Raw genomic sequence first — 72089 nt, forward strand, 5'->3', positions numbered from 1 at the left:
AAGAATAACTCCTCTTAAATAGTACAGTGACAAGTTGTCTCTTTAAAAGTCTATGTACATTGTTTTTAATGCGAGGACAATAGCTTGGGAAGGTCACAATAAGTATGAATCCTATATAAAGGATAAAGACTCCCCATTGAGATATATCGAGTCTTATTTTGTAATCGAGCTCTACTCTGTTGGACGTTTCCCCCTCGAAGAGGCAAGTGAACACTGCTTTCATCTCTTAATAATAAAATAGTTGTTGTTTTTCTCATTTTGTTCTATGTTTTGGGTTGTATTTCTTTTCATATTTGGTATTCTGGAATCTCTCGCAGGTCAAGGGCATAACAATTTATGAGTGGTACATGGAGGCTTTTCCAATGGTTTTTAAAACTACCATTCTCCTTCAACATACCATGTGTGGTTCAACAAGTGCATGGTTATGTTATGATTGTGACACCTTGTTAATCTTTGAAATATCTTGCAAGCTTTTCTTTGCAAAGTATACATGAATTTGATCATCCCATCACATTTGTCTTTCTATAATCCTTGGATTTACTTCCAACATGTGAATAGATTTTATTGAGACTTGTATATTGAAGATGCCAACTATTGACATGATTTTAATGGTGTCTTGTGCTAATAATTACAAATCATGGATAAGCTTACATAACACAATGCCTTAATTTGTGGATGAGATCATCAAGGCTACCTTTATTCATGAAATTTTAAAAATGACTACAATACTTACAATCTCAAACTCCTTCCTAAAAAAAAAATCGTAGGGGTCAAAGGAAGGGCTTTAGGAAACCTCTTTTCAACGTGAGACAAAATATAAGGAGGCAGGCCATAGGTTCTCCACCACCCCAACTTAAGTTCAAATGAATGGTTTATAAAGTAGTATGAGAGATTCATCACAAATGATTTGAGGGGTAAATCCTCCAATTTTGAACTCAATTGTTTTTGCTTAAAAATATCTTCAATGGCCACCAAATATCTATAATAGTAATCTTATTATGAATCGAGCTAATATTATTACATGAAAACACTTGATACTAGATAAAACTATATACGTCTTTAATAGCATTAACCACCACAAATACATTTCTAAAAGAATATTAAATAAAGTGATTCTATTAAAATAAATTCTCAAAACATTAAAAAAAAAAAAAAAAAAACATTTATTAACAGGACTACCGAAACCATAATATCTTACATAGACAAACATATTATTATCCTACATAAAAGACCTTATTATTAGTAATAATTAAAAAATTTACCACACATACACTAGATTTTCCTTCGGAAGTATAGAGTTATATGTGATACCTAAATTCAATGCAAGATTACCTTATTATTACTAATAATTAAAAAGTATACCACATAGACCAGATTTTCATATAACCATACTAGATTTTCCTTCCGAAGTATAAAGCGACCTGTGATACCTAAATTCACATGGTAAAAGTCCACAAAAAAAAGGGTTTCTTGCAAGATTATGCTAAAGGGTCAGTGAGTCCCATGATAAAATAAAAGTTTTTGAACAGTCACAAATACTAAAAAAATCACATTTATGATTAAACACCTCAATCTCAAAAGGAATAACTCGTCTGCCCAATAGGGTGTCCACAATATGTCATCCTCGTGATGCTGGTCTTTCCATGATTGATGATGTCATTCATGTAAATTTAATACATGAAAACTTCAAAACTTGACCCTGGTTAGGAGTGTAGAAGGTTTTCAAATCCAAGTTTGGAGTTCGCCTACTTCTATATAAGGCGGGCTATGGTTGTATATTTCTAATCTGTGAGATATCATTGATTTGCTCATATTCTATCTCCACGTTAAGCATTGATTAATAGTAACTTATCAATGTCCACGTTATGTATTGTTGAACTAAAGCCATTTTTTTTTGCAGAAGTGGGAATCTTGTTTCCTTCGAAGACGTTCCAGTTTCAATATCCGTAAGCCAACAACATGAACAATTTGCTACAAGCAGGGCATAACGTCAGCAGCGATAACAACAAGGTTGACTGCAACAACAGTAAGATCAGCGAAAACAGTGGCAAAAGCAGCAAGATCGATGACAATCCTGTCGTCAGCAACAATAACAACACCAAGAGCAACAACACCATGAATAGCAACAGCAAAGGCGGCGGCAACAACAACCTGATAAATTTGTAGAGCAACTTATGACACCAGGTACTGGCAACTTAACTAGACCAACTTATACTAAGTGGCTTTTGGTTTCCTCTCTAAAATTTATGCTTCGCTTTTGCTTCACTATTGTACTATATGGACAAATATGTCATTGTTAATAATTTTGGCATTAAATATGTCATGAATTTCCTTAGGGTTAATTACATTGTCATTGCATGGCAGGTATGGGAAAGAATAAATGCAGTCGAAGATTATCTATTTATCTAACACTGACTATGTGTTGATATATAGTTAGTTTAGAGCCAAATAGTCTACTTATAAGGCATTCCCATATCAATTCAAGGTTTTGGTTAAGTACATTATTATTGCATGCCAGGTATGGGAAATAATAAATGCAGTCGAAGATTATCTGTTTATCTAAGACTGACTATGTGTTGATATATAGTCAGTTTAGAGCCAAATACTCTATTTACTTATAAATAGAAGAAGATGGATGCTGCTATATTCTAATTCTGATTTATGTATGAGAAAAACCTACATGCCTAGTTACTATTTTTTAATGATTTTATGGCTCGGTCATGATATCTCCTAATAAGTAGTTAATTGAATAATTAATTAAATAAACAAATTATCAATCAAAATTAAATTTAATGTATATATTCATTTAAATGTATCTAATTAAATTTAGGTGTACCTATTGTTACATATTTATAGATATTTATGTGATATCTTGATTCATATTTCTTCAGTGTAGTACATGCAGTTAAATATTTCTTCAGTGTAGTATATGCACAAATATGTCATGGTTCATGATTTCGCTTTCCTTTTGGTCTACAAAAAGGCGTCATCGATTTCTTTTCTTTTGGTTTTGGTTAAGTACTTTATTATTGCATGGCAGGTATGGAAAAGAATAAATGTAGTGCAAGATTATCGGTTTATCTAGCTAGGACTCACTATGTGTTGATATACAGTTAGTTTACACTACTTCATAAAGGAGGGTTTTAAGACAATATTTGAGACAATTTTTGGGTAAATTGTCTTAACATAAGACAAAAAAATTTATGTATTGTCTTAAATATTGTCTTTAAATGGGTGTCTCAAAAACTATTGTCTTAAATATTATTGTCTTAAAAAATAGTGTCTTGAATATTATTGCCTTAAAAAATATTGTCTTAAAGTATATTGTTTTAAAGATTATTGTCTTCAAAAATATTGTCTCTATAAAGCGAGTATATAACACAACCATTATTGTCGGTTAGGAGACAATTTCATTTTTGTCTCACTGGAGACAATTTAATTTTTGTCTCCCTAAAGACAACACTTGGATTAGAGACAACATGTCTTTAATACTAGCTATTGTCTCTCTAGAGATGATAAATATTTTATTTAAAGATCACTTTTGTCTCTTTAGAGACAATATAAAACAATGAATCCAAAAATATCCCACCATTGAAATAAATCGATATAAAAAATATTTAATTAAAAATGAACTACAAAATCATTGATTAATTCATGTAACCTCCTAAAGCAGATGCTTTCCATTGAGCTAGCACACTTTAAAAAATTATGTGAAGAGTTATGTCAATCTTATAATCACTGATTTTAAATTAAAGAAAAAAGTTAAAAGATAAAAATTAAAAACTACAAACAAACCCAAACACCAAACCAAGTGAAGAGTTATGGCAATCCTTAAAATTACATTTATAGTCGTTGATTTTAAATTAAAGAAAAAAGATAAAAATTAAAAACTACAAACAAACCCAAACAAGTTGTGGAAGCTCTAAAATTTGTGACCAAGGCACTGGTGTCTTTGCACATCCTTTTGTTTATGCACATGGATCTCAGGTGGGATAACGTGATGAAGAACATTGAATCGGATGAATGGTTTATAACAGATTTTGAGGATGCCATTGGTGCACCTCAGATTTACCCTCATAATCTTAGTGGCTTCAGCCATGCTCCTGAGATGTCTAGGGGTGTTCATGGGGTTAAAGTTGATGTGTGGAGTACCGGACACCTTATCAGGACAAGTGGGCTGAATGTATCTGAGCTATTGAGGAATTTATAGAATAGATGCTTGGAACAAGACCCAAATCAGAGGCCTTCTGCTGTAGATTGCTATCATCACCTTCTTCAGTTGTAGTGTTCCCTGCCTAATTACTAAGATTAGACATTGCCAACCATGGTCAATTCTTAGTCCTATGTATCCCATTATTGCTATTCATAGGATCTAGAATCACATGATTATTGAATTTTGTATTATCAGAAAATTTGATATATCTAACAAAGAACTTGTTTCAGATTGTACACAAGGAAGACACCCCTTCCTAGAATGCCATTAGTTCACAATGGTGATCTCATGTAAACAGGCTGCAATGTTCATAACATTAAGTTGTGTATCATAGCCTTGACTCTCAATTCTAATGGAAATAAGCATATTTCCATGTTGTTCCCTGATAAAGGGATTTTTAAAAATGGGTGTTCTGACTTGTAGCTTGGATATAATTCAATTTTTAATTTGATGAACTGCGTACTTATTCTATTAAAATAGAAACGATGTGTTTCACAGTTTGGTGTATGCCACACTAGAGAAATTGAAACAACAGCTCTCTCCCTTTTTTTCATTCAAATAAATTATATATAAATAAAGATTTATTTTTTATGGTTTATGGTGAAGGGAAGATGATTTTAATGCTCAACGTATCAAACAATATTGAATGTTAGAGACCCTGTAGTGAAAGGCAAAGCACAAAGAAGGGAAAATGATATTTAATGCTGACCGTATCAAACAGTAATGAATGTTAAAGACCCTGTAGTGAAAGGCAAAGCACAAAAAATAATTGAGGACTCAATTGTCCATAATAACCAAGTGCAACTTACCCATGTAGAAGGCCCCACACAGTTGGACATCATATAATAACTAAAAAAAATAATAACCTAAATGACTTGAATACAAACATCCCATGTAAGACTAGTGATAGAACAACCCAGAGTGCACCAGGACATTTTCAATTAATTTGGAGACTAATTTCTGCAGTCTCATGAAAGAAAAAAGGTTTTGCATTTGGCCCCCATTTCTAACATTCAACATAACCGGAGATGAATAGCCAAAAGAGAGAAGCTCAATGCACCCTTTAAAAATTTCACTTTGTTTTCCATTTTTTTCCATTATATCATATAGACATGTTATGGTCAATTGAAAAAATGATTCATCACCACTGCCACAGCAAAATCTCACTGTTTCAATCCACTGCAAACTTATTTCATCAACTACATAGGTTTACACACATATGCATCTTATGATAGAAGAGAAAAAGGATCTGTTAGGTACTGGAAACTTTAGATTCAATCTCAGAGAGAAAATGTAGAAGGAAAAAATAAAATCTAGAGCTGCAACATCGCTATATAAGTGGGGAAAGGGAAAACAAAAGTGATACAATGAATTTGGTTCTTCCTCAATTGAATGAAACTATGAAATTACAAATATGTAATGTAGGAATACTCTGATTCTCATCTCGAATACAACTTAAACTCTATCCACTAATTCCTCCAAGAAAGCTTTCTAGTAACTAATAAAAAGATGAATGTAAGAATAATCCAATTGTCAACAACCATATAGGTAAGGAAGGTCTACCCTTCCTTAAGGGAAGGTATCGAATAGAATTGTGAGCTTTTGCCATTAAGTCCAGGAACCTTGTTAGATCCTTTGGGGGCAGTGACTAGGCCAAGAATACCCTAGGTGACCAGGCCACTATGACCTTATCATAAACGTGCAGACTGTAATTGAGACCAAAATGGATTTAGGAGTGCGGCATACTACATTGAGAGAGCCTCAGGTCACCACGTCATTATGAACCTAATTGTAAATAGGCAGACTGTAACTAATCAAGAATTATCGCATAAAATATTACATTTATTGAACTCCAAGATTTACCAACTCACACCCACACAATGAATGGATATGGTGAAAAAACTGAAATAACTAATTTGAGGATGTTCTAGTTTCAATTTTTCCTTGAAATAATTTGACCGATACTATTAGAAAAATAATATATGTAAACCAATCAAAATGTTCATATCCAAAAGACTGAAAGAATATGAAGATGAAGTGTGGGTTTACTGAAAAACCACTCGTTTCCTCAAACCCACTCTTAAGGGCTATAACAAATCATTCTCAAGCAGCCCACGAACAAGCAAAAATTCAATCAATCCATAGATGCACCAATAAATCAAAAAAATAATACATAGAGAAAGGAATGGGCAAAATGTTTTAAAAAAAGATAAGAAAAAAACCAATTTAAAAATAAATAAATAAAATAAAATAACCCCAAAAAGCAGTTTTCAGAGTGCATGAGAACTTAACCTCTCAAGCTTATCCTGTATTTCCTGCAACTTTTCAATGGAGAGAACAAGTTCACCGTCTATGTGCTCTTCCTCTTCCCCTTTTGATCTCTTGGACTTGTCCATCCTGCCCAGTCCTTCTGACCCAAAAGTCCTAAAAATCCAATAGAGACGAAGGAAGAGGCAGAGTGGTGGAAAGGGAATGGTCCTAGCATTCATTATTACCTTCAAAAACATTGGACGCTCCATCTTGACATCCTCAATGAAGAAAACTTCCAAAGCTTAAAATTTAGATCCTATCATTCATTATTACGTCCAGAAATGTTGCACGCTCCATCCTGCCATCCTCAGTGAAGAAAACTTCAAATTAAATATTATCATTAAAATACCAAACAAGTTGTTGATTATTTTTTACTTCCACCTACAAAAGAGCATTTGCCTGTCCAAGAGATATGTTTTGAAATAGTACCATTGGTAGTAGTGCGTGTGCTGAGCTACCAGGCTGCAATGGTGGCACCTAATTTACCAGGAACGAAACTTAGGAAAAGGTCTCAAAATAGATGTGCATCTACATCCTATTAAACTAGTAATATTTACAGTAAATAGAACTAATATCTCAACTATTTTCATATTTTATGAACTGTACCTGTAGAGGTCTAGCAACTGCAAGACAAAAAGATTTATTCTAAAGCTTCAGGCTGTAAAAAATTTGACCATCGTGCCATATAAGTTTCCCATTGATCTGAAGGCCTTGACTTATTGATGTTGCAAGTAAAACATGCAATGGAGGTCTGCACAAAGAATTAACCAAATATCACAAGTTTCTTTAATCAGGTTGACGCTTATCATAGTAAATAAAATTCACATCTAACAACAATAAAGCCAATTTTTTCCATTTGTTATTTACAAAATGAAATGGAATTGACTATCTAATACCCACCCAGAGCCTACTTCTCACTAATCTCTAGGGACAAGTGCATTACCTAAACCTATCAAATAACCAAGAATATCTAGGACAGGAGGTTGAGTTGTTGCTATGGGTACTGCTTTTGATTGAACATTGGGACATTTGGTAGGTGAAACATTGATTTCTGTCTCAGTGGCTAATAATTCTTCATATGGAAGGTAACAATTTACTTGCCAGTTTGGAGGTAACAAGGTACAAGATACATATGGAAAGACATATGGGAGGTAACCTGTACAAGCATAAAAAGTGCTTAGAAGAATATATGTGTGCTCTGACTTCTCAACAACATCAAGGAAAGACTTAATTACAAAAATAAATTCTTTAATGATCTATGTACCTATTACTTACCACCTCAGATAGAAGTGTTGAGCATGACAACTGCCAAAAAACATACTATTATTAGACATATTGGAAGAAAACTCCTTGAACTAAGCATAAAATATAATACTTATACTAGAAAAACCTATACAAATGTAAACATCTCAAACAGTGACAAATGAACTTAAGCCTTTTCATTGAAATAACTTACCACTTCTCTGGTATCCATTTTAGAATCCAAACTAAATCCCAAAACTTAGAAGACTTGCCATTCTTGAACTTCTTTCCTTCTCATTCTCCAGCTCAAAATGGTGAGCCCCATGCTTGCGATAATAGGGCATAATAGAAATGGCATCCAACAATCGAGATGATGCCATCACCTGCAAATCCTTCTATGCTAAGTATTTATTATAGATTTTCTGGAGGATATAGAGCTTGTACCATGCATAAGCATGATACAAATTACTTTCTAATATCTAAAATATCTTTGCTAACTTTGAGTAGTAGATTGTCGTCATTTGAGGTTTAGGAATATTCTTGACCATACACAAGGCCATGAATATCTTCTATAGAGTGAAAAGCTTCTTACATATCATATTCCATTTGTTATAAGAAATAGTATAAGGCAAAAATATATTAAAAATAGAAATAATTTAGCTCACAGATTCTATAGTAGGTTCATGAAATTTTGTTCAACCCAAAGGTTCCTCTGCAATAGGGTATTCTCCAATAATTAATTCCTACAAGATCAAAAATATCAACCTTCCCATCTAGACAAATATAATCCTATATCTAATTCAATAGATAACATTTTATATTTATGGCCCCCATTCGATAGTGATACCTTCTTAAAGGTGTGCCAAAAATCTACTCAACATGACATTATAACAATTTACATCATGGGAAATATGTGTAAACTCCCAACCAAAGATAAATGGTTTCTAGAATATGATTTTTCTACACATTTCCCTCATCCCATTTCACAATGGCAGCCAATAATCCAGATGATGCCATCAGCTACAAATCCTTCTATGCTAAGTATTTATTGTAGCTTTTCTGGGGTATATAGAGCTTGTACCATGCATAAGCATGATACAAATGACTTTCTAATATCCAAAATATCTTTGTTAACTTTGAATAGCAGATTGTCGTCATTTGAGGTTTAGGAATCTTCTTGACCATACACAAGGCCATGAATATCTTCTATAGAGTGAAAAGCTTCCTACATATCATATGCCATTTGTCATAAGAAATAGTATAAGGCAAATATATATTAAAAATAAAAAATCTAGCTCACATATACTACAGTAGGTTCATCAAATTTCATTCAACCCAAAGCTTCCTCTGCAATAGGGTATTCTCAAATAATTAATTCCCACAAGCTCAAACTATATCAACCTTCCCATCTAGACAAATATAATCCTATATCTAATTCAATGGATAACATTTTAGATTTCTAGCCCCCATTCGATAATGGTACCTTCTTAAAGGTGTGCCAAAGATCTACTCAACATGACATTATAACTATTTACATCATGGGCAATATGGATAAACTCCAAACCAAAGATAAATGTGTTCTGCATTTTTTCCATAAGAATTTATTAGCATACCCTTTTTAGTTGAGAGAAGATCCTTTGGATAGTGGGATACAATCTTTAGTTCTTGTGAGGGAATCCAAAACTCACCCTTGGACAATTGACTACTAGCATCTTTACAACAGTTTTTTCTCACTGACTTCATACTTGTCTCACCAGAGTTCTCCTTGAGGGTCTTTTTCCCAACACTTTGCCTTAAGGTAAAAGTGTGTATACATTGTTGTATGTAATCTTGATCTTCCATATTATCAATACAAGAAGATACAGATCCACTAGTTGAATATGCAATAAGTGTGAAATTAGACTCCTCAAACTGTTCACACTTTGTGTTTTCATTGAAGTTGGCTAATGTTGCATGCTCTTCATCATAATTTGCCCATATTTGTCCATACTATTGTATTTTCTTTTTCTATAGTACAACTTTCATCCACACTGCCCCTTGAATGCGATTTCTCCTCATTCATTTCTTCAACCTTATCCTCATTATACATCATAATGGACAATCAGCATTCTAGTACAGAACAACCTCTGGATATTATTGGTGAATAATTGTAGTTAACGGGCTCTCATGTAACGATTCCCAATACCAATGGAACAACATAAAATTTGGATCACTCAAGTAACGAATCTCAATTTAACAACATTATGATATAATTACATTCTACCATAAATAGACATCAAGAATACTTTGCCTTGTAGATTTCAGCACCCATGTATTCGATGGATTTATGGGAATGAAGGGAAATAGGAAAGACAGTGATCTCCTACAGTTATGTATGGCCTTGTCTAGTACCTATGGCCTCTTAGACAACCAATATTGAGCTAAACTCACCCCAGGAAATGAAAATAATGCTCAAGGGAGAGGGAAATGACTCTAGTAAGTAGAAATCCACCCAAGAACGCTTAAGAACACTCCAGGTAAGGAGAGAGAAATTCTTAAGAGTCATATAGAAACCAAATTAGCAACTCATTGAGAAAATGCAACATCTCCAGAACTGTGGCATTTGATCTCTAACTCAACAAGAAAGTGGATTATGAGTAACTCAGAGCTGATGCTTTTCATAGAGCTTCAATCAATCAAGAGTTTCTGAATGATACTAATAGAAATTCAATGGAGAGTCATTTATTTCACCCATGATCACAAAGACAGGGAGCACATATAATATAACTAAGGAGTAAGAATGATGATAACTCATACACCATAAGCTTATTATATCTTAGGAACATATATTAGATGAGACCCTTGCACATTGCCTTCATTATCAAAAGAGAGATGTCCATGTGCAAATTAACCCTCACTCCATGTGAGACTATTGCAGCATAGCTGCTATGGGAAAATGAAGGAATTGGTCATGGCATTTAAACACTGAATTGAGCTAGTTTCAATGTTGTCCAATTAGGGCTATTGCATCTTGTCACAGGCAAAGATTGTAGGAAATTTCAACATTACAAAGGCAAGAATCTAGGCATAGTCACTCTTTGTTTAGTTAAGTCAAAGCTCATGGAGAATGATATCCTGGTGTTTTAGCCCATATTCGACCTCTTTTGGATAGCAACCAAGAAAGTGAAAAAGCTCGAAGTCTGTAATCGAACGGGAGAAGAAAAACTGAGGATAAAAAGAAGTCTACAACACTTGAAGAAACTGAAGTCCGTGACTAAGCCGAATCTCAATCTAAAGCTATCTATTTGTAGCAGGATCTGAATATCTATGGTAAAGAGTCAAGGGTTTGCTGTAGTAGCCGAAGATCAGTAATAGAAGGCAAAGAGTCTATAATTTGAAGTTAGTGTATTATAATAAGAGACTAAACCTGCAATAAGGACAGAAATTCAAAAGTTGCTTTCGACTTTGACTAGGCAGAGACTCAACTATTGACCTTGACTTAAATAGGAGGGCTGACTTGGCGGGACTCTTTGGTCTTGTGTTGGATATCTCATTTTGAATAAATTCAATAAGAGGAGGATTGTTGGGTTTTCCCCTATTGAGAGGTTTCTCCTTGCCTTGAAAGCCTAAATCTTTGTGTCTCATACTTCTTTGTATTCTTGGAAGAACAATTTGTGTAATTACTTGATGAAAGAGAAATATTAACTAACAAAAAAAAGAATACTTATACAGGAGTTTACTTCCAACTATGAAGGAATACAATGAGGACATAAAATTTGTAAATATTAAACTTTGCTAGGCCACTACATCTCCAAAAACCTGACTCATTAAGCCATAAACTAGAAACCTTCTGTGGAACTCCAAAAACAAATGAATTAGAATGAATTATCAACCAGAATCAAGGGCCTTTACACTTTACATTTGACAATCTATTGTAGTATGAATATTGAGGTCACAACTATTCATTTATATTGCACTGTTGTAAGAAAGGATGGTTATATTTTATATATTTTTTCTAGTAAGGCCTGCACTTCATCATTGCCAGTTCTAACCAAGGTTTCATCTTCCCATTGTAATGAACAACAACTACATTTTCAATCTCTAAACAGTCCATGCTAGGATTATATCCTAAACCTAGCACATTGATAGACTTGTCCAAAGGATGGGTCAAGCCATAAAACGTTTAATCCAGGGGGTAGTGTTACAAGCTTCCACAACACTTTATCCTCATTCTAACATACAATAAAAGAAAAACTTAGAAATCGAACAAAGAAAAACCCATTAAGTTTTCTAGCTAATTACTTCAGATTTACTTGAAATACTTTAAAGTAAGCATCACAGGAATTAACATAAATAAACCACACTAAACACTTACCTTGTTTTTCCACTTGTGATATATTCCAGTTATATCTTGTTTCTCCCATTCTTTGATATCAAATACATTCATCCCATATGCCCAACCACAAGCATTAGGATCAAAGTGCCTGGCTATGTGTGGATTGGAAAAATTAAGGTATTTGTCAAACTAGCGAAAGCTTTCTCCACACGTTTCCACTGAACCATTAACCTTTCCATGAAGATCTACTGACCACAAGGCTGTCAAATATTTCTGCACCACAATATCATCATCCAAGAAAAGGATCTTGTATATTTTGGGATAAACTTGTGGAAGATAGAAATGAAGATGACTTAGCATGGATAAATATTTTGGATTTATATATTTCAAATTGGAGGAACGTGCTAAGAGTGTAGTCCAGTGATCTGCCTTGAAATAATACTCTTTCATAGCTACGGATTCAAGTTGGCGAAGCATAGAGAAATAGGAGGAATTGAGCCATTTAAAATCATCAACATTTTCTACATGTATCGTAGCTTTCCCTGGGGGATTAAGTAAAACCACATTTTCATGGCCCCAAAATGTAACTTGTCTGTGATGAGATGAAATACATGTTTCTCATATTCCTGCAAACACATGTAAATCACCTACAATGAGATCCAAATATTAAATGTAAAATGCAGAAAAATTGTTGGCCTTCCAAACTTTAGATTAATTTAAATTAATAACACTTCACCATAGCATTCATGACAATTGAATTCACAACCACAGATGCAGCCAATACATTGTTAGAAAATAATGCATAGTGATAAAGAGTCGGATCCTCCAACTTGTCCTTTTTAGGAAATTATCGCTTTTCAAGAGGAAGAAAGTAATAATCTATGGTCAATCGCATGGAAAAACAGTGCAGGCCCTTGGGAACATACTTTGTTGCCACCTGACTTAAAAATTTACTTCCTTTTTCCAAGGACCTTACTTTCTCATCTACAGATAGAAGCATGGCTTGCAACTTCTTTATTACTATCGCACTGTTGGCATTATGATACAAGTGTTGTCCTTGATGGCAACTCACTCAGAGACAGGTACAAGTAATGGCAACTTAATCAGAGGACAGATCTTAGTACAACAGGATAGAAAGAGATATACGCAGGTTCATTAAGGAAAATCGGCGTGTACATGCAGATTGGCTTCAGGAAAAGCGCGTACATGTGAAAAGTACCTTTGGTCCATGGCGGTTAGTCCTTGGAAGTTGTGCCTATGGTTTTGGACCTTGGTGTCTCGACGGACGTGTTGATCCCTAGTTTCGAGGTTGATGGTATTGTGTTGCTATGGTTTTGGCCCGTGGTATTGTGAAGGGCCTAAGGCTATATAAGGAGAAGATCATTAGGCAAAGATATACACAGTGTGTGAGTGATGAAGATCTGAGGAAGTGTGAGATCCAAATGCTGGTTATGGGTTGGTGATCTGAACCAAGGTTTCACTCATGTGGAGGATGATGAACGATGGAACGAGATCTCAAGGCTTGGAATGATTATCTTCATATGGTTTGACTGTGAATAGACTAGATCTATTGACGCATGTTTATTGTTATGATCTGGGTGTGTTTTGATGTCTGATATAGCTGCGGAGTTTTAAGTTTGAATTTACAGATCTGTACGCGGGTTGTCTTTGGTAAAAGAGTGTATACACGCAGGTTGGGTTTGTCAAAGTAGCGTATACAATGTGAAGTATGAAGATGGAGTTGGATCTGGTTGTTGTTATGTTGTCTGTGTTCTTGACAGGGTTTCAGTGATTCAGTATTAGGTGATTCAGAGATTGATGATGCAGGTTGTTCTACAATGGTGATTGTTTCATGGATCCAGTATGAAAATGTATGAAACGTGGTCCCGGGAAGATCGTAGGCCAGCACCTACGTACTGGTAAACATATCAGCCAATACAAGAGCCAGGGGGTTGTAGCTCCCTTCCAGTAGCAGCTGGAAAACGAGTAAAGGTTGGAGCATTCTGTAGGCAGGCACCTACGTACTAGTAAATGGATCGGCTAGTACAAGAGCTATGAGGGTTGTAGCCCTCTGCAGGTTGTAGCCTGCGTGCTGGTAAAGGACTGCACCAGTACATTGTAAAAGAAGTTTCTTATTAAAGGAAGATAGAATCAAATTGCAGCAGGTGGTTTTCACCCACATTGGGTTTCCACCTTATATCATGGTGTTCATGTGTGTGCCTTATGTGTGATGATCTGTTCTGTTATACTGCACCTGTTTACTGTTAATATGGTTAATAATGTTCTGATGCATTTACTAAAGATAAGCTAACTGAATCATAAGATCTCTGAATATACGCTAGTTGCTTTAGACACAGTCGCGTGTACACGCGGGTTCACTTAACTGAAGTCACGTATATGTTTCTGAGCATGAAATTGGAAAAGTTTTATTGATCTGATAATACTGATTCACCCCCCCCCCCTCTCAGTATTATTTCCAACAATTGGTATCAGAGCAGGTCCTTCAGAGAAGCTTGATCGCTTGAAGGAGATTCGTAGAATAATGGGGAAGAAAGCGCGTCAGAAGAAGAAGACAGCTCAAAGGAACAATGACAACCTACCATTGAATGGAAGCAAGAATTCAGATCCTGAATCACCTTAGAATGAAGCATCAGATCAAACCATAGATCAGCAAGATCTACCTAGCAAAAAGGAGAATGCCCTCAAAGAAGAAATCATCAGATTAGAAGATCAGTTGGAAGGTGCCTCCAGAATTCGACAAATGCTGCTAGCGCTGAATAAAGAGCAAGAAAACGAGATCCTCAAACTAAGGCATCAGCTGGATGAAGGAATGAAAGCTGAAGAGACCTTGAAGAAGCAACATCAAGTTGACGTAAATATCTTGAAAAGTAAATTAGAAGAAAAAGATAAACTATTACGATTTCAAGATAGTACTAAGATCTTGGATGATATTCTTAGTAGTCAAAGGTCCCCTGCTATCAAAACTGGTCTTGGTTTTCATGAGTCTATTGAAGGTGAATCTGGTTCACAAAGTAAGACAAGAATCTCTAATGCAAAATCCGAAAGGCTCAACAAGGAGATGAAAGGACAACTCCATCAACAATCAAGGAAAGAGACTCCTCAAAGAAAATCTTTTACTGCTCCCATGAATAATGTTGAATGCCATGTATGTCATAATCTTGGACATGTTGTAGCCATATGTAGAAGAAGAAGGTTTCAAGACCATCATGCAGAAAGATCATCACATTCAAGGTACTTTAATGGATATTGCTTTTCTTGCAATATGTTTGGCCACAAAGCTGCTGATTGCTATAAGAGGAATATGAAACATGTAAGATGCTATGCATGTAACAAGTTTGGACATAAAGCAAGATATTGCAGGAACAAAGCTCATGATAAGAAGAAATCATCAACATGCTTGAAGATATGGAAGAAGAAGGAAGTTCAGTCAGAAAAATGTGGCACAGCACAGGGTACTCAGCACAGCACAGACATAACAGACTCAGGGGGAGCTGAAGGTGTAAAACTTCAGTGTTATAATTCTCATACGCAAGTTTAATGAAGGGAAGTCGCGTATATACGCGAGTTTCACACTGAAAAATCGCGTATATGTCAGTCTGAAGAAATGCTGTGGGGATAGGCTAAGAAAAGGGGTCTGATATGATTTAGTCCAATATCTGCTCTCTTGGTTAACGTTTACAGTCTGCTGAGGATGTTTGGAAATGTTTTGATACTTGTAAGATGTTAGAAGTGTTTAATCCTAACTTGATGATGATGAGATCTTGATGCGTATTACTGATGTATGCATGATCAGATCTAACTACAGATGGCACAGGCTCAAGGGGAGCATATACTTCAAATAATGCATTGTTGGCATTATGGTTAGAAGTTGTTGATAAAGTCTATGAAGCTAAATGATACATCTTGTTGTTTGATCAAAGGAATGGTATTGCAGGCTGTTGCTTATGGTACAGATCATATATGATGAATGATAGTCATGGTCTTGAATGAATGGCTGGTCTTAGAACTTGCATCTGCTCAGGGGGAGCATGGATGGATTGATACAACTTGGCATGTACTCAGGGGGAGCATGGATATATTCGTACACTTTGGCATATACAAAAGGGGAGCACATTTGGAGATTTCAGCAGGTACTCAGGGGGAGTATGGACAGCAAAAGGTATACCAAAGAAGAGAACATATTGATCCGCCCTTTGCCCTTGATGTCAAAGGGGGAGAGTGACTTTGTGTGGTGGTTGCCATCAAGTCCAAAGGGGGAGATTGTTGGCATTATGATACAAGTGTTGTCCTTGATGGCAACTCACTCAGAGACAGGTACAGGTGATGGCAACTTAATCAGAGGACAGATCTTAGTACAACAGGACAGAAAGAGATATATGCAGGTTCATTAAGGAAAATCGGCGTGTACACGCAGGTTGGCTTTAGGAAAAGCGCGTACATGTGAAAAGTACCTTTGGTCCGTGGCGGTTAGTCCTTGGAAGTTGTGCCTATGGTTTTGGACCTTGGTGTCACGACAGACGTATTGATCCCTAGTTTCGAGGTTGATGGTATTGTGTTGCTATGGTTTTGGCCCGTGGTATTGTGAAGGGCCTAAGGCTATATAAGGAGAAGATCATTAGGCAAAGATATACACAGTGTGTGAGTGATGAAGATCTGAGGAAGTGTGAGATCCAAATGCTGGTTATGGGTTGGTGATCTGAACCAAGGTTTCACTCATGTGGAGGATGATGAACGATGGAACGAGATCTCAAGGCTTGGAATGATTATCTTCATATGGTTTGACTGTGAATAGACTAGATCTATTGACGCATGTTTATTGTTATGATCTGGGTGTGTTTTGATGTCTGATATAGCTGCGGAGTTTTAAGTTTGAATTTACAGATCTGTACGCGGGTTGTCTTTGGTAAAAGAGCGTATACACGCAGGTTGGGTTTGTCAAAGTAGCGTATACAATGTGAAGCATGAAGATGGAGTTGGATCTGGTTGTTGTTATGTTGTCTGTGTTCTTGACAGGGTTTCAGTGATTCAGTATTGGGTGATTCAGAGATTGATGATGCAGGTTGTTCTACAATGGTGATTGTTTCATGGATCCAGTATGAAAATGTATGAAACGTGGTCCCGGGAAGATCGTAGGCCGGCACCTACGTACTGGTAAACATATCAGCCAGTACAAGAGCCAGGGGGTTGTAGCTCCCTTCCAGTAGCAGCTGGAAAACGAGTAAAGGTTGGAGCATTCTGTAGGCAGGCACCTACGTACTAGTAAATGGATCGGCTAGTACAAGAGCTATGAGGGTTGTAGCCCTCTGCAGGTTGTAGCCTGCGTGCTGGTAAAGGACTGCACCAGTACATTGTAAAAGAAGTTTCTTATTAAAGGAAGATAGAAACAAATTGCAGCAGGTGGTTTTCACCCACATTGGGTTTCCACCTTATATCATGGTGTTCATGTGTGTGCCTTATGTGTGATGATCTGTTCTGTTATACTGCACCTGTTTACTGTTAATATGGTTAATAATGTTCTGATGCATTTACTGAAGATAAGCTAACTGAATCATAAGATCTCTGAATATACGCTAGTTGCTTTAGACACAGTCGCGTGTACACGCGGGTTCACTTAACTGAAGTCGCGTATATGTTTCTGAGCATGAAATTGGAAAAGTTTTATTGATCTGATAATACTGATTCACCCCCCCCCCCGCTCAGTATTATTTCCAACACGCACAACCATAAAATTGTTCCCTAGCCTTGGATAGGACATGACCCATAGGCTTGATCTTCTCAAGTGCACTGAAACATTCATATCAATTATCAGTCATGAAAAAAAGAATGAAATGCAGAAAGATTGACACACAGACTGCAACTTTAAAAGAAACAAAGTATATGAACACCAAATGCAAATGGAAGCACTCACTACTCTTGATTTAGAAGTAACCAAAGCAAAAATCCAGGTGGTAGTTTTCCAAGCTTCCACAACACTCTATCCGCATTCTGACTTCCAATAAAAGAAAAACTTAGAAACTGAACAAAGAAAAACCCATTAAGTTTTCTAGCTAATTACTTCAGATTTACTTCAAATACTTTAAATAACATAAATAAACCACACTACACACTTACCATATTCTACCACTTGTGATATATTCCATTTATATCTTGGTTCTTCCATTCTTTGAGATCAAATACATTCATCCCATATTCCCAACGACAAGCATTAGGATCAAAGTGCCTGGCTATGTGCGGATTGGAAAAATTAAGGTATTTGTCAAACTGAAGAAAGCTTTTTCCACAAGTTTCCACTAAACCATTAACCTTTCCATGAAGATCTACTGATCACAAGGGCATCAAATCTTTCTACACTACAATATCATCATCCCTTGTCTAGTTTGGGATAAACTTGTGGAAGATAGAAACGAAGATGATTTAGCATGGATAAATATTTTGGATTTATATATTTCAAATTGGAGGAACGTGTTGAGAGTGTAGTCAAGTGATCTGCCTTGAAATAATACTCTTTCATAGCTACAGATTCAAGTTGGCGAAGCACAGGGAAATAAGAGGAATTGAGCCATTTAAAATCATCAACATTTTCTACATGTATCACAGCTTTCCTTGGGGGATTAAGTAAAAACCACATTTTCGTGGCCCCAAAATTTAACTTGTCTATGACGAGATAAAATACATGTTTTTGAGGTTCCTCCAAACACAAGTAAATCACCTACAATGAGATCCAAATATTAAATGTAAAATGTAGTAAAATTGTTGGACTTCCAAACTTTAGAGTATTTAAAATTAATAACACTTCACCTTAGCATTCATGACAGTTGAGTTCACAACCAACGATGTAGCCAAGACATTGTTAGAAAATAATGCATAGTGATAAAGAGTTGGATCCTCCAACTTGTCCTTTTTAGGAAATTTCGCTTTTCAAGGGCAAGCGAGTAATAATCCATGGTCAATCACATGGACAGACAGTGCAGGCCCTTGGGAACAGTCTTTGCTGCAAGCTGACTTAAAAATGTACTTTGCTTTTTCAAGGTCTTTACTTGCTCCTTTGCAGACTGAAGCATGGCTCGCAACTTCTTTGTTACTGTTGCACAATCATAAAATTGTTCTCTAGCCTTAGATAGGACATGACCCATAGCCTTGATCTTCTCAGGTGCACTGTAACATTCATATCAATTATCGGCCACGAAAAAGAGAATGAAAAGCAGAAATATTGACACACAAACTGCAACTTTAAAAGAAACAAAGGATATGAACACCAAATGCAAATGGAAGCAATTACTACTCTTGATTTAGAAGCTGCCAATGCAAAAACTATTACCTTTGAGGTAGATTAGAATTTGCATTAGACTCAAGCAATGTATGCTGACATTCTTTAATACGAAGCATCAATTCATGGTATAAATCAAGATTATTCCTAGCCTTGGAAATGCTTGAATACACCCTAGCCATTATCAGTTTGTCTTGCATCAATCTAACAGTCGAGTAAGAATTCTCATTCTCATTCTCCCACCTCCAAATGCTGTATTTTCCCAGGACAGTAGAATCTACCTCCTTGGAACGTTTAATTGTTGCGTTTTCAAGCTCAACTCATTTTTCTTCATCCTGTTGAATTAGCTTTGTTGACCTTTTCTCCCTCCTCTTTTGTCTCAATTGATGTAAGCATTAAACTACTATAAATTAAAGCATACTATGCTAAAATCTAAGAAATATAAATTTTTTATATTGGAGAAGTAACATTCAAAAAAGATTTTGGAAAATAATATAACAATTCCCTTTTCCATGAGAACAAAAAGTAGCAATCTAGTGCAACAAAGAATTTTACCCTCCACGAAACTTTTGTTGGACTTTCTTCAAGCTGCAAATGGCCTGCATTACAACAACCATTGTCCTGGGAGTTTGACTAGACATTAACTTACAATAGGCTACCAACATCATAGACCAATTAACCAGGGAAAATCAAAACTTACCATTAAGAGCATTCTCTTTGACGTCTCGATGTTCACTTCCTATGTCATCCTCTTGAAACCTCGTAAGAAGTTCTTTGTCATTGGAAGCTTTTTTCTACACCTCGTCATTCATTTTACCCTCCTCAAGATTTTTCTTGCCTTATTCATTGAAGATCACACCATATTGTTGCGAATGTAACTTTTCTGAGCTGTCTCCAGAAGTCGTTTTCCTCTGCTTGATGTACACCATTAAAAATAGAGAAGCACCACTACCAATGTCATTTTTCACTTCCTGCTTAATACAACCCTACTCAACTACATAGATCATCATCACATATGTTTCCTTACATGTTCAATTGATAAAATAACCAAAATCTTCACCAATCATACCTCAGAGTTAGTAATATTCCTTTGGTTTACTTCAGAGGGCTTTTCTAATACCCATGAGGAATATAAATCATTTCCTCCAACAATATTTAAGTTTAGAGTTCCTGAGTCCTCTATGTTAGCTATTATTACATCAATCAGCTGCCCAGTAAATAAAATTTATTTTCAATTCTCTGCTCAATAGGGCGAAATCAAATTTAAGATATCCAAATGCAGCAAGTTTCTTATACTTGCCTCCTTTGGGAAGAGAGAGTCAATGCTCTCTGTTAAACTTTGCTTTCTCTAGTCATCTGCATATTGTTGTGAACCCCACAGATAAATAGATAAGAGTGATTTTAAACATATGACAGAGCTCCAGTATCCTCAATAATTCCTCTCTATTTCAATCCACTAAGGTCAATTAAATTTCAGTTTAGGGACACTATTTATTTTCTGGGATTAGACTAATGTAAGTGCAAGTGCATTGCCCAAATCCCGAAAAAGAACAAAATGGCCATAGAAAAACAGAATTGGTTTTCAAGATGTGGAAAGAGAATACCATTCTAATAGATCCATCTCCTAAGAAGTTGTGACTTTCTGTTTTAAATGACAAAAAATGCATAAAAGGTCAGGTAGAAAGACTTGATGGAGAAGATTATCTATAAAAATACTGAAATGGTAAAAAGGGGGTTGCTTTGCTATCATGCATATGCTAAGATTGAGATTTCATTACACATCAATAATAAAATGGTGTGTATAATATCTATCGTTTGTTTTGGCCAATGTGCTCTGAACACTATGGGAACAGTGTGAAAATGATATATATATCAGGAAGTAGTTGGTGAACAAGATTGTTGTTGTGAATTGGGTCTAGGTTGGGTGGATCAGAACTGGTTTTAGCTTGACTAATGAGAAGTGGATTTAGCTTTATGGATGGAAATTGGGTCTAGCTTGGATAATGAGTGGATGGGAAGAATGATTGTTACCCTTCCCACCCAGATTCAATTCCCATGAGTAAGATGTTGAACTGAACTCTTAACAAATATATTTTTATGATACCCATCCAGCTTATGCAGAATCCAGCGCACACTTAGTACCATCCTACTTAGAATGAGGAGTGCCCATCAAATTCACCGAGAGGTTGCCTAGAGAATTTACCAATCATATGCATTTCCCTTTGTTAAAAAATGGAAAGGGCATTGTTATTTCTTGCTATCAGGATGAATGGTTTCATTATCTTTGGCAAGGGAAATTACCCTAGGGGTAGTTGGTAAAACCTTTGCTCTTGCATGAGAGAGGTACAAACTTTGAATATTTCTCTTGGTAGGTATTGTACTGTGTTAATGCAGAGATGGAGTTCACATCTTCACACAGATCAAATGAAAGGAAACCTATAAAGAAAACTCACAAAATATTTGGAAAAATGTTAGAGGTGCTAAACTTTTGACAATAAGTGAGAAAAGTATGTTTGATAACATTTGCGCCTTCAGCCCCGGATGCGGGTGCCAATGCGACAACAAGGGAAGGGCCACATGCTGTGCATGTGCCGCCCCATGTTGAATTAAGGCAGGCACATCACACGGCCGCCGAGGATTGAAGAATGTTTGTTCGTGCTCAATGCATTCAATGTCGCACAAGGTGAAACGCTGGAGCTGTAGAGTGCAGTTATGGCGGGCTACCTTCGAGAGAATGATGGACTAGTTAAGAGCGGTAAGGGAGCATTGCAAGCTCATTTGTATTGTGAGCACTGCATGGTGCTGGCTCTAGAGAATTTCGGTCTGGCTGTTGCAGCTAACCAGCACGAGGTGGGGGAACAATTACGGTGGGAACTCACGGGCGAGAGTCATTTGTGTGAATTTGGTCTGGGAACTGACAGAGGAGGTCTCAATCCCACAAGGGGGCGTAGCAGGGTGGAAAATTGTTCCTCAGAAGCACCAGGAGGGAAAATGGCTCGTCCAAGGCAAAGACTGCTTAGCAGGAGGGGCTCTGCTCGCGGAGGCTCTTCGGGCAACCCTGTCGAAGACTCTCATCACCATTGCTATTGTCAATATTTCCACCGAAGGACAGGCGCCTCTCCTTTACGGATTAGCCAGTATATGGATTCCGGCAGCCCCAGTGCGGAGCCGCCCCCGCTGCCAGCGTTTGGCACCGTCGTCTTCACTCTGGGAGGCTCAAGGAACGACGCTCGTATCAATGCGCATATATCTGTTCTTTTCATGGAGGACCCTGAGGATGAGGAGGGAGGCTTAGGTAGCAAGGAGGAGCCCTCAGAGGACATGCAGGAAATCATTGAGGAAGCACAAGTGGGAGTTCTAGAGCAGACTCCTTCCCAACCACACGCGAATGAGGCGTCGACCTCCAAACAGGCTGAAGTGGACGTATGGGAAGGCCGCCCTGAAGGAGATGGATGGTGTCGAATCCTCGAGGAGAAGCCTGAGGAAGGACAACTCTCGGCAAGCTCCTTCTCCATCCTCTTTTGCTCAGGTCCGGTATCAGCTCTTTGTTTTTATCTATATCGGCTATAGGCCAAGTATCTCTGTCTGGGTCTTGTCTTTTTTTTCTTATGTTATGGTTATCTTAGTCCTGCCAGTCCGGCTGCTGTCAGTGGTTGTCAAGGATCCTCGGTCACCACTGCGTGGGTATAGTTCTGTTTTTGGAGGGAAACCCCTGCGTGGGTCGCTGATGCAAGTAGTGGGTAGAGTTTTGAATTTTGGCACAGGCTGGAAGCAAGTAAGTCTGGTTAGGAAGCCCTTGCGCGGGCCTACTTTGAGTCACGAACAGCCTCAGTTGGCCCTGGGCCGCATGTCATCCTGAATGTAAGATTCTACTGTACATAATATAATAGATTAGTCTAGTTTAACGAGAAAAAAAAAACATTTGCGCCTTCAGATCCTGCGAAAAAAGCTAAAAGTAAAATCAAATTCCAAAGTAGGTCCATGGGGTTTTGGTCCAATGGTTAACCGGGGGTGGTGAAGGCAAATCAAATTTCAAAGCAAGTCCATGGGGTCTTCGTTCAATGGTTAACCGAGGGTGATTATAATTCCCGCCAAGGCTCAAATCACATAAATACATTGTTCAATGGGTTCTCAATGAAAGGGATCTTTCTAAAATAGTATAAGAGGACTACACTTCATTGTAATGGAGATCTTACATGAATGTTGTAAGAAGTCTATACTTCATTGTAATACTACCAGATTAAGAAAGGGCATGCTTGCCAATAAAGATAAATTAAACATTGACCCACCCCAAAAAAACAGACAGAAGCAACCTGACGAGGGAGGAGGGCTAGAAAAAGCTCACCAGTGAGTGAGGAGGGCAGGAAGAAGCTTACTAGTGAGGGTGGAGGGAAGGAAGAAGCTTACTAGTTGCAGATGTAGATGTGGAGTGACGAAACCTAGCTGCCAGAAAAACCAATGTCATCACCATAAAGATAACAAGGAAGCCCACCACAGCTATTGAATGATGAAAACCCCAAACTCCCCATCCTCCATTTCTACCATGCTGGTAGCCCTACCACCCTCCATTCCACACACCTCCTCTTTTCACAGCCATCTTTAGCTCTCAACCCTAACACCACTTTTCTCCTTCTCCTCCTCCTAAACAGATATCAAGCAATGCATCCCTTACTCAACTATAATCCTCTACATCAAAGCCATATCATGGTTAGCAGAAATATATGAAGTCAGAAACAACCAAGAAAACCTTAGATCTCATATATACTTCAGAGAATTTGATAGAAAAATTTACCAGAGGCATTACGAAATGGATAGATCAACTGACTCCATGCGGTTTTGAGAAAGAAAGGGACATTGACATGGTAAAAACCTAGATGAAAATGGGCATAGGGGACAGAAGTAGATAGATTTTAGGGTCTCTATCTCTATTAGCCTTTTTGGTTAAAAAACTAAAACACATAATTAAGGGAAACACGTCATTTGGATTCAGATGCCAACATCGATGTTATTATTAATGGGGATCCTCACCAGTCTGGCTGACTGTTCATACACTCGACATAGGAAGAGGAAGAAAAGGTATGCAGCGTTGGGTATATATGACACCCCTCAACTTACTAATTTAACTTAGTAGGTACCGACTTGGCATGCCTTGCATTGAGGCATGTAAAGGTAAAGGGAATGCTAGGGGGGTAATTTGATGCAAATCAAGGGTGAATTATGCCTCCCTAAATGCACATAATGAGACTTTGTTTAAGATTTACAATTCTTAAGCTACAAGAATACTAGAGTGTAAGCATAAGAGAGAAGCTAAACATATTGTGATCTAAAATTTAAAATGGTGACATGTTGATTGAATTCTCATTCAGAATGAAGAGAAAAAAATTTGATGATTAGGGGAGAGAAATTATGAGTGTTCTATTGAGTAAAGGAAATACATCATTTTGAGGCCATCGATAGATCTTAATGGTCTGGGATGCCATTGTTAGTAAAACCTTACCTAAATGCCTTATGTCTGCCACATAGATGAGTGTTACACTTACATTACTGATGCACTAACCATAGGGAGTTTGGTATAATATTCATGGTTATGGGTGCTTACAAAACTGGGTTTTCATATACCTATGAAGTGAAACGGAAGCAAGTACACTTTCTTCGAGATAGGAGTAAGGTTGTAAGCTTTAAACCAGCCGGCAGAGAAAATTTTTGTTAAGGAATACATTTTACACATCCTGTGTCCATTAGTATGAACCAGTTTATAAACATAGTGTTGGACTGAAGAAGAGGTTATTAGCATTGCAAACCCTCTTCTTAGATTAGTATGTCAATTTTAAATTTAGTAGAAATTGGCAATAAAACATATGATGTTCTAGAAGCTAAAAGACAGACAACACAAGAATCTACAACTTCTTACCTCTATTGTTGTCATGTTTAGCTTGCCCCACCATAATGGTATCAAAGTTAAGTTGAGGGCAAGGTATTAGAGCTAAGGTGAGGGCAAGCCCAAGCAAGGAAGAAATAAATCACAATAAGTTTTCTGACAACACTGACCTCCTTCCTCTTCGAAGATCAATCATAATGAAGCACTGAAACTCCTACTGCAAAAATCTAGGTTGCAGATCCCAGAAAGAAAATGAGATCAAGGCCTCATCAATCAGGCATCTCTAGGATAGAGCTCTCTGTCAAATTGTTGGTCAAATGATCTATATCTAAGGCATTTTGTCATGACTATAGCTAGGAAGCTTTGGTTGCTTTAGGGTCAAATCTTCTATTATGAAATCACCCTTGAATTGAATTTGGTTTGGAGATATTGTCTCACTCGGAATTCCTTCTCCATTGTAGGTTTATATAAAATCATATCTAAAGCTATAAAGTTCCTAGCATCTAAGCTCATATGTATAATATTATTCTTGAGCTCATTGACATGCCTTCGGCCTTGTATTAGGGCTTTGTCTGTCTCACAGAGAAGTATAAAAGGCTACAAAAGGTGAAGTATCCTCGGCCCTTGGACATCAATCAAGACGGTTTGAAAAATAATGTTCGTGATTTTCCATTGGGTAGATGCTTATTGAAGGTAAAGGATCAACCTTTGTGTGTCTCTAAGGTATTGGTATCAAAGGAAAGGGGGTTCATGACAAATAAAGATCATTTCAAGGATGTTGAAATATGAAACACAATGTTCTAAAATCTCATTTAAATAGGTATGACTGTTATTGGTGTCTAAGCCAAATGCATCTCAACATTTCTTCTCATATCAACTCATTGAGGCAATCAGGACACACACGTGGGTTTAGCCTACGACCATCACTTTTTATATGAATTTTACATCTTGGGTTTAAAAAACCTTTATATACTCTAATTAGTAATTTCTAGTACCCATGCTTGCTGCATGCTGCACATTATTTTTCATAGCTGCCAAATTTGCATTCCATCAGTTAAAGCTAAGATAGAATTAGTCTTAGTCAATGAAGTCTATTTTATTTGATATATTCAAACTGAATTTAATTTACTATGGCTTTTCCTTTCCTTTAATTTACTCTCGTTTCAATAACCATCAAATCTTCCAAAGATAGAAATTCGATAATAGAACTAGAGTCAGATAGAGATTTACCACTGCGAAAAATGGATACAGTCGAAAGTTCTTTCCCAGGGCTTGGCGGGTCGACGAACTCCATGAATTTTTATCCCTCTTCCACAAATTTATCAACGGCCTTTGTTGCAGCAGCCTCAGAGGGGTTTTTGTCGCCTGTGCTAGGGAAAATGTATGATTCCAAAGGGGATGTCCAACAACTGAAGCATTTTCATCAGTTACTCGATTCTAGAATTTCTGGAATAGGTCTATCAACCCCTTTCATTGCCTTGCAGGAGAAGGCGACAACCTATAGAGAGAGAGGGGCATTTTGTGGGTGACAGTGGAAAGGAAAAGCCCTGTTTGAACCTTATGTGGGTCTGGGGTTGCATCGCAAAAACAAGGAGCCGCACAAGTTCCAGTTAGGTGTCCCATTCCCTACACAAAACCCCAACAATCCCCTGCCTCTATCAAACTGAAAAGGAAAAATAGGATACTCGTAGCAAAACATTGGTCTCCATTGCTGAAACCTCCTCTAGAATTCAAAGATTCATGGTTTGAACAAAATTGCTGAAACCTTCTCCAGAATTCAAAAATCCAGGGTATGAACAAAATTGCATTGCCCATTGTTCTTCTTCCATTCTTGAAAACTCCTCGAGGGTGCTCCTTGAGGGTTTGAACAAAAATGGCAATGCCCACCTCGAAATTTTATTTGGTGACTGGTACGCGGGAGACAAAATGTCTTAAATAAAGTTATTAAATTGCCATGGTATGTTTTAACAAGCTCTTATGAAAAATATATATATATATATATATCTATATATATATATATCTATATATATATATATATATATATATATATATATATATATATATATATCTTCTAATGCCTCTCAATGTCTTCCATGGGGAATTTTGATTATGATAAATTTAATAAATAAAATGAAATTTTAAGATGAATTCATGTAGTAGTGATTTAATGGAATGGAATCATTTTTAAATTCTTTGGAAAAAAAATTCACGATGTTTTCAGATATATATTTTTTTCTAGATAGTTTCACCTTTTTCAGAGGGGGAGGAGGCGATAGTCTCTTGTAGTAGTGATTCAATAAAATGGAATCATTCTTAAATTTTTGGAGACCTTTTTCTATGATGTTTTTAGACATTTACCCTTTTTCTAAAAAGCTTCAGCACTTTCAAAGGGGCAAGAGGCGAGAGTCTCTTGTTACTCTTTCACAAAAGGTGTCATGTCACTCCTTGTCAAAGGGACTAGAGTGACATACTTCAAAATGTCACATTCTGCCATGGTTTGAGTCCAGATTTTAAGCCAGTGAGGTGGGCAGGTCTCTAAGCTTGTTTAGGTGTATAGTTAAAAATTAACATTTCACTGTCATTCTCATCTTCAAATAAAAGCTCATGCAAGAGCTCAGTCTTCTCTATTTATCAATCTGATAAATAGTTTACATATGGAAGATGGTATATCTTGGCTACAAACATGGGCTATAATGTTTGGGGCAACATGGGACAACAATAAAAAGGTCTGTTGACAAATGTGGATCCTCCCAATCTCCCCCCCGGAAATAAGCCTCAGTGCAAAATGGTTACATGAATCTTCAAAGGAAATTTAGGATGAATATTGTGCTCGCAAACTGAAGTTTCATGAACATGAGATGGGAAAGGATATTGTTGGGATGTCTAAGAAGAATTTGAAGCAAGATACGTAAGCTCAGAAACCCCAAGGAGAAACCCAAGATAAATGTATGAGCTCTAACCCTCGTCCTGAGTCACCTAATGCTACTTCTTCACAAAAAGTCTATTATTGGTGTTGGTGGATAAAGAAGAAAAGGAGAGGGATGCTAATGATAGGGAAGGGAGAGTGAAGATGAGATAGATTATATCGACGTTCCCCTAGACAACACCATTTCTCCTATCCACCAAAGTCTATTTCCTCTTCTTAATGAAAGGCATATTACATTAAATATATAAATAATTATAAGCCACGCATTTTGATGCCCTTGTACATTCTTTTTTATTAATGAAAAATATTCAACTTACAAAAAAAATTAACACACTATACTCACACACAATGCAATAAGCAAGCCCCCATCGATGTTATGCACTACATTAAATGGGTTTAATACCCTTGGATGGCTCTAACAATCATAGTTTAATGTATATGATGTTAACTAATTTAACCAACAAAACATGCCTTTGACAATGGTAACTAGACTTACACTCCATTTACTCCATTAAACAATCAAGTGAGGCTTTAATAATTGTAACCAAACATACAAGTCGTTGAACAAGTTAACCAACCTAACACAACTTTAATAGTGATAACCAAAATGTACATGTTACTAATCAATTGACCATTGTATCATGCCTCTAACATGTGCAATTGAACATAAATGTTGTTGATGGGGTTGACCTATCTAACATATCTCCCACAATTGTAGTCAAACATGCATGTTCATTCGGTTAATCTCCTAGATAATGTTAATCAAAAATAACTATTAATATCCAACCTAACATGTCACTAATAGTGACAACGGAATGTGCATGTCAATGGCTAAGCTAATTGACCTTATATGTTGTTCATTGAGATGATTAACACATAGCTCACTAAGCTAACCAAGTTGACAAACCATTGGTTTTGTCATTGAAATAAAATTCCTTTAATCGACACAACTAAATGTACATGATGTTACACCAGTAAACCATCATGACTTGCCTTTAACAGTAGTAACAAAGTGTGCAAGTTCTGGATTGGGAAAACCAAACTAATATACCTACGATAATCATAATTGACCATACATGTTTTTTATGATCAACCCTTCAAGTTTTCCCTTACTTCTATACAAAATTAAGCATTCCATGCAACTCTCAAAGTAACTTTGATACATATACAAATTAAGTTTGTATTTACACATTCAATTTGTGTTAAAGTGTTTCCTCTTTAAAGGTCACACGATTTGATCCAATGGAAATTAAGGTATGTACACATCCATAGATTAAATAGTCAAAGCATTGAATGGAGGGCATCCCTTGTTATGAAACCAGCTCAAGAAAAGATAGAAAAGATAGATCAATGCCTTAGAATTCAGCCTCTTCGAGGGGGCAACCTCCTTTACATTACATAAATGAACAATTCTTGGATGATACAAATGACAAAACCTCCTTTCTATATATAGAAGTCTAAGGAGTCACAATATAATCCAGCCGACCTAACAATAATAATATAAAGCCACAAAAATAACAATAGAGGGATTCTATGGGGCACAGAAATAACAATATGGGGGTAATAGGGGCACAACAATATAAATAAGGGGTATAACTACAATTGTAATGGGGTAATCACTAGTATTATAGGGACCCAACATGCCCCTCTCCTTCAAAAAAGCGTTTTCCTCAACGCTTGAGTAGTTCTGGATACTTCTGCAAAAAAATTTCATCCTCCCATGTGGAATCTTTAGCAAATAAGTTCTTATACTTGATAAGAGACTCTGAAATTGATCGATTTCGTAGCTGTCGAGTTCTTGTTTCTGTGACTGCTTCCAGTTCCAATATAATTTTTCCTTCCTTGTCAAGTTCTGGCAATATTGTTTAAACTGGGAGCTTGTCACCTATAACCTTCTTTAAACATGAAACATGGAAAACTGGGTGCAATCGAGAAGCTGCAAGAAGCTCCAATTTGTATGCCATAGTACCAATCTTTTGCAACACCTTGTACAGACCATAATACTTTGGTGATAATTTATTATCCTTCTTAGCTTGCTTTAGGGACATTTTCTTATATGGTTGTAGCCGTAGGAATATCCAATCACCTACATTAAAACTTCTTTCACTGCGATGTTGATCTGCCTGTTGCTTCATTATGTTTTGTGCCAACACGAGGTTATCCTTTAAGAGTTGGAGGACTTGTTGTTGATGTTCGATGTGATGTTCCACTGCCTGAACCTTAGAATTTTCTCTTAAATATGATGTGATGGATGGTGGTTGGTACCCATAAAGTGCCATAAATGGGGTCATTTTTGTTGCTGTATGGAAGGAAGTGTTATACCACCATTCAGCCAAAGGTAACCATTTGATCCATTGTGTCTGTTTATCAGATACAAAGCAACGAAGATATCCTTCCAAACATTTGTTTACTATCTCAGTTTGCCCATCAGATTGAGGATGATAAGATGAGCTATGAGCTAACTGAGTACCAAGACAAGAAAATAATTTTGTCCAAAAATTTCCAGTGAAAATGGGATCTTTGTCACTTACAATAATCTTTGGGTTTCCATGTAGCTTTTGAACTGTTTCCATAAATGCAGTAGAAACTGTACTGGCTTTAAATGGATGTGATAATGCACAAAAGTGTGCATACTTGGTAAATCTGTCAACTACCACCATGATGACACTCTTTCCCTCAGACTTGGGTAAACCTGTGATAAAATCCATTGAAACCTCCTCCCAACGTTGGTTTGGAATGGATAAAGGTTGTAATAGACCTGGTGTCTTAATTGTTTCAACTTTATTTTGTTGGCAAACCAAACATTCCGCCACAAACTTTTGAATATCTGATTTAAGGCCATCCCAAAAAAAATCCTTCTTAACCATGTGGTAAGTTTTTAAAAATCCTGAGTGCCCTCCTAAGGGAGAAGTGTGAAATTCCATAAGAATCTTTTGTTTTAGCTGGGAATTCTTACAGAGGTACAAGCGATCTTTGTACCATAACGAATCATTTTGCCAGCTAAATGTATCAGAAGTATTGGAATCTTGTTGTAGCTTTCGAATAAGTGCCCACACTTCTTCGTCATTCTTCCATTCCTCCTTTGCTTCGTTTATCCAATCTAGTTGGATAATAGAAATGGCACACAACAATGCTTCCATATCCTCATCCTTTCTTGAGAGTGCATCTGCCACCACATTTTGCTTCCCTTTCTTGTAGATGATTTCAAAGTCATAACCCAACATCTTTGTGACCCACTTTTGTTGCTCTTCAGAGGATAATCTTTGTTCTAAAAAGTATTTAAGGCTATCATGATCTCTTTTTACCTTGAAGTTTCTTCCCATTAGGTAGGGTCGCCATTTCTTAAGTGCATGGAGTATTTGCAACATTTCCTTCTCATAAATAGCTTTGCTTAAAAACTTTCCCTTGATTGGACGACTTTCAAAAGCAATGGGTCTTTCGTATTGCATTAGAACAACACCAATTCCATTTCCTAAAGCATCACATTCCACAATAAAGGTTTTTGTGAAGTCCGGTGTAGCTAAGACCTGTGCTTGGCACATTGCCTCTTTAAGATGTTTAAAGGCCTTTGTTGCTTCCGAAGTCCATGAAAATGAATCTTTCTTCAATAATGTTGTTAGAGGTGCTGCTATTCTCCCATAATTCTTAACGAACTTGCGATAATACCCTGTCAACCCAAGAAATCCTCGCAGATGCTTTATGGATGTGGGGATTTCCCATTCCTTAATGGCTTTAATTTTGTTAGGGTCTACCTTAACTCCTTCATGAGATACAATATGACCCAAATATTCCACCTCTTGGACTCCAAAGAAACATTTGGATCTTTTTGCATATAATTGTTTCTCCTCCAATAGTTGTAGCACCCTGTCAACATGTTCAACATGATCCTTCCAAGACTTGCTGTAGATTAGTATATCATCAAAAAATACTAACACAAATTTTCTAAGGAATGGTTTGAAAATTGAATTCATTAAACCTTGAAATGTTGAAGGTGCATTGGTAAGGCCAAAAGGCATGACCAAAAATTCATAATGACCCTCATGAGTTCTAAATGCTGTTTTCAGAATGTCTTCAATCTTCATTCTGATTTGATGATATCCCGAACGAAGATCCAACTTGGTGAAGTAAATTGATCCATGCAATTCATCTAGTAATTCATTAATGACAGGAATGGGGAACTTATCTTTAATAGTGAGTTTGTTGAGCTCCCTATAATCTGGACACATGCGCCATGATCCATCCTTCTTGTGCACCAATACTACTGGAGCTGAGAAAGAAATTTGACTCAGTTGAATTATACCAGCCTCTAGCATTTCTGCAACCATACGTTCAATTTCACTTTTTTGGACATAGGGATATCTGTACGGCCTGATGTTTGGAGGAACACTTCCTAGAATCAGATGAATAGCATGATCATGATCACGCATAGGTGGGAGACCTTTGGGAGTCTCAAATACCTTGGAATGATTGTCCAGGACTTTTTGGAGATCTGGAGAAATAGATGATTCCAATGTGGAAACATCTAGCGAACATAATTGTGAAATTACACCTCTTTGCTCCTTTTTTAGAAGCTTTGTCATGCCATTAGAGCTGATTATCTTTCCTGGTTTCCCTACAATACCCCTTAATTCAACTTCCTTTCCTTCCACAGAAAATTTCATGAAAAGTTCTTGAAAATTAAAAGCTATTGTACCCAAGGATTGTAGCCATTGGACTCCTAGTACAACATCAGCACCTCCCATTGGAATGGAAAACATTGGGCTAGTCAATACATATTCTCCCATGGATAGCTTGATATTATGGCAGTTTCCAGAACAATTTATTGTTCTTTTTTTTTTTTTTAATCAATGGAAAAAACCTGTGAGCAAATTTTGAAACCGACGTTTCGGACTAGTTAGGTGAGTCCATCATCAGGGTAATGAGATCTGCATTTTGAGAAGAGAGAGTCTAGCAATTGTGAACCTATTAATAGAAGGATAGAGAGGATAGAGAGATAACTTTGGGCATGTGAGGACGGCTAGATTTTCATATAATTAAATATAAATTAATTAAACTAATTTTTAATTTTCTTTTAAATTTTATTTGATCAACTTAAACCTAAATTAAAAATAAAATTAATCTGACCTAAATTAAAGATAAAATTAAAAATTGATTTAACCTAAATTAATATAACCTAAACTAACTTGAACTAAATTAATTATAACCTAAATTGATTTAACCTAAATTAATTTAACCTAACATACTTTACTTTAACCTAAATTAAATTAATATGACCTAAATTAAATTAAATTATTGTAAGAAAATCTTCGGCAAAATCACATAATGAATCTTTTGTCGACGCGTTTCGAACCAACCAGTGTGGTTCATCGTCAGGACAAGTTGAAGAACCAATCCAGCTTAACGAGATTAAATAGAGCGTGCAGAGATCCCAACAGCTAAATTCCTAACGACTAATTTGACCTAGAGACCCTGGTCAAACTAAAAATCAATTAATATTTCTCGAAAAAAGCTAAATTTAGGTAAATAAAGGAATCCATTTGGTAAATTTAAATTAATTAGGTGAATTATTCTTATTATCCCAAATATCAAGAAATGTATATTTTAATTAAGATGGTTATTATATCCATAATATATCTTAATTAAACCATATTTAATTATTATTCCAATTACTAGATCTCAACAAATTGTTAAACTAATATTATTTTTAGAGTTTAGTTATATTCGGTGAAAATTATAACTAATATTATGGTAAATCATAATTACCTAATAATCCATATTATTTATTCCAAGGTACATTTATTAATACTTATAAATTAAGGTCGATATGTTTAATCTTAAAACTAATGTTATTGGTACCTAAAACAAATTGTTAAACTATTATTATTTTTAGAGTTTAGTTATATTAGGTGAAAATTATAACTAATATTATGGTAAATCATAATTACCTAATAATCCATATTATTTATTCCAAGGTAAATTTATTATTACTTATAAATTAAGGTCGATATGTTTAATCTTAAACTAATGTTATTGGTACCTAAAGGTTAAAACAATATTTATTAAAAAGATTTTATTCCGAATTTATTAAGTTAACAATATCATTATTATTTATTATTACTATTTATAAGTTAGGTCTATCTCATATTCATTATTTAAATAGATAAGCTATATAAATTACTAAAAGTTTATTACATAATCTAAATCTTCTAGATAATTAATAGATCTAAACAATTTGTTAAACTATTATTCCTAGGGTTTAATTATAATCGGTAATTAATATAGCTAGTATTATGGTAAATCCTAATTACCTTTAAACCTAATCCAAAATCTCTTATTACTTATAATACAAGGTTGATCTGCGTATTAATATTATTGGTATCTTTAAACTTAAAGGTTAGAACAATATTTATTAAAAAGAAATATTTATTGCAAATTTTTATTAAGGATAACGCTGTCAATATTATTTATTATTAATATTTATAAGGTCTAAAAGAGATTGGTTAAAGGGAAACCTAATTCTAAGGTTAATCTAGAGATAATTAATTATAATAATTACTGAAATATTGGTAAAAAATCTAATTATAATATGTCCAATAGTATCATAGACAGGTAAGGTTGATACAATAATAGCCCGAAACAAATCACTAACTTAACCGCTCCAAAATAATAGGACAAAACTGCCAAAGGAAAAATAAAGGAGGGGGAAATTACTTTAATTTTACCTTAATTAAAATAATTTGACCTAAATTAATTTAACCTAAATTTTTATTTATTTATTTTAATTTAAGTTAAATTAGTTAACCTAACTTAAAAATAAAATTCAAATTAATTTAACTTAAATTAATTTAAACTAAATTAAATTACTATGATTTAAATTAACATGAATTAATTTAACCTAAGATAAAGCTAAAATAAAATTAAAATTAATTTAAACTAAATTTTCAAATAAAATCAATTTAATTAATTAATTAATTAAATTAATTTTAAATTTAGTTTAGATTTTGTTTTAATTAGTTAATTAATTCATATATCTGATGATGATGATGGTTGTTAACGTCCACTGAGACCAAATAATGATCTATCGGACCTAAAAAGACAAATTATTTATTTTGATTTAAGATTTTATTCCGATGCTCAAAAAGCTTGGAGAGAAGCCTCCCGAGTTCACTATAATTTTGGCATTGTAAAAGGCTAGAAAGGTCAGTATTGTAACAAAGGTTGTGGAATTGAGATCTAATGTGGTTGTATGCAGGGCACTCTAAGAGGAAGTGGTTTTCATCCTCGATGCTCTTATTCTCACAAATATGGCAGATCCTTTCCATCCATGGCGTTTTAGGAACTACCCAGCGGCCAGTCTCACTATGGAGCTCATGAGAATTCGTTGTAATCTTTGCTATATTAATTTTCTTTTTTGAGCTAGTTATAATAGAGAGATACTTTTGATCTTCAAGGGTGGGGTTGATAACCTTCTTATAATAACTTAATTTTCTTTTAGACGCTAAATCTTTCTCACACCACAATTTTTCTTTGAACTTAGAAGTAACAATATCTTTAATGTTATTTATGTTTTGCAAAGCATCATTCTCATTGATCTCCCAATAGTTTAACCAGTCCCTTGTGTCCTTATGCCATCCTCGGTTAAGCCTTAGGTGATTTTGGCTGGAAGTTAAAGCTAGCTTAGGAAGTCTATGATTGTCTTGTTATTGAGCTTGTGCTTATACATCAGAAACCTGAGCATAGCTAGGCTCTCAATAGAAGAAAGACCTGCTTCTATAAGGAGAATAGGATAGGGTGTATTACTTTTAATTTTCAGGTTATAAGTTATAAAACGCTTCTGGATTTGCTCAATCTTCCTCCATGATTCTCTGGAGATGCTGCAGCCCCAAACTTCACAGCCATATAAGATAACAGGAGTGACTAAGGTTTCAAAGAGGAACTTCTTTTTATCCCACATTACGAGGTTTGCTGTTTTACAATTATTTTCAAGACCAAAATAAGCTTTCCATCCCCCATTGATCCTTTTCTCAATGCTATGGTTCCAGTTGAGCTTGTGATGGATATCAATTCCTAGGTACTTGTAAGAATACACTTCCTCCAAGTTATTATTGTCATACGTAAAATTAGCGCAAGTGTCCTTTTTAGATTTGATAATCATAACTTTTGTTTTGTCTGTGTTAACAGTCATACCCATGGTAGAGCAGAAATCCTTAAGAAGCTTGAGTTGCTTATCAAGATCAGAAGGGCACCTTGCCAGAAGAACAATATCGTCAGCATAGAGAAGAAGGATAATGACTATCCCAGCAAAGATTGTGCCACCACATCCTGCTTCTTCTAAATAACCTTCGAGCTTATCGATGTAAATGCCAAATAGAGTAGGGGAGAGGGGGCAACCTTGTTTAACTCCGATGTTACACTTAATATCTTTTGACCACCCCTCATTGCTCTTTAGCTTGGCAATTACATTCTCGTATAGCCTTATAGCAGCAGCTCTTAACTCAAGAGGAACCTTTAGCTCTTCTAACCTATTCCAAAGGTTGTATCTAGAAACCGTATCGAAAGCCTTTCTAAAGTCTACAAAGCAGCAAAATAAATTGGATTTATCATTACGACATTCCTCCGCAATGATCCTTAGCGTAACAAGGTGGTCTATTGTTGAGTGATGCCTTCTGAAACCTACTTGGCCTTTAGCCCGCTTATCTTCACTTTCAAGCCATATGCTTAACTTTTTTTCCAGAATACTACCATATAATTTGGCTAAGAGAGGGCTGATCATAATTGTTCGATAATTAGAGGGGTTATTTGTATCTCCACTTTTAAAAATAGGGATAATGAGGCTCTCGGTCCAAGGTTTAGGGAACCCTTGTTTAACAGCTTGATTGAAAAGCTTATGGATGTGGGGGATGAGGACAGGGCCTCCAATTTTTAAGATTTCTGCCTGGTAACCTTCAATGTCCTTAGCTTTCCCATTCGCGAGGCGATTAACCCCAAACTTAATGTCTTCTAAAGAGAAGACTTCTTTCGTTGTGAGCAGGGTTTCCAAATTATCCGTGACATTAGGAGATTCATAAAGCTTTTTAAGATAAGAGTTCCAATTGTGAAGAGCAATTTTATTATTATCCTTAGTCTTCCTAGTCAGAATCTGCCTCCAAAATTTTTTAGGAGCTACCTTAGAGAGGTGTAAGAGATTCTCCTGTCTTTGACGAATGTACTGTCTCTTTTTCCTTTTAATTAGGGCTTTGTATATTCTTATCTTGTCCATTTTAAGAGAATCATCAACATCTTCCTTAATTGCTCTCCTCGCATTCTTACAATCTTTGTCATACCAAGGATTGGTTTTGCTATTTCTTTTATTATTTGAGACTTCAATTGAGAACTTTTTAATAGAATATGAGAGGGTTGTAGTAAAATTATGATATAGGTCTTCTATGTTATCTATACTAGATAAAGGAGGCAAGTTAGTTTTTAATTCATTTAGAAAGAGGTCCTTTTTATTTTTATCAAATATTAAGTTCTTTTGGTTGTAAGTATTATTTTCTATGGGAACTCTATGCATGACAAAATTGAGGGTTATAAGTAAAGGCCTATGATCGGAGTCAGGCTCGTGGTCGTTTAAGATGTCAAATTTTATCATTTCGTTGTATAAAGGAAGATCGGAAATAACGTAGTCTACTACGCTGCTACCAAGTCCATGGATGCAGGTCATCTTGCTGGAATTGGGCCACTTTTTTAGACCGTTGCAAATTATGAGATCCTGAGCACTACAGAGCTTGACAAGCTCTGACCCAAACAAATTTTCCCCGAGGTCTTCAGAGCTCCTATTGTACCTACTAGCCAGGGTAGGGTCTTCGTCTAACCAAAGAGGATTAGGGTTGGAACGATTGCTTAAAACAATAGCTTGGTTACTTGAAGTTCGGGCATTGAAGTCACCTATTAAAAGGATATTACCATCATTCCTTAGGCTAGAAATATCGTTCTCTAAACTATTGTAAGGGTTAGTTTTATCTAGATTCTTCTTCTTATAGAAGTTAGAATTAATGGGGGGGAAATAACATATTGCTATGTAGGACTTTTTATTATTAATGTCTCTGATCTCTATCCAACTAAATTGGTTGTAAGGGTCGTTTTTATAAAGCCTAACATAGGGGGAGATGTTCTTCTTAATGTAACAAGCTATTCCCCCAATGCCTCTACGGGAGGATCGCTTGTTCCATGTAGACCATAGCGTAAAGCCATCTATGTTAGGGACCTTAGATTCTTCGTGTTCCCAAGTTTCAACAAGCAAAATAATATCAACATCATTTGAGATCCAACTTAGCTTGGGGCCTTTGTTCCATGGGAAGCCCCGACAGTTCCAAGAAAGGATCCGGAGCATGTTTAATTGCTATTGATTACTAACTTTTTGGTTTTTGTCCCGAATAAAGGCTTTTCTATTTCTGATTATTGCCCATTTTCCTTCCTTTCTAGCTTCTTTTACCTTTTGAACCTCCTTTCTTAATTCTGCTTGATCTTCTGGAATGAGATCTTCATTTATGAATATTCCCGTTCCTTTTAGACTTGAGGTTTTACTAAGTATGTTGTGCTTATGATCAGTAGAGCTCACCTTTATGCGGATTAATCTTCCTTTATTCTCGGTTAATTTCCCCAACCTTGTTGCTTCTGTGAGACACGTTGTTTCAATTTGTAATCTATTATGTAATTCTGTCTGGACTAAGGCTAAAGTATCCTCATCTTCTTCCTCTTTTAAACCGAAGATTATAAGGTTTAAGGTCCTTTTGTTACGTTCGTGGTCTAATTCTATTAATTTTTTCATTTCGTCTTTAATTGGTTTAATATCTAACTTATCTACTACACTATTTACGGTGAGGCGGCTATTAACTTTTTCTTGTAATTCTTTAATCATGTCTTTCATTTTAAGACCCTCTAAGGTATCAGCGTCTCCTTGCTGGGATGGTTGGTTAGTATCTTGGTTTTGTTTTTCTATAACATGCAATCTAGTCTCCATTGCCTCCATTTTATTCTCCAGTAGTTCTATTTTATTTTCTATTTGTTTCTGGATAGTGTTTTCAAGAGATGCAAATTTGTTTTCCAGCACGGTTTCTAACTCTTTTTGTAACTTGGCTTCTCTTTCTTCTCTGCGTTTCTCTAAAGACTCTATATACTCATAGAGGCCTTGTAGAGTAACTGTGCTAGGTCTTCCCTTGGTAATCTTTGGTAACTGTGGTGAAGTATTCATACTTGACATTATATGAGCAAATATGTATTAAAAAGAAAAAGATAAGGAATGTGTGCACCTGATATCCGAACCTGATGTGAGAGCCAAGATCTCCAAGATCTCCAAGCTTTGGATTGCGAGCTTTAAAACCAAGAGACTGCTTTATATATCCCCGAGACGAGACTGATTATATATCTTCCGAGACGGCTTATATATCACCGAGACTGTTCATATATCACCGAAACTGTTTATATATATGATTGTTCATATATCACCGAAGCAGCGAGCTTTAAAATCCGGACAGCGAGACAGCGAGGCTATATGACCGAGATCTGTTTATATATATGACTGTGTTTATATCATGAGAGAGAGCCCTTCGAGATTGTAATAATAATCATGCGAGATCCCAGTCTTTATATCACGCGAGATTGTGTTTATATATATGACTGTTCATATATCACCGAAGCAGCGATATATACAGCGAGACTGTGTTTATATATCACACGATCACCGAGACTGTGTTCATATATCACCGAGACTGTGTTCATATACAGCGAGACTGTGTTCATATATCACCGAAGCAGCGATAGTTGCGAGAGTTTATATCACCGAGACCTGAGCCTGTATATATAACATGCGAGAGTTTATATCACCGAGACCGAGACCGAGACTGTGTTCATAATGCCAAGAACCGGAACCGAGGGTTTATATAACATGCGAGAGTTGCGAGAGTTTATATCACCGAGACCTGAGCCTGAGCCTGTATATATAACATGCGAGAGTTTATATCACCGAGACCGAGACTGTGTTCATAATGCCAAGAACCGGAACCAAGGGTTTATGTAACATGCGAGAGTTGCGAGAGTTTATATCACTGAGATCTGAGCCTGAGCCTGTATATATAACATGCGAGAGTTTATATCACCGAGATCGAGACTGTGTTCATAATGCCAAGAACCGGAACCGAGGGTTTATATAACATGCGAGAGTTGCGAGAGTTTATATCACCGAGACCGAGACTGTGTTCATAATGCCAAGAACCGGAACCGAGGGTTTATTTAACATGCGAGAGTTGCGAGAGTTTATATCACCGAAATTTGAGCATCTATATATATATATAATTTTTATTTTAATTAAATTTGATTACTTTAAGTTAAATTAGTTAACCTAAATTAAAAATGAAATTCAAATTAATTTAACTTAAATTAATTTAAACTAAATTAAATTACTAGGACCTAAATTAAATTGAATTAATTTGACCTAAGATAAAGCTAAATTAAAATTAAAATTAATTAAACTAGATTTAAAATAAAATCAATTTAATTAATTAATTAATTAAATTAATTTTAAATTTAGTTTAGATTTTGTTTTAATTAGTTAATTAAGTTTATATATCTATATATAGATATATATATATATATATATATATATATATATATATATATATATATATATATATATATATATATATATATATATATATATATATATATATATATATATATATATATATATAATTTTAATTTTAATTTTAATTAAATTGGATTACTTTAAGTTAAATTAGCTAACCTAAATTAAAAATAAAATTCAAATTAATTTAACTTAGATTAAATTAATTTACACTAAATTAAATTATTATGACCTAAATTTAATTGAATTAATTTAACCTAAGATAAAGCTAAATTAAAATTAAAATTAATTTAAACTAAATTTAAAATAGGAGTTTAAATAATTAGCAAGAGATTCGGGGAAGAGGAGAGACATGGCGATGTTTAGGGTTTCGAACAGCGTTCTGGCCGCTGCCGCTTCGGCTCCAAAGCCTGTCTCCAGGGCCGTAGGCGATCCGGGGGTTGGGGAAACGACGATCGCTGTGGGAAGGTTGAATCCAATGCAAGCATTTTCAGAGAAATGGCCGGATTCACGCAGCCGAATGACCCATATACATCCAGATCTGAATGGCCATACACCTGCGGGGGTTTTTGATACAGCTTCTCACGTGTTTATGGAACGGGAACGGAGCATAAGTCTTCAGCGGAACGGGGCGAAGACATTGACGGAAGCCCCCATTTCTGCGTGGTTTCTCGAGGAGGCTTCTCTCTCGCGAAAGGCTGAGACCCCAAAACGCGCCCCTGAACAAAGAAATCAGCGTGAAGTATGGCGGTTGGAGGCTAGGCCTCGCCCAATCCAGACTGCATGGAGAATTGACAGGGGGGGACTGCATGGTGCAGATCCGCCCCTTTCTATAACACACGGATCCAAACAGTGTAGTCTCGGCTCAGATCTACTTGATCTAGCCCCCATACGAGCATATTTTGATCCCAAGCAGCAAGTCGAAGGCACCATCCATAGATCGAGTAGAGATCACGCAGATCTAGACATACAAAAGGAAAAACGAACAAAATTAGGGCCAGATCTGGAGTTTGGCCTACAGCCAGAGCAGGTAACAAACAATTGTTTTCAGATTTTGATTAAACCCCCACAAGGGAAAACTCGGTTAGTATGGGTCCATGCAGGAAGCACCTCCTTCCAACTGAAACAACAAATATGGACAGAAATGGGATACCCAGTCCAGATCCAACATCTGGTCAGTGGAAGGTGGTCTCTACAGGACTGTAGATCGATGGAAAGCTATGAGATTGGGCCAGGGTCAATCATTTCTTTAAACCTCAGATCGAGAGGAGGGGCTCCGCCTAAGGGACAACAAAGCGGAGACAAGGGAAAAAAAACTGCACCTCAGCACCAACCCAAGGGAGGGTTATCTTTCAAAAATATTCTACAAGGCAGTATACATTCAGGGTCCTCTCCAGATCAAGGCAGCCATATACCCAGGCCATACATAGTAGATCAGGCAGAGCAAACACCAGCCTTAAACTTAGATTCTTTCGGGCTGGAAGATTTTGTAAAATCCTATGAAACGCAAGCTCTCATTTGTCGTTTCAACAGTTTTTGGCCAAAACCCTTGGATCTATTCCATTGGATATTCACCAGCTGGACCATGGAATGTGATATTCATCTCTGCTCAAAGGGGTTTTTTATAGTTAGATTTACATCCAAGGAAGTCAGAGACACAGTCATCAGTGCAGGACCATGGTTTTGGGGAACATCGGGGTTGTTTATGACCCCATGGTTTCCAGATTTTGACCCAAACAAAATGACTGTAACCAAAATGTCGGTCTGGGTTAGATTATACAATCTACCTCTGCATTTTTCGAATGAACGAGTCCTGGAAAGCATTGGGAACAGCATTGGGAAATATATCAAAACAGATCTAGAAAGGATTGATGAAAGGATCTACACATACGCACGTATCTGTGTGGAAGTAGATTTAAGTAAAGAGTTGCCGGACAATATAAGGCTGATATACAAACAACTAAACTGGCTGCAAGTGCTAGATTATGAAAATACTGCTTTCAGATGTAGACTCTGTAGGCAGACAGGACATTTACAAAGCTCATGCCCAGAAGCCAAAAGTAAAAAGAAGCAGAAAGGGAAGCAGAGGAAAGGATGTCAATTCTCACCACCAGCTTCAGAGGACGAAGAATCAGAAGCAGAGGAGGAAGAGATCCCTGCAGAGAAGACCGAGGAAGCTCAAGAAATGGAGAAACAGAAAGGAACCACAATAGACAACAAGGCAGAGATGACAAGCGCGGACCACAGCATAGGAGGCACCAAGCGACATCACCACTCAGATACATCAGATTCACACAAAGAAATTGGACCACAGAATGCAGAAACACAGCTGATCATTGCTCCGACCGAGCCCACTGAAGGAGAGTGGCATAAGGTCGAAAAGAAAAAGGGGCGAAAAACTTGAACTATCTTCAGTTTTTCTGCCTCTCTTCACTCTCTCTTCCCTCTTCTCATTTTCTTATTTCTTTTTGCACGTTAGTCTTCTAACGATGCGTGGGGTGCGAAAGCAACCGAGCCATTGTGGCAGTTCTTAGCATGCTTCATTGCACCAGCAGATGTAACTTTTCATTATCTTTTTAATAAAAAGTTACGGTTTTTTCTTCGGAAAAAAAAAACTAAATTTAAAATAAAATAAATTTAATTAATTAACTAATTAATTAAGTAAATTAATTTTAAATTTAGTTTAGATTTTGATTTAATTATTTAATTAATGTATATATCTATATATATATATATATAATTTTTATTTTAATTAAATTGGATTACTTTACTTTATTTAGTAAGGGTTTCCAGATATTACTCAGTTTCAGACCATCATCCCTATTCATATTATTGGAGGATTTTTCAATTTCAATTGCTTCCTTAATTCTTCTTTTTAAATAGTGGTCTTCTTTATGGATTAATTTAGCTTGTTCCATACATATATAGTGAGAGGAGGAACAGGCGTGCTCAGCTAGACTTGATTTATCAGACCTGTTTCTAGTAATATCACTAATGTGTTCTTTTAATCTTACTCCAAAAGATCTTCCTGTTTCTCCTATATAAACTTTACCGCATGAGCAGGGAATTGAATAAACGCCTTTGTGATTTTTTGGGTCAATTGCATCTTTAGCAGATTCAAGCATGTTTCTTATGGTGTTAGGGGGTGTGAAAGCTACCATGATGTTGTGCTTAGCGAGAACTTTGGCAATTTTATCAGTGATTCCTTTGATATAGGGAAGGGAGATTCTAGGGTTTTCAAACGATTTTCTTTTAATTTGTTTACTGGTTAAGGAATCTTTAATTATTTTGCGAATGGTGTGATGTTGATAACCATTGTTTACAAAAACTTTATGGAGATGGCTAAGTTCTTCATCTAGATGTTCAGGGTCGGAGATTCTAGAGGCTCTGGTGGTTAGGGTTTTGATGACACCCATTTTTTGCTTAGGATGGTGGTGGGAGTTTGCATGAAGATATCTGTCAGTGTGGGTTTGCTTTCTGAAGACCTGGTGGCATAGCTTTCCATCTTTCTTGGTGAGGAGGACATCTAAGAAGGGTAGTTGGCTTTCTTTCTCAATTTCAATGGTGAATTTTATGTGCTGAGAGAGGCTATTTATATGAGATAAGAATTCCATGAGCCTATCCAAACCGTGGCTCCATTTAGCAAAAATATCATCTACAAATCGTTTCCATTCTTCAGGTGTAAAGGGGAAAGACTTAAGGGCCTTTTTCTCAAAGTGTTCCATGTAAAGATTGGCAATTAATGGAGATAATGGAGAACCCATTGCAACACCATGAGTTTGCTCATAAATTTTACCTTTAAAACTGAAGTATGAAGATTTAAGGCAAATGCTTATAAGTTCCACGGTTTCTAAGTCTGTAATGTTCTTTAAGACTTCTAATGCTTCTAAGTCTGTAATGTTCTTTAAGACTTGTAATGCTTCCTCCATTTGCAATCATCACTTGACACTCTGGTGCTGGATATAGGAAGCAATTCAATTCTTTTGCTACCCTACAATGAATAAAATTGTGGGTGCTTCCTGAATCAATCAACACTATTACCTTTTTCTTCTTGATTTGTCCTTCTATCTTGATGGTTTGAGGAGTGGTAATTCCCGCCAATGCATTACAAGATATGGTCGGATTTATTTATTCTTCATCTAGGCTTTCTTCTTGGAATATATCCTCTTCTTTTGACCTTTCTTGCTCCTTTTCTTCTTCCTCTTCACAATCTATGTAGAATAATTTCTTCTCAGCACACTTATGACCTTTTGTGTATTTGCTATCATAATTGTAACAAAGCCCTTTTGCTCTTTTCTCTTCCAATTGTTGTGGTGTCAACCTTGTAGGTTGTGGAAGACTACGGGCAACAACACTTCCGTCTTTATAGTTGTGAATGGTATGCTTCCTAGTTGCCATAATTTTGCTTTCCATTTTTCTTGCTAACCTGAATGTCTTCTCTAATGAATTAGGTTCCCAAAGGCGCACATCATGTTGGATATTATCCTTTAAAGACCCTATGAACACATCAATTCTATGCTCCTCTGGAATATCTTTTACCCTTATGTTCAATTTTTGGAACTCCTCAATGTGCTCCATTATTGAACCCTTTTGTTTAAGACTTATCAATTGGCTAAAAAAAGTGTTGCTTTTTGTATCCTCATAATGTGCTATCAATTCTTCCGTAAAAATTGCCCAAGTGATAAATTGTTTACGAGAACAAAGCCATTGATACCATACAAACTGATTTGGTTCCAAATATAAAGTTGTCATACGTACCTTTTGTGTGTTTTGTACATTATTGAGATCGAAGAATTGCTCCATCTGTAATATTCATGTGGCGGGATCCTTGCCACCAAACTTCCTCATATAGATTTTTGGAACATGGTGAGTCTTCGATCCAACATTAGAGTCTATGGAATCATGATTAACATTTCTTTTGTTCTCATCATGAGTTTCCTTTAGTACTCTTTCACCCTTAGTGACCATTTCTTGTAGCAACTTATTCATATTTATCTTCAATTCTTCCATCTTATCATCCATGCCATCAATTTTAGCGTCCATGCCATTCACCTTAGCTTCCATGCCATCCATCTTAGCTTCTACGCCTTTCTTTAAACAGTCCATCTTAGCTTCTACATCTTTCTTTAAACCATCCATATTAGCTTCTACATCTTTCTTTAAACCATCCATCTTAGCTTCTACATCTTTCTTTAAACCATCCATCTTAGATTCTGTTCCTTTTTGTGCAAGGGACAGTTTTTGCACTTAGTCTTGTAATTTTGATATATCATGTTGCATTTCTTCCTCTTCTTCATGAGTCATGCTAGAGCTTTCAGGTTCCTTACTAGGTGTTTGCATTTTCTTTCCTCGGGGCATCAGTTACCGATAATAATGCTCTACTATGCCCTTTGAAAAAAATTTCAAACCAAGCTTAAGCAAAAATTTAAAAAAAAATCTACACACCTTTTTTCACTTTGTAGGAGCTTGATATTCCCTCTGATGTATCTCTGTACTTTCCAATCATCTAGTTCTGAAATTGTGATTTGTAGTAGCTCCCTGTGTCCTCTTTCCAATGCCACCAGTCTGATCCAAATTGGCTTCTCCAAGAAAGAGTTATGCACAATCTCCCAAGATGACCTGATTATAGACCTTTCCAGAAGAGTGAACTTGTATGAAGTGCCACGTGTACAATTTTCGACCTTTGGTTCTGAAACAGATATAAAAGAAACTGCAGTTCGTCCTCTTTTTGTACCTTCTTACGAAATTTCAATCCGATCCCTAGAGAGAAAGTTATGACGATTTTCCCTAGGTCACCTGTTTTGAATGTAATTCAGGAGTCTGTAAAAAGACCAACTTCCTCAGAGCATATCTCCGCAAATATCATGCAAAAAGATATGAAATTTGGACCCAAGGTTCAGCGTGATTTCTTCTCAAATGGGTTTTTTTTTTTATTTCTGAAACGTCACAGAAAAAAATTTATAGCGAAAATTCCACGATAACCTGTTTGGAGCAGCGAAACCCTAGAATCCAAAGCTCTGATACCAAATGTTATGAAACCAGCTCAAGAAAAGATAGAAAAGATAGATCAACGCCTTAGAATTCAGCCTCTTCGAGGGGGAAACCTCCTTTACATTACATAAATGAACAATTCTTGGATGATACAAATGACAAAACCTCCTTTCTATATATAGGAGTCTAAGGAGTCACAATATAATCCAACCGACCTAACAATAATAATATAAAGCCACAAAAATAACAATAGAGGGATTCTATGGGGCACATAAATAAAAATATGAGGGTAATAGGGGCACAACAATATAAATAAGGGGTATAACTACAATAGTAATGGGGTAATCACTAGTATTACAGGGACCCAACATCCCTTTTCTCACAAACAAGGGGGTATCATATGTCAACTTGGCAGCTACCTACATTATAACTTAATATTAAATAATATTCTTATTTTTTCAATTTTTTTTTTTTCTAAGTAAAGGCTACTGCTATATTAAAAAAAGAAAAATATGTACAAATTTTAGATCTTGCGAGGAGGCTGAGGCCAGTCCTCAAACAGGAGAAGCTGGACTATACTGTCTATCTGCTTTAACCGAGTCATAAAACACAGTCCATAATAATGCTTCCTGGACATCAAATAACCTGGACTCAAATTGACAAAAGCACCATAGCTACTGGCAGGACAGAACCATTTTACATCATTGACACTAAAACAAGAAGAGCATGCTGCTGAAGCCTGTAACTTGCAGCAGTAGCCAAACTGAGACCTAGGACTGAATTGGACACAAGGAAACAACACCATTTGTATCGACATGATTGCAAAAAAGACAAAATAGTGCACCCAAAGGGAACTAGGCTGTCTGGCTGGGCGAGGCCACCTGCATTCCTTTGTCCGGGCTGGGCGAGTCAAGCCAGATGACCATCCCGTCCACGTCCTGAGGCAGCTCTCCCGAACCTGTGTTGTGGAGAAAAGTATCCAACACGGAATGACCCTATCCCACTCTAAGGGTGACAGTTCCTTAGCAACAGCTGAAAGCAAAGCTATCTAAAGTTTCTTCTTTATGACATGCAAGAGATAAAAGGAAGAGATCCACTTACCGATGTCTTGCGCAAATGGTCGATCCAATCTCCTTTGGTTGCCGCTTGCTCCCAGCTCCAAGTCTTTTCACGGGCCCAGCTACACGAGATCCTGCAAATAAGACAAGAAAAGGAAACTACAAGAAGCATGCATTCATAATCGATTCAAGGATTAGCATAAATCAAAGACGCAAGTAAGACAATACACTATTGAAACACATGCGAATAGAAGAAACCTCAAATGCTTTATTAATATATGGAAGTAAGGTTCAGGCGGTGATACAACCATGAGAGGTCCAATCCAGCATCACCTTCCTGACGGAGAGAAATCTCTTCTTCACCTCCCTCAAGCAATCACCCAATACCCTCAACTGTAAACCAACAGCAATTCTCTGCACAAAATTCTGGCCTCTACATCCCATGGGATGAGATCCTTATATAGAGTTTTGGAGTGAAGATAAGTCAGCTTGATGTGTGACTTGTTGTCCTCTTCAACTCCAGTTGTTCTTCAGTCCTTCACTCAGAGTTTCTGCCTTCCACTTGGAGTTTTAGAACCTCTTAACTCATCATTAGGCGAATCTTCTGATCCAAGTGTCATTTTAGAAGCTTCCTGGGCACTGGCACATTGAGAAAAGATTCCTCCACATGTCCAACTATGCTCAGCGCAGGTAGCCTTTGTCCCACTTGCTATGCAACGTAGGTAGCCTTTGTTGTACCTGCTATGCAGCGCAGATGCCTAGTGGAGCAGCTGCAATGATCCAAAACTTACCTGTTTTTGAGTGTTTTTCAGTGGAGAACTGAACTGTAGTGCTGTGGTTTGCTGACCTTGTTCCTCTAGGGGTAGGAACAACATGTTTAGGGACTTTGGATCCCTCAGATTATTGACATTTCATGCTCTATGATGTAAGGCACAAAAATGTCTATAACAGTTGCCCCCTAAAGTATGAGGTCGTTTATCGGGTGAAATGCTATATTAGGAGGATTCGAAGTTCATTCAATCGCCGGGAGGTGACCTGTAACAAAATACAATACAATACATTATCTCTTCATACTTTCTTTTCATGATCTAGCTGATGCGGGCATTTCCCATGCTCAGCTTTATAAATACATTTGTTGTACATAAACAGACGATCGTCTGATAATAGACTGATAATTCTCTGCTTTTAATTATCATCCTTTTAGTAGGATGACCATCTACTGCACATGTCTATGTCTTTATCTCCTGAATATATATCGCAGCCTGGATGGATGAAACTAGATCCGGGGTCTTCAAACTTCTGATCTTCACACTAAGTACAAGTCGATCCATGTGAGAATTTCTTGAAGTCGAACATGGAAAGACATCGCTTGATTACCAGTCAATAATGTAAACTGTTAACAAGCGCGAGAGGAATCACCGATAATGATGATGACCCTCAAGGTACTACAGCACAATTCACGTGGCGTGAATATAGGATCTGACGTCGAACACCACGCAAAGTCTTCCGGTCGAAGGTCATTAATGTATACCTATCGCCGGAAGTGAGAAACTTGCCATTGAGGCATGCAAGCTTCAAAGTACTTAGGGGGTGTTCCTAGATCAACTTCTTGGATAATGAGCTGATGTCGACAAGAAGCGATCCGTCAAAGGAGGGCCTTAATGAATCCCACATCAGTGACATGGAACGGAGCTAGTGATGATGGTGAAAACGATCTGTGAAATATGATTCAGGGTGGCGGTCATGGAAGGATGAAAGATGATGTATGGTAGTGGATGGGACCCGGTTGACACTTTCTGAATGACATCTCTTGAACATATAACGACACTGATGTGATGGATCGGTAGCATTACCCCATGTATGGATGGTATGGCGAGACCATGGTGAAGGGACCGGTGAATGATAATAACCCAACCCGATATTTACGGAGGCAAAAAGTGTCATGTTCAAGAGCGACCTGCTACCATTAAGCTTTGAGGTTCTTCCCAACTTTTCCCCAGTCATTTCTGACCAGTACCTCTTTATTTTTGTCAAGCTTGAGGAGGATAACATATGCTTGATCTATAACCTGCCCTTCGGGCAAGCCCATCGCTATGTTTTTAATGAGCTTAGCGATAGGGAAACTCGTTCTCGTCCAAAGACAAGTTTGTCGCTATCTAATATTTTTAACGAGCCCAGCGACAACGACAACTCGGTCCTTTTCATTTTTAGAGAGTCTGAAAAGGGTACATAAAGTGGACTCCAGGGGTCCTTTTTCGTCATCTAATCCCTTAAGTCCGAAAAAGTATAAAAAAATACAGAAGGGATGAATGTTCGATATCTTTATCGAGCCGAACTAGACAAGCGCTCGATCTTTTTGTGCAATAATCCCTCAGGTCCAAAAAGATTAAAATCTAGAGGAGGGATAGCTCTTCCGGTCCTTTTAACGAGCTGGAAGGCCAAAACTCGGCAAACTTTTCATATTTTACGAGTCATTGAAAAGAGCTCAAAGAAGACTCGTCTTTTGAGGAACGAGTGATAAACAGGGATAGCAGCAGATTCCAGGTACAGGTTGGAATTTTCCAATCACGACAGTATTACAAGGATAGCTAAGTGAAATCACTCTTCGCAGCTGTCCCTCAAAATAGGTAAACAATCAAGTGGATGTGAATGATCGGCCAAATGAAAAGTGGAGGTGACGGTGCACAAACACGACTAAGGCTTTTATGGCTGATGATTTTAAGGTCTCAAATGGTTATTTACCGGTTCATTTTTCTTAGTGAGCTTGAACACTGGGGGAAGCTTGCTCACAAGCTTAACATTTATTTTTTAACGAGCATGAACTTCCGCATTAAAACTACTCAGATCTTGCGTTTATTTTTTAACGAGCATGAACTTCCGCATTAAAACTGCTCGGATCTTGCGTTTATTTTTTAACGAGCATGAACTTTGCCAAAACTGCTCGTTTTTACCAGTCACAAAGTAGGAAGGTCTCATGGAAGATCGCTATTTTTTAAGGAGCTTCATCTCCCTACGTATTGCTCCACATCCTCTCTTTGTGCAAACCGGGTATCGGCCCATCCTACGGGTTAGCGGGGTTAGTCCTACTTAAAACTAAAAAGCCGCCCGCGCTTGCATTCCAAGAGGTTTGCATGCCCCCAGGTGTAAGTCTAATTTCAAGGTCGCCCCTACTTATCCGTCAAAAACCTTTGTTTTCAACAGGTGAGGCTTACCTCTTTCAGGTTACCCAAAGATTGTTCTGCTAATTCTTTCAAACAGAACTTTCCTCGGCGACGCCGACTAGGCGACGGTGAATGACGTGACTAACGTTAGACACTTAACTTTAACAAAAGAATCTTTTTCCAGAAAAACCCTATCCCTAACAGCCCCTTCTGAGAGTCCAACTCTCTCTTTGTCTTCTTGTCCTTCTTCTCGACGAAGATGGATCAGAGGAAGATTCACAAAGATGAAGGAGGGGGACGGGGTACGGACTAGTCATATTCTTCCGCGGAAATTCTACTTTACACCTAAGGTTTTTTCTGCCTCCAGAGCAGACCAAGATGCATGCCCCCTGGGCTCCTGCGTTCCTTTCCCGAATCACTCGCATTCATCAGGAAGAAGAACCGGGGGAAGAGACCTTTCTTGATCGAAAAGACCATTGAGGATAGGTATGTGACTACTTGCGATGCGTGATCCCGGAAGTGAAAGTTGGTCTACGAGCTTGACCATCCTTCCTTCGTATGGAAAACACATTATTCGAAAGAGTGAGGAGACTATTGCTTCCATGCAATATATGTAGTCTCGTCCAAGGAGTAGGTTATAATCCAAGGGTCCTTGGACGACCATCAAATTCATCTTGACAGCCTTCCCTTTCAGGGTAATAGGCACATTAGGCAGAATCCCTAATGGTCGACTGGTTCCTTTGTCAAAACCCGAGAGGTTCCTTATCTCAGGAAAAAGCGCCGGGCAAACCAGTGCTTTCCAAGCAATAGAGGACAGGATACTCACAGACGCCCCTTCATCAATGATAGTCCCAGCCATCACCATTTTGTATATTTGGACTATAATTCTAAATGGTATACTGGCTGGTAACCGGGGTCTGCCTAGTTGGTTCCAATCAAAGGACAGAACCAGGTTGGTTGGTGGTGGGACCGAATATACGGCCGGGTATGATCCTGATGATGCTCCTTCCTGCGATAAAGGAGTGGGCACATTGCCCTGATGTTCATCAGAATCTGTGTTGATGAAAAGAATATGGACGGTGTCATCCTTATTCTCTTCGGTAGGGGTGTCAACTGAAGATGAATCCTCAGTGACTGTGGTATTTGAAGATGAAACTTCTGAAGGGAGAACCGGGTCAACTGCCGTTTCGACCTTTGGACTTTCGTCCGGTCCGGATTCAGTAGGTTCACTTTCAGTGACTGACACTTCAGCTGGCCCTATGAGCGAGGCCGCTGTATTTTCGACCAACGAAGGACTTGGCGCAAGTTTATGGTATCCAGGAGGAAGTAGCAACGGTGCAACCGGTTGATCTTCCAAAACTCTCTTGGCTTCGTCTAAAAAGGGACAACGGCGGAGGGTGTGATTTCCTTCACACAATTCGCAGGAGGATGCCCATCCTCTTCGTCATCTAGGACCTTCACGTTCGTTGGTCGACGGTAAGCATTCAACCTGACTGTCAGAGGTTGACGCTTCCGAACTGTGCAAGCGAGGGGACCAGTCCCTTAGTATCCGGGGAATGCTGGGACAATCACTGTGGAAGTGGTTCCCTCTACATATGACACATGGCGACTTGGGCCCGGTCCGTGCTGTGTGTGGGTTTTCGTTAGATACCTTCTGCTTGCCCCCAGGCGCCTTTGGCTCCTTCTGCTTCTTTTCTTTCTTCTTCTTTTCCTTCTTCTTTTCTATGGGAGCCGCGCTTTTGGCGGCTTGACCTTTCGAAGAAGAAGGATCGGAGGAAGGCTCATAAGAAGTGGAAGGCTGGAGGGTAGTTCTAGACTGGTCTAACTGTTGACTCGACTGTTCAGGAACCGTGGTGGTCTGAACTACAGCGGTTGAGAATAGCCAAACTGGCAGGCCAATTGTCAGTCCTGGAAGCGACAATGTGGCCATGTGGGGCGCACCAACTTCTCCCCAAGAGGAGAAAAGGCTAGGGGTCCCCCCCTGTGGGATCCCTTGGTTGGTGTGTTCCATGTTCTCAACTTTAAAGATCAACGTAGGAATCAAGGGTAATTATGTTCCGTTTAAGATGAATTTTATATGACGACGCTTTAGACACAACTTGTTTTTTCACTTTTTAAGAGTTGAGAAAAAGCTAAAGATGACTCTAGTCTCCTTCGATGTATTAACGAGCCCGAAGTGACAAATGCTCGGATGGACTTTTTCAGTTATAGAGTTTGAAAAAGGCCAAAAGAAACTACTCTGGAGTTCTAGGCAAGGGTGTGCCAAACCTTTCGCGAAACCACAGAATACGTTTTACAGTACGAGTGGTCGATCTTCGTGAATGCTGTGTTCACTGCATCGCGATTAGTAGGGCGGCCGACACGGTTTCCTATGGATAAAGGCTTTGTTCCTATAGGGGTCCCCCAATATACGCGACGGTACGCGGGGGCACAAATCCGTATTAGCGCTCTCGTCCCTCAGGAGGAATCACCCACCCTCGTAGAGATCGATAGTCACTATGTTTAACGATGCCGGTTCACGTCTCTACCTAGACCTCTATTGTGTTTCGTTATGTTTCAAAGCGTTTTTAGATAAATTCAGTTTTTTTTTAGGTTGATCTTGCTTAGCAGTTTGCCTTTAAGGATCACCACGTGATGTATGATACAACTCCTAAATGCAGTCTAAGAATGATAAGCAAGCTTTCTCAATTCTTTCAACTTATGAAAACCTTAACTACTGAAGGAAAAGAAAGACATCATCTTTTCAAACAGATCATAGAGCACTCACTGATGCACTTTTCCTAAATCGACATGCAAACTGTCAAAATGCACATGCACAATGCAAGTATTTCTTTTCTTCTCTCTTAATGTTTGGTGTATGACAAAAAGAAAGCTGTTGTACGATTTCGAATTCAACTTCAAGCGAAAGCAAACAAGTATTTGTCCAATAATCAAAAGAACACCTTAAGATTCACTCGTTTCAACACAAGAAATACTGAAATTCGAACCATATAACGAAAGCAAATGCTCAAGTAGCTATGAACAACAATAAACTAGCTCTTAGAATCACAACGACACTTCCTCACAGGTCTAGATCCAAGAGGTCACAGAAAGACTAGTTCACTTCCGCTATGGGAAACTATGAATGAAAGCAAGAAATACAATAAGAACAATCACGGTTTCTTCATACAACTGAGGCGGAATGAGGGCAAAGAAAGGTAGTTTCAGCTGGGTATACAGGTTGACAACAGGCTGCAAAAACAATACTGAAAACTGGGCAACAGACAGTGGAGAATCCAAATTGCACAAGGCAAAACTGGATCAGCGCAGGTGCTGCACTGTCAATCTGAGATGCAGCGCAGGTAGCCCCTTCGGGACCTGCGTTGCAGTGCAGGTAGCCTTTGTTGCAGCTGCACTGATGAGACAACTCACGTCTCTCTCAGATTCCGGGTCACAGTTTGCTCAAAAATGAGCGGTTTTTGGCCAAATCAGAAGCTATCAGTCAAGTATACTCTAGAGGATGATTAAGGAAGATGAACACTATCACAAAGAGCTAAAAAGAGTCCTTGTGGATCAGCTTTTTAAATCATGAACATGCCCAGCACTGGGCTAGAGTAGCTGCCCTCTACTTTGCATTCGAAGGATTCGAATGCAGTTCGATTCGGTACTCCCTTTGTTCAAGAGATAAATAGCAAAAATACACAAGCTACCAACAAGACACGATTCCCCAACGGAGTCGCCAGTCTGTTGTGGGGAAAAGTATCCAACACGGAATGACCCTATCCCACTCTAAGGGTGACAGTTCCTTAGCAACAGCTGAAAGCAAAGCTATCTAAAGTTTCTTCTTTATGACATGCAAGAGATAAAAGGAAGAGATCCACTTACCGATGTCTTGCGCAAATGGTCGATCCAATCTCCTTTGGTTGCCGCTTGCTCCCAGCTCCAAGTCTTTTCACGGGCCCAGCTACACGAGATCCTGCAAATAAGACAAGAAAAGGAAACTACAAGAAGCATGCATTCATAATCGATTCAAGGATTGGCATAAATCAAAGACGCAAGTAAGACAATACACTATTGAAACACATGTGAATAGAAGAAACCTCAAATGCTTTATTAATATATGGAAGTAAGGTTCAGGCGGTGATACAACCATGAGAGGTCCAATCCAGCATCACCTTCCCGACGGAGAGAAATCTCTTCTTCACCTCCCTCAAGCAATCACCCAATACCCTCAACTGTAAACCAACAGCAATTCTCTGCACAAAATTCCGGCCTCTAGATCCCATGGGATGAGATCCTTATATAGAGTTTTGGAGTGAAGATAAGTCAGCTTGATGTGTGACTTGTTGTCCTCTTCAACTCCAGTTGTTCTTCAGTCCTTCACTCAGAGTTTCTGCCTTCCACTTGGAGTTTTAGAACCTCTTAACTCATCATTAGGCGAATCTTCTGATCCAAGTGTCATTTTAGAAGCTTCCTGGGCACTGGCACATTGAGAAAAGATTCCTCCACATGTCCAAGTACGCTCAGCGTAGGTAGCCTTTTTCCTACTTGCTATGCAATGCAGGTAGCCTTTGTTGTACCTGCTATGCAGCGCAGATGCCTAGTGGAGCAGCTGCAATGATCCAAAACTGACCTGTTTTTCAGTGGAGAACTGAACTGTAGTGCTGTGGTTTGCTGACCTTGTTCCTCTAGGGGTAGGAACAACATGTTTAGGGACTTTGGATCCCTAAGATTATTGACATTTCATGCTCTATACTGTAAGGCACAAAAATGTCTATAACAACCTGGCTGAGCACGAGCGCTGAAGACCTCCATTTCCATATTCGAATTTGGCGGCGGCAAAACCTCTTGCACAGAGGCGGCATGACCTGAAATTTCCTGAGTCGGAGCTTGCTGGACCAGGGCGTTCTGACCTGGAGCTTCCTCATAACAGTGGGCTCTATAAACCAAACCGTTCATGTCGCCCAGAAGGATATCACTATCTTGAACACTAGCAGAGGTAGGGGAGTTAGAATTGGGCATTCCAGGCTCTTCCTCAGAGATGAAAACCATGAAATTGACCACCACTTCTGGTCTGACTAGGCGGCTAGGAAACCTGAAGCGAAAAGTCTGGTAGGTGCCCTGTGGAAGAAGGCATTCCTGCTCAGAGCTGGGAGACGAGGGTGGCGCTGAGGCAATGGGCGCAATTGGTTGTAAATCTTCCATGTCCAGGCCAACACGGGTACCAGACCTCCCTCCTCGCCTGGGTACTCCACGGCTGCACAGCATGGTGCTTAAGACCAGAGACCCCAAACACTCAACAATCCCTCGAATACTGGAAGCCGGTATAACCTCTCTCCGAACACGGGAAGCAGCAATGGGCCAGTTCTGTTCTATAATTGACATGTTAATCCCAATATAAGGCGTAGCATCCATTCTCACCACGGGGGAAAGGCCTTGGGCTCTACTCCTGTTCTACATCGAGTCCTGAGCAGCCATGCTCGGCTTGAATGCAGCGTCTCGTCTCCTCTGCTGCAAACTAAATTCGCTTTCCTTGTGCATTAACTTGTAATTCCTTTTGCAGGCCTCCGCGTACAGGTGTCGGTGATCTGTCCTGCTCCCAGGTGGCGTGGCATATGCCATATTTAATGCCTAGTAGAAGCACCCGCATCCGGGTATTCTTATTTTTTCAATTAATATGAATGCTTCTAATATTTAATATATTGTTAAGGAGATTACCCCTTGACTAATTAGTGAAGTATTTAATATTGGATGAGAGAGTTGTAAGGATGAAATTTTGGCTACCATAGGTTAAGTTTGGTGTTTGTATTATGTCAATGCAAAATTAGATTTCACACCTCTCCAGGAATCAATCAAAATCATTTACACATACCGATCAGAGGAATTCAATAGATGGTTAAAGAAGTGGTTGGTAGGATTTCACTGTCATATCTATCTAAGGGTTTCCAAACTAGAGAAATAAGGGCATGTTTTTGATTTATGGGCTAACATTTGAAAGATTGCCACGGGGAGAGGAGTTGGTGGGAGTCCTTATTATGAAAACGCCCTACACCTCTTCATTTATTTCTTTAGGTAGGCTTGAAATAAGTGATTATAGATATATGATACATATAATATGAAAACCACTCACAACACAACAATATTGAACATTTTCATGAGACATAACTTAATTTACTTTCAATATATTTTTGCTTTAAAAAAGGCAAGATATGTTACCATGATGTAATACAATGATTCACCAATATTGGGCACCAAACAAATGAATTGGACCACAGACGTTATGTACAATGACAATCATCCACTATAAGTTATGATTATTAGCCACTTTGACACCCCTCATTTATGGTCACTCATTGAACATGCTCATAAAATTTGAGATCATTGGACATGGTTAACATGCTTTGGTTAACAAAATCTAGTATGGTGTGAGGGCCTTGCCTACAATGCAAGCTTTCTAACACCCTTTACGACAACATTGCTTCACAACAGGCATTTGACATTGATTCATAATTTTGCCTTTGTATATGAGAAAGAGACTAAATGTTACTTCTCCCTTATCCAAGATAATGCTCTTCATTACAAATTGAACAATGTATGATGACATTGCCTTTCTCTCTTTGTGTGAACTTGCTCAATTAGCATCTAGATACCTTGTGAGACAAAACTCAATTTATGTATTTTATTTGGTATTGTGTCAATTATTCAATTTTTATGTCCTAATATTGTGTTAATGGCCTTCCAATGCATGCTCAGCCTTGAATTAAAATTTTGACATGGAAAATCCAAATTTTACAATCTTGGTAATCGTAGGCACAATGTTGGGACAATGCATATCAATATTGGTGGGCAATGGGGAAAACATAATTTTTATTGATGCACAGTTGGTGGAGTGTAGAGGCATTCATAGATTGATATATATCCTGAACAACATGGGCGAGAGAGGATTCCCGTGCTTCACCTCTGTTGTTTTCTTGATTGTTGGTTTGATATGTTGAGGATATGGTTGATGGTTTGATATTGAAGTCAAAATCCTTGCTTGACCCTTTAGCCAAAGAGGTGTCTCCTAAAGTATCTCCAATAATATCCTATGAAGAGTCATAACATTTAACTTGGAATGATTGCCCACCATGATCATCTAATAATTAATTGAAATAGCACTAAACCCCAATTTAGGGATTAGGTGAATCATATGGTGGGACTATGCTAGTGGGAACCCTAAATAAATGACTTGAAAACCCCTTGATTTTCTACATTGATGTCATTCGTCTCCCAAATTTCTTGTTAGATACACAAGTCCTAGAAAAAATGACAAGGAAGACGAGAGAGGGTTGAAAAGGACATTAGGTTGTCTTAGAACATCATAAATTGCATCCACATGGATGAACATGGAATGGGAATTAAGGTCATAAAGTATACTAGAGTGTTAGACAAATAGGGTGCATCAAAATATTTTTGGAGTGTCCCAAATGGCAATATACAATTCTTATCTCCTCTAAAATACAATATACATTTATTGTGGTGATAGTAACCACAAGATTCTTAGAACTAGTGGTATAGTGTTCGGTCATGAATGAATATGTGGAAAAGAAATCTAAAGCTTTCGACTCACTGGCATAAAATAGTTCATGGGGATGAATCAAAATTTCAAGGGACATGTCAAGGATCTATGGTAAAATGGGGTTAGTAGCTAGAGGATACATTTCAAATAATTTAAGGAGAGTAGGGAATATTTAGAGTAGGCCAACTCAGGAAACCATAAGCAAGGAAAGGGGGAAAGTATCTAGCAAATATGGTTAGAGTAGGCATCAAAATCCCCATCCTTGAATGAAATGGTGGTTTACACAGGGCTCATGAGAGAATATGGGATGGAGGGTAGATTGGCATGGTTAGAAAATGAGAGAATGGTTTTATCTACTAAACGAATATGGGATGGAGGTTATGTCTAAGTTCATGGAGGCCTTTAGCTTTTTTGACAAGGACGGAGGTGGATGTATCACAACAAAGGAGCTTGGGACAGTAATGCATTCTTTGGGTCGAACCCCCAATGTATATTGGAAGTGGTCCAAATGTTGTATATTCAATAATCTAGTGGCAAATACAATAAACCACAAAAGAGTAGGTCTAATCTACCTGTAAATGGAACATATTAAATACACCATTCCAAATTGATTTTACTATGGAGAATCAAAGAAATAGATGATTCTAGTCATCCATCGCCTCCATACAGAGTAAACAACAACCAGGCCCACTCTATCCTTTACGACACAAATTGTCCCATGCCAAGATGAAGCCGGAAAGATACATTTACTGATATTCTTAGGCAGAGCAAAAATATGAAGCCAATATACAGAGATGCTTTGAAGGACTACTCAAACTAGAGTCAATTTGCCTCCTAGGGAGAGCCTCTTGTGTGTCCATGATAAAATATATAGTGGATTTTCTCTATAATTCAGTTGCAATCCTTAATTCCATAATAATTAGGTTGGAGCATAAATCTAAGATATTTAAAATATGCATCTAATGTAGTGGAGATAACACCAAAAATATGATAAATCTTCAGTACCAATGCATCATTTGGGTAAGAATAAATCATATGAGATTTAATATTATTCATAAGGAGTCCAAAGACTGGTCAAAAGAGGTCAATCTACCAAATAGTAACACATCATCGACAAAAATCAAAGGAGTAATTGTGACTTCTCTACCTACACACATGTAGCCAAAATTACATTTAATCCATCTACCTCCACACCTACAACCAAAATTACCACCCTTGTGAATTTTGTGACTAATTCTTTGAAAATATAATCTTTTATTCTCAACGTCTTCTTCTCGCAAAAGTTGTCATAGATATTTTGAAGTAGGCATATTGTCTACTAATGAATATTCTGTAATTTGCCTCCACCATCCTTGTAGAAATTATGGTGTAGAGTTACATCTGGTCATGAAGTTTTAATCAAAATCAAAAGACACAAGCCTACTCTACTGCTCTCCGGAAGTTAATTCACAATGAACCAAAATGTCATACATGCAATACGAAATAACACACATGCACACAAAAGTTTTTCTAAGGAAAACAATATGCTAAAAACCCCAATGTCTGTTTGCACTTATATGATCAATAGAAATGTATTGCAATTTATTTTCTCAACTAAGCACAACCTATAAGTGAATAACTTGTCTCTCCGCTCACTCAGAAGCTCTAAGCTGGACTTAGTAAATTTCTACTTCTACTTGAGCCCATATTTCCTTGCGCAATTCCTTGAGAAACTAGGCCCCTATTATTTAGGAATTTTTACAAAATGGATTGCGAAATTCCCAAGGTTGATCATCTAACTGCATGCAACACTTGTACACTCAAGGCTAGTTTATAGTTGATGTTACACTACCTTGGAATCTCCACCACAGCTGGGGAACTGGAATTCTCCATGCATTAGCTATTTTGGGTTGATTGATTAGTTAACTGGATGATCACTAAGTTTGACTGAAGTCCCACTGCACAATTGGCCTTCCACTAGTTCCTCAAGCAGTTGGAACTAGTTTAACTGAAAATAACTTGAGATAACTGACTTTTATTGCTACAAATTAACAATCATACATTCTTAACTGAACTATAACTCCTCCAACTCGAATTTACTGTGTAAACTAGGTGACACAAGCCATGTCACACAAGTTAACTACATCCAAGTTGTCTGTTGATGTGGAAATTCAATTTTTCTCAATTTAATCAAGGAAAAATCAAATGGAGAATTTCTTGCTAGATTTTTTAAGACTCCCTCTTTGCAAGAAAGGGATTATCAACCACCCCTATCCTGCACCTAAGGAATTTGAACACCCCTCTTGACAAAGATTTTGTCAAAATGTCAACATCTTACTCCTCTATCAAAATGGAGTGTAGCAACATCATCTACCTCTAGACACAGTCTCGTAAATGGTGATATTGGATATCTATATGCTTGGATTGATCATGAAATATAATATTCTCAAAGAGATTGATGCAACTCTGATTATCACAATTAGGTCCATCATCTAACCAAATAGTCCAACAAGTATCTTTCTCATCCATGTCACCTCACATGTTTCCTGACTTGCAGCCATGTATTATGCTTCTGTCTAGCTGAGCATCATAGGTCTTTGCTTCCTTTCATACCAAGAAAAAACTACAAACACAACACTAAAAATTACACTTGATGTACTCTTTTGTTCTAATGGACTTCATGCCCAACCTGCATCTGTGAAGCCACACAATTTCACTCCCTCTACTCATCTATACCATAGCCCAAACTGGGTAGTGCCTGTGAGGTAGCGTAAAACACGCTTAGTTGCCTTCCGAAATAGTTTGGTTGACCTAACCATAGCATGTCTTAGCTCATTGACTGCACATCACATATCTGGTCATGTGTTCACAAGATACATGAGGGGACCCACTAGTTGTCGATAAATGGTAGCATCCACTTCACCTGAAGTGGCATCCTCCTTCCTCTAGTTGTTTGTTAGAGGTGTTTCCATGGGTTTAAAACTCTCCATGCAGAATCTCTGTAATATCTCATTTTCGTACTTGCCTTGAGAGACAAATAATTACCCATCACCTTGTCATACTTCCATCTCGAGAATGTAGTGCATGAGACCCATGTCCTTCATTTAAAATTCCCTTGCAAGGTCCTCCTTGCAAGATATGATCAACATCTCATCACTAGTTAAAATAAAATTATCAACATATAATACAATAATAAGAATTTTACCTTCTATCCATACATGATGAGGTTTACATCTGGTTCACTTATGGTGAAGCCAAAATGAGTGAGATAACTATTGATCTTGGTGTACCAAGCGCGAGGTGCTTACTTGAGATCATATAGTGCTCACTTGAGTTTGCACACATGAGACTCTTGATCAAATGTCTCAAAACTATTTTGTTACTCTATGTACACCTCCTCCTTAATAACCCCATTCAGAAATGTTGATTTTACACCCATCTGGTGGATATTTCACCCCATCTGTGTAGTGAGACGAAGAAATGATCTAATGGATGAGTACCTTACTACAAGAGAAAATGTCTCCTCATAGTTAATTCCCTCAACTTGAGAGTAACCCTTGGCCACAAATCTGGCCTTATACTTCCCTATTCTTCCATTTGTTTCCTGCTTCACCTTGAAGATCCATCTCAAACCCACTATTGATTTATATGTTGTTCTTGGGATCTTTTCCCAAACACAGTTCTTTGCAATGGATTCATATTCCTCCACCACTGTATCAACCCATACAGGTTTCTTTATTTCTTCCGCAAAATAGGATGGCTCAATCTCTATAAGTTCAGTCATAAGAGCCATGTCACCAGTGTACCTCTCAAATGACCTCCTTTGCTTACGCAAATTTGAAGGATATCCCACATTCTCCCTCGCATCCTGCACAAGTCTATCAACTTCCATAGTTCTTTTTCTGCCTTCTCTGGAGGTTTTGATTTAGTGAATGTCTCCACTCTCTACTCCACAATTTGTGGTTTCTCTACAACTTCTTGAGGTTCCTCTTCTTGAGCTAAAATCTCATCTTTTGGTGGCATCTAACGCTCCCTCTCAAGAGAGCACCACATAGGTTTCTCCTCATCAAAATTTACATCCCTTCACATAACTATCATTATGAGTGATGGTAAGTACACATGTTAGTTGTGGGGAGTTTTTGTGTAACCCACAAATACCCTGAATTTTGTTGTTGACTAAAACTTCTTCCTTGATTCTTTGGAGACATGGCAATAAATAGAGGCTCCAAAAATCTTGAAGTGTGACACATCCACATTTCTTCCTGAGAAAGCCTCCTCCGGTGTAATATCATGCCAAGAATCCGATGAGAACTTTAGTTCTGCAAACAAATTGTTGTATTGCATGCCTCAACCCACAAATGCAGAGGTAGGCCTTGTTCATGCAACATCACCCTTGTTGCTCCCAAAATGCTATGGATGTTTCTCTCAACCACCCCAGTCTGATGGGGGTTGTGGGGTGTTGTTAACTCTCGTCAAACGCCTTCTTTCGCACATAAATTTTTAAATTCATTCAACACACACTCACCTCCATTATTGCTCCAAAGAGCCTTCACCTTCTTGTTGGTTTCTTTCTCAAACAGTGCCTTGAATTCTATGAACTTGGAGAATGTCCCATATTTCTTCCGCATGAAGAGATCCAACACTTATGTGAGAAGTCATCAATAAAAAAGACAAAATATTTGTGTCGGGAAGTGGAGGATATAAAGAAAGGTCCATAGACATCAAAGTGGATCCTTTCTTGGACTGCATGCGCTTTGTTGTCTCGATCATGAAATTTGGATTTTATGCACTTCCCCAAGGTACATTCCTTGCATACATCCTGCTGCTCAAGTGCTCCGCTAGGGAGGCTAGTGGATATTTGTTGTATACTATTTGAGATGCCATGATGCAAATGGACAAGGCTTATGTGCTAAAGTTCACCTACATCATGGCCCTGCACTTTCTCTTCCTTAGTTTTTAATGCAACACAATCTTCCATATCTAACCTATATAGATTCTTCACACAAACCTCGATCTTCTTCACCTGTCTCGTGGCTATGTGTCTCATGATTTTTTTTCCTTTGTGGAAGATCATGTCATAACCACAGTCTTCCAAAACTACAACAGAGATGAGATTTTTCTTTATGCCTACAACAAACATGAGATCCTTGAGCCTGAGAGGGGAGCCTGACTCCCTCTGAACATTGACTACACCAATACTGGTCATGTTGTAACTTCCGTCGTCCCCTAGCTTGATGTACATATGGAGATCTTTCTCCTCCAAGTCACTGAAAAATATCTACACCTGCCATGTGGAACAATGCACCTGAGTCCTAGTACCACATGCTCCCCATCGCTATGTTGGACATGCATGCGATAAGGGTAAAGTCAAGTTTGAACTATGAATCCAAGGCTTCATCCACTACTCCTCCTAAGGTCTTCTCACTTGCCTCTTTCTATGGGCACTTCGTGGCATATTTCTCATATTCGTGATGATGGAAGGATTTAATTTTTGACAAATCTTTCTTCTTTCTCCCTTGGTTAGATTCTGGTTTGGTTTGAGATTTCTTCCCCTTTTCCCTTCTTTATCTTTCCAACCAAAGAAAAATTTTCTTCATCCTTGCCCTTGGATGAGGTCGCATCTCTATTATTCTGCCTTATTTCCTCTTGTACCAAATCATACCATAAGTGTTCCCAATTCGGTAGTTTCTTCCTCCCGTTCACTTAACATTGATAAGTATGCCAACTCTTTGGAAGGCCCAGAAGGGATATTCTTACCAAGTCATCCTTTGAAAGAGTAACACCAACTCCTACAAGCTCATCATGAACTTGTGTGAACCTCCTCAGATATTGCAAGGTAAATTCATTCTTCTACATCTTGATAATTCAAAGTTTATCCTTGAGCACCAACTTTTAGTGGTCACTACAATTCTAGAACAGATTTGTGAGTGCCTACCACATTCCATAAGGATTCTCTTTCCCATGGAGATTGCTGACAATGTGGTCTCGTACTCCCTCCAATATTATTATCCATACTTTCACTACAACTTTCTTCGACTGAGCAAGGTTTTGGACATCAGATTCTGTTGGTTTTGTAACATCTCTCTTGATGTATTCTAGCAATCCATTGTCATTAAATACCTCCTCCATGCGATCCTTGCAGTCAATGAAATTACAGTTTTCTTCCAAGGAATACTCTAGCCTCAGCCCATTGAAAGTCATATTTTTAGTTCCTAAGAGATCTTGCTACACTGAGAAACAAATTCGAACCTCCTGAGAAACAAATTTGAAATTCATGCTCTAATGTGAATCCTATTATGATACGATGTAGAAATAATGGTGTAGATTTGCAACTCATCATGAAATTTTTTCAAAATCATAAGACACAGACCTACTCTACTACTCTACGAAAGTTAATTCACAATTTAGAACAAAAAATTCGGACATGCAATAAGAAATAAAATACATGCACACAATATCTTTCGTGGGGAAAGCAATCTTCTAATATAGATGTATTACAATTTATTTACTCAACTGTGCACAACCCGTAAGTGAATAACCTATCCCTCTACTCACTAAGAAGCTCAAACCCAAACTTTGTCAATTTCTACCTCTGCTTGAGCCCCTATTTCCTTGTGAAATTCCTTGAGAAATTAGGCCCCTATTATTTAGGTTTTTTCCAAAATGGATTGCACAATTTGTAAGGTTGATCATGTGACTGCATGCAACACTTGTACGCTCAAGACTAGTCTACAACTAATATTAAACTACCTTGGAATCTCCACCATAGCTGGGGAACTTGAATTGTTTGCATGCACTAGGAATTTTGGGATGATTGATCACTTAACTAGATGATCATTGCATTTGACTGAAGTCTCACTGCACAACTAGCCTTCCGCTAGTTCCTCCAATAGTTAGACCTAGTTTAACTGAAAACAACTTGAGATAATTGACTTTGACTGCTACAAATTAGAAATCACACATGCTTAACTAAACTCTAACTCCTCCAAATCGAATTAATTGAGTAAAATGGGTGACGCAAACCATGTCATTCAAGTTAATTGCATCCAAGTTGTCTGCTGATGTGGAAATTCAAATTTTCTCAATTTAATCAAGGCAAAATCAAATTGAGAATTTCTTGCCACATTTTTCAACAATCCTTCAAGTGAATCTAATCCATGTTGCCAATCTAGCACAACAATTTACTAATAACAACAACCAATGTATATAAGTAGCATTCAAAATAAATAAAACAGTAAAAAAACACATATTAAAACATAATCTATGGAGACCCTGAAAAGTACTCCAACTATGTTACCACCCATTAACGTTCTTTGAAAGTGCCTCCATCGCTCCTCTCACGACGCACACCTCTATTTTCAGCCTCCATCACTGTAAATCCCATTATTTGTTGTCAACCTTGATCAATCTACTTCCCAAAGAAACCATCAATAGCGTAAACATGAACCTCTAATCCTTTACCTTTTTTACTAGCACATCATATTGAAAATTTTAAGACAAAAGATTTATTTTGTCTTAAAAAATTGTCTTAAAATTCCCCTCCATGTAGTAGTCTAGAATGCAATGACATACTTTAGGAAATTGGTTCACTAAATTATTTCCTAAGGTAAAAGAAGGTTTTAATATGTAAAAACCTATCCTACATGATGCATTTTGATCAACCTAGTAATACATGACTAGGTGATCATTTTTTGGGTGATAACAGATTGTTGCCCAACATAAGAGTTTGAGGAGCACAACGTATGATGGAAATATGTTGTAGCTTCACATTCGAAAAACATCAAAGGGAAGTCATAGGGAGAGAGAGAGATCACTCAAGTAATAGGAAGGAGTGAAGTTGGAGGGGGTGAAACCTACCTGTGAGATAAAAGTTTGCTTTATTAATGAGTACAAGATCTCAATAAGGTGGGGGAGATATACCCATACCTACGAGATAACCGAGGACAAATGATAATGGTGTGCCTAAAAATCTAGGTCTGAGGTACATAGTACATGATACATGATATGTTGGCATCAATGGGGCAAAAAATGATACAATGAGATAATGATCCCCATATACATAATTTCCTCGAATACAGTGGCTAGGATTGATACAATTAAGTAGGTTGATTTGAGGACATGAGACATAATTCCCCCACGTTACTATGGTCAAGGGCGGGGTGGGGGGGGGGAGATCACAACCAAAGAAGTCATGATGAATAGAAGAGGTATTTAACTATCTCAATGGACCATTTTAAATAGAGGTTCATGTTGTGAGTTATGCAATCGGCAGAGAAAAAGTCATTCAAATAAAAATAACTTCTTTTGAGGCTAGATCATAATTTTCTGACATCTAGGTATGTGAGGGGCTACCTAAAGGGACATCCCCTCATGAGGTCTAGAACATCTCACACACACCTCAGAAAATCTAGGAAAATCTGCTAGATAACTAAACCACCAAGTGTTTGTTTTCTTAATCATGCGATAATGAGTTGAATTTGAGCATGCAAGAAAAAACCAAGTAAAAGGGAAATAATAATTCACTTTGGTTAATTAGAGGCACCAAGAAAGGATGAAAGATGAAACCAAGGTACACCATCCTCTAGACTACTCTCCTGGAATAAATGTGTTGATGTTAACAAAAGCAGGCCCACCAGAGTTTAGGCAATCATGAATCCTCAACAAAGGCACAAGGATCATAGTATTATGGCTAATAACGACTAACACTGGGGATGATAATTGGAAGATATGAGGACTCATGGAGTTATGATTTACCTTGTTAGAGCATAACATGCAAGGTTGACCTCGTAGTGACTGACACAATTCCATAAGGGATGGTCAATTACTCAAATGGAGGATTTTCAAAGGCACATGAGGATAGATGGAGGTCAAATATAAGAAAAATGGGATGAATGAGACACATAGATGGATAATATATTGTAACAAGACTCAATGGGACTTTGAACAGACTCCATAGATGTAGGGCTGACTCATCTCTAATGCTTTGAAGAAAGGTGACTATATGATGCTTCCACATGGGAAAGGCTCGCAGCGCACCATAATAGAATGAGTAAATAGTGATTACTTGTGACAGTGACTCATAATTCTAAAAGTTCAAATGAAAAGTGGTACGAGAGTACATGTGACTCATATTAGAAGATTTGATTTAATGCGCCAAAGTGAGGCCTCATGGAAAAAATGGCTTTGTGGAAAAGTTTCAAATTACGAGAAACATGGATACCCATTGTAGAGATCAGTGAGAGAATTCCAACAGTGCTGAGAGTTTGTCAAACCAAGCTACCATTTACTCCTAATGGCCAAAAAAAACTAGAGTTTTTCCTATAAAAGGGCTTCTTTCCCCCAATTCTAATTCATTTGTACATTGATTTGTTGGAGAATTTAGAGAAGAGTAAGAGGTACTAAATCTTGGTGAGCTCGTAGCAGAGTCGTTGGATTTCGAATCTATGACTTAGTAGGTGGCCTTACTTGTCTAGAAATGGCCTTAATGCCTCTTGGAAGGATGGTTTTTCATAAAGAATTAAGGAAAGAAGGTTGTCCATTTAATTTATGAAAAAGAGACATTATGTATGGAAAAGATACAAGTGAAAAGATTTTTATTTTTAGAATAGACAATATCTCCTATCTCTCTCTCACTCCAATCCCAAAATCAATAAGGAATATCATTTAAATTTAATGCCCCAAGTGACATTTTTAAGACATAGTTAGGATTCTTAAGAAAATTACCCAAAAGGTAACACTGTTGAGCTAGGTTGTCATTGATGTCAATATGGCAATATTCTGGATACTAGAGGATGACATGAAGCCAAGGGGATGCAGAGCAGATTCATGAAGAGACAGGAGCAAGCCCATTAGGATAGCCAAGCCATAAGCATAGAGGAAGCAAACAAAGCAAGAGAGGCATTCATATATGCAAGGAGGTCTTTGAAAGACACTGCCAAGCCAGAGGAGCCACATTGGACTAAGAGGAGCTGCAGGAGGAACCATAAAGCAAGGAGGCATATCAGAGTCATCAGGAGCCATCGGAGGAGCAATGGATGCGTTTAAAACAAAAAGGAGCAGACAGAGTCACCAGAGGAGCAGATGGAGACGAAGAGGAGCTAACAGAGCACGAAGCACCACCATCGGAGCCATAGAGGAAGCAGACAGAGCTAGAGGAGCCCAAGTGGAGCACACAGAGTGCTGTAACACTATCCACGGCATAAACATGCATATGGAAGTAAAGATCTATATATGCATTTAACGCAAACAGAGCTATCGGAGGCGGAAGATTTAGACTCATATGCAAATACACTGATGTATGCATTCTTTAACAGCTGTTGAACACTGTTGAAAAAGTTGGAGAAAAGTTGCTAAAACATCAATTTCTCCATTGCTGAAACACCGACACTTGTCAAAAATTTGCTGATACACCAGTTTCAGCGTTGCTGCAACACCAGTTTCAGCGTTGCTGTAACACCAGTTTCGGTGTTGCTGAAACACCAGTTTCAGCGTTGCTGTAACACCAGTTTCGGCGTTGCTGAAACACCAGTTTCGGCGTTGCTGAAACACCTCCGTGACGAAATTATATTTCTACGTTGTTGAAACACCTCCGTGATGAAATTATATTTCGGCATTGCTGAAACACCTTCGTGACGACATTATATTTTTGTGACAACACATCAATCGAAGGTAATCATGAGGAAGATAAAGCGAATGGAGGAGGGAAGCCGGAAGGTCAAGCGAGTGTTGAGGAAGCCGAAGCTCAAGCGAGAGAGGAGGAAGCCAAAGAGCCATTGAGTAAGTGGAAATGAATGGACAAAGGTATGAGAATTTATAAAACAGTAAAAATAGAGAGCTGTTGTAGTTGGAGCTATTGTGGTTGTGGCAAAGAACCAGAATGTATGCCAACAGACGCAGTAGAGGTGGTTAAGCGTTGTATGATGTTGTTGTAGCTGCTGTTGGTGTTGCTGTTGCTGTAGCTGCTATTGTTGCTGTTACTGTTGCTGTAGCCGTTGCTGCTGTAGCTGTTGTTGTTGTTGGTGCTGCTGCTGCTGCTGTTGCTGCAGCTGCTGAAAGTTGCTGAAATACGCTGTGAAGGCCGTTACAGCTGCTGAAAGCTGCTGAAATGCGCTGGAGGAAATAGAGGCCATGTGAGGGTCCAACAGAACAGAAACAGGGTGCAGCAGAACATAAAGAGGGATGAAGGACCAACAGAATAGTAGGCAGTCGAAGGGGAGAAACAATCAGTAGAAAAACAGTCATGCTGAAGCATTCATTGTGACAGTGAGAACATAAGCTTGAACAAAAAATTGTTCTTTATACAGAGTTTAGTGCAGCTAACAGAAGACTGACTAAAGCTGTGTGAAGACATTATCAGAGAGAAAAATGGCTATTGGAGACTATGTGTGGGCAGAGTGCAAAGTTGTAAAGACTCATTCATAAGAAGACTGGTTGTCATTGATACTGTAGCTTGGAGACTACAGTGAAGCTGTAAATAGATAGAACTCAGCAGAGAAGAGTTCTGAGAGCAGAAGGATTGGAGTCCTTGGGGTTGGTGCCTCAAAAGTGAGAAGGATTGAAGTCCTTGGGCTGGTGCCTCAGAAGTAAGTAGGATTGGAGTCCTTGGGGTTGAAGCCTCAGAAGGAAGAAGGATTGAAGTCCTTGAGAGTTTGTGCTCCTAAGTCCAAGATTGGTGTCTTGGCAAAATAGAGTTGGTGCTCTGGAGGTTGGAGCCTCACCAAAGTCCAAGTTGGAGCTTGGCAACTGATTGCAACCATCTAGATATTGTATCTACTTTACTGCACAGTTTATATTAATAAAAGCATTTATTCTTGCTGTTCATCTTGTGTTCTGAATATATATGTTTTAACTGGTAAAACAATAGTGGGAAAAAGAAATACTAATTCACCCCCCCTCTCAGTATTTCCAACAAACACAATTCTTGTTATTGTTAGATCTATGCACTAGGGATTTCTCTAAAATCCACTTTAACAAGCATCTTTCCATGTGCTCAATATTCTCAATAAAAATAACATACTTTGTGGTGTTGATGTGTAATTTCTATTAAGTTTCTACTTTTATGGATCTTCGGGAATTCCTAAACATAAACTTCTTAGACTAAATAAGAAGCGATCAATTTGTAATATTCTTTTTTTGTGGATATGGTTAACATGGACGGAATCTACCCATGGTATTTACCATGTTAGTTTCCCATGGCATCGAACCATGGTATTTGCCTTCGTTTTTCAAGTGAAAACAATAAAATAAAGTCTCTAGAGATTCAATGAAGCATATAAAAGGGGATAGGAGCCTAACAATGTAATCATCCAGAGTTATTTATCTATTTTTCTTTTGTTGAGAGATTTTCAAGGCAAGTTCTAGTTGATCCCAAGGAAAAAAACCCCATGGGAGTAATTCTCTGGTGGATCCATCAAGGATCTAAGATTGTGCTTCAGTATCTTTAATTTCTCTGTTGATGGGAAGCCATACATGCCAAGGCACAAGATTTAGCAGTGCTTCTGTGGGCATGTAATTTTGTTTATATTTATTTACATAAATAAGATGCTGCATTCTCAGATCTTTATTGTGTCCAGTGTTTTTAATACAAGAATTTTATTAGAACACCTACAATGTACCAGAACTGATTAAAATTTTGATGATTAGGAAATTACAGTGGTATCAGAGCTATGCATCCCACTAGCCTGAGGGTTTTATTGGAAAATTCTAAATTATTTGCAGGGCTATTTGGAGGTTTCATGCAGGGAACTTTGGCGGAATTTATGTTCACCCTAGCCAACATTTCCATCTTCGATGGAATTTCGTATCATCCTAGTTGGTTCTATTTTACTTTGCCAAATTTTTAGATTGGACTTGGGTCTGCTTTACCATATTTATCCATTAAAGTTTACGGGGTCAAGATAGAACCCCTATCAGATTTGAGGTTCTCTTTTCAATTGTATTGCAAGGTTGTGAGATTTGTTGTAGGAAGTACTACCATCTTGACTATAATTTGATTACAGGTCTATAGAAATCCAACAGAAGATTTCATCTCCTTCTAGTGGGTCAAATGCGAAGGGTTCAAAGGCTAAATTCTAAGAACAGGTATCATATCAGATTATATCCGTTTCATTTCAAGATCAATGGTATGAATATATTTTTGTAATCTATATTGGAAAGAGGTTAGATCATTTAAATCTAAGTAGGAGACCCTGCCTTTCGATGCCATTTTTAAGTTGCTCGTAGATCTAAAGTGTCTCCTTGAAATAATTGTGGATTGATTTCATTGGATGTAAAAGAGGTCAAATTGCAAATGTTGGAAGATCAAGTTTCTAAACTTGATCCCAAGGAAGAATATAAATTATTTAATCAAGCTCATCCTAGGATTGATGTTGAACCCATAGCCAAACTTGGAGATTGATCACTTGGAGGCCACATTTCTTTTCCAAAGATTGCGCATTTCAATGGTCCTTGCTCCACGCATTTTCCAGAATTCTTTCTCTTGTAGTGTTTTCTTCTCAAAGATATACGAAAAGAACCCACTTAAGACTGTGGATGATAAATAGTATCAATAATATAAATGGCTGCTAAAAA

The sequence above is a fragment of the Pinus tabuliformis genome, chromosome 1_1, assembly GCF_031772625.1.
Source record: "Pinus tabuliformis cultivar Carrire ecotype Pingquan chromosome 1_1, CPIR1, whole genome shotgun sequence".
NCBI lineage: Eukaryota > Viridiplantae > Streptophyta > Pinopsida > Pinales > Pinaceae > Pinus > Pinus tabuliformis.